The sequence below is a fragment of the Pinus tabuliformis genome, chromosome Q (genome assembly GCF_031772625.1).
Source record: "Pinus tabuliformis cultivar Carrire ecotype Pingquan chromosome Q, CPIR1, whole genome shotgun sequence".
Taxonomy (NCBI): domain Eukaryota; kingdom Viridiplantae; phylum Streptophyta; class Pinopsida; order Pinales; family Pinaceae; genus Pinus; species Pinus tabuliformis.
The window spans coordinates 914,049,370-914,121,458 of record NC_142296.1 but is presented as its reverse complement, the minus strand read 5'-3'; the positions used below and the strand labels follow the sequence as shown (position 1 = coordinate 914,121,458).

The following is a 72,089-nucleotide window of genomic DNA, read 5'->3' as shown; positions in this document are numbered from 1 at the left end:
CAACCATAAGGGTATGTGGTAAAAGGAAAGGAGAAATTAGTGTGCAAATTGAAGAATATATTGTATGGATTAAAAAAGGATCCAAGGTAGTGGTATCTAAAATTTGACAGGTTTATGTCTGACCAAGATTATACTAGATGTCACTTTGACCATCGTGTTTATCTTAAAAAGAAAAATGATGGTAGCTATAATATATTGCTATTGTGTGTAGATGACATGCTTGTTGCAGGGTCTCATATGTAGGAAATAAATGTGCTCAAAAGAAAACTGGAAAATTCATTTGCAATGAAGGATTTGGGTGTTGCAAAACAAATCCTTAGCATGAGAATAACTAGAGACAAGAAAAATCACAAATTAACATTGTGTCAGAGTGAGTACATAGAAAAGGTGTTGGAAATATTTAACATGTAGAATGAAAAACTAGTTAGTTCACCTTTGGTTAGCCATTTCAAACTAAGGAGGTGTCCTAAGACCCAGGAAGAGATGGATTATATGTGTAAAGTTCCATATGCATCAGAAGTTGGAAGCTTAATGAATGCAATGGTCTACAAGGCCTGATATTGCACATGTAGTGGAAGTTGTAAGAAGGTATATTAACATCCATGAAAAGAGCATTGGATGACAGTGAAGTGGATTCTCAGGTATTTGAGAGGTACCACAAATCAAAGATTATGCTTTGGTGGTTCAAACATTACTCTACAGGGATATGTTGATGTAGATATGGTAGGTGGTAGAGATAACAAGAGGAGCACCACAGGGTATGTGTTTACTGTAGGTGGAACAATTGTCAGTTGGGTTTCAAAGTTGCAAAACATTGTTTCACTTTCAATAATGGAAGTAGAGTATGTTGCTGCTATAGAGGCTAGTAAAGAAATTATTTGGTTACAAAGGTTTATGGATGAGTTGGGAAAGAAGCAGGTGCTGGGCAGGTTATACAGTGATAGCCAGAGTGTCATTCATCTTACAAATAACTTAACATTTCATTCGAAGACTAAACATATATATCTCAAGTACCAATTCATATGGTCAGTGTTGGAATATAGACAGTTGAATCTCAAAAAGATACACACTAGTGAGAATCCTACAAATATGTTAACAAAAGTTGTAACCAGGGGGAAAATGAGATTCTACTGAGTTTAAAAGGTCTTCAAGTATGATGATGAAGATGAGAAACATCCAACTCTAAAGTGGAAGTATTGGCAAACAAGTGAAGCAACAATGGTGTTTCTATAATCAGTCTCTAAGTGGGATATTGTTGGTCGTGAAGCCTGATTATCTTCATGGTTTTTCAGAGGTTTTTGTTTCAGTTGCATTGGATCCTTGCTCCTAATAGGGTGACAACACCGCCAATTTAATCATCATAAAGGGGGTCTAGGTGTGGGGGGGCGGAGGTGGGGGAGACGATGAATTTTCTGAGCCCGCCCATGGAGAGGGTTTGGGGGCAGTGCCCTTGAAGCTAAAAATAGATGAAAAATCTCCTTGTAAAATATTGTAATTTCATAGTCAATCCGAGTTGTTCATTAGGTAGATGATTTTATGTAGAAGTTATGTTAATTTAGGGATTTGTCCCTATAAGGAAACCCTCGGTTTATATGAGGGAATTGTATTGCGACTGTGAATGATTATTCTGAGCGAGAGAAACCATGCCTCTCCATTAAATGTAGGTGGCTTGGATTTCTTGAACTTGTTTGACAAATATCCCATCTCACTCCTCATGTAAGGATGAAACCGATGATGACCATGGTATCTGTCTAAACCAGAACTAGAGTAAAACCCATGTCCATTTCCTATCCTATAAGGTGTATCCAAGAATCTGCCATCTCTGACTGTGTCATCTCTATTCAACATGTGCCCACCAGGAGACCTACTGCCTTATGCTACATTAGTTCTTTCCTCCAGCCCATAACTGATTTGTGGTTGTTCATGTTTCTGCAAGTCTGACAAACTCTGAAGTATAACTACATTGAATTTTGCTTGTTTCTCCTGTGCCCTGGAAAGTCTCTCTTGTGACTGAACAAACTATCATTATCTACTTTGAAAATTCTTATCTATACCTTCAAACTTATAAAAGTGTCTTCTATGTCAAGAGAGTACCCATCACCATGCCACTCATTTGATTTGGAGGGAGGGTCTTGCGAATTATAATCCACCATTTTCTAGTCATTTTGATATTATTATTCCACAAGTATATCATGTCAGATAAACCAAACATAAACATAACCAACATAGCTCAGTATAGTTCATGGAAATATATCTCGTTTGCAATATCAACCAAATTAGCATGATACATGTATAATCATAATCATAAAAATATATCGACCTCATGCATGACAACCATAACCATAACAGTGCATGCATAACAAACATATAGAAACTGACCTACATAATGAGAAAATTTACAAATGAAATGCATGCATAACAAAAAAATTCTTCCCATCTGGTACTAGTATTGAAGCATGCTTTAATACCACTCTGTAACACCGTCCTCCCACACTTACCCAAGTTCACCAGTCCACATGGGTAAATAAATGATGAAGAGTTACTATGATATGAATCAACCTCCTAAGTACAGTTAAGGAAGTGGAATCTTCCAACCAAAATTTATTTACCTCCCTTATGAGCTACAAGACCCCTAGAAGCTAAACAACCACTCCAGGTGCCTAGACCCTGAGCTAGATTGCTTTTTAACTAACTTGGATTCCCAGTCACTTGCATAACAAGGAAAGCTAGCGATTGTAAGCCTCTAGTTGCATGGATAACCCTTCCTCCCAACGACTACATTGTAAATTACCTAGTTCTGTGTATACAACCCCAAGATCTGAGCCACTTTTTCAGGGTTAGGATGCAGATCTCTACTCAGAACTTGATAGAACTTTCCAGAATGATGAATGACAAAAGGAAAAATCCATTAATGCAAAATTTAAACAAGAACTTGACCTTACAAGGCATAACCATGACAAAAATTCCATCAAACACACCGTGAACATGATATCTACATTTATTAAATGCATATATGAACAAAAGGGTCTCATACTTATCTAAAATTCATCAAAAATGTCTGATTCCCCCACAATAGTTGCAATAACATTGATCAGGTCATGCATTCATTAACCGTTCATGTATTAATAAAAACATGATGAGAGCCATAACTAAAGTATATCATAAAACCATGCTTATAACAACCATATAACGAAAATAATAACAATGATAGAAAAACCATCAAAGCCACATAATAACAAGTATAAATACTCATGAAATACAAGAGGAAAATAACTCTTATTAACTTATGTAAATCCAACCAAGTCAGAGACTTCCACGTACCACTCGACCATAGATTGAGTGAAAACAAATCTTTCTTTTAGCTAATCACCCTTGTGCCATATTCCATGCATGAATGTGGGATTCACATTAAAAAAACTATTCTTCCTCATGATTTACTGCAATCCAGCCAAAACTGGTCAAGGGACTCCTAGTCCCAAAACCCTCACCTATAAGACCAGGCTTTACTGCAATCTTGCCATTACTGGCAAAGGGATTCCTAGGCCCAAACAAAAATATATACTACCAGGCTTTATAACAATCTCGACAAAACTAGTCAAGGGATCACTAGGCCATAAACAAGCTTGGATGCCTCTAAATTTCTTCACCAATACCTTGAAGAATTTTATCGTCTCCACCCTTAGGATTTTCCACAATATCGCCATTACCGGTCAAAGGATTCCTAAGTCCTTGGGAATTTTCCTAAGACCACCTCACCCAATTCCAAAAAAATCTGGTAATCTAAAGCTCAACCAAATGAAAGAATTCCATCACACCACGACTATCTCAAAATGGGAAGGCAAAGCTGAAACCATTGTCACACCTGGAAAATCCAATGCGAATGACAACAAGAGAACCAAATACACACATGCATGTACCATGCATGCCAAAACTAGCAAGGAAATCACACATGCAACTCAATACTTGCAAGCAATCACATTGTAGCCGCTTGATCCAACTCTTCCTTGCTTCATATTTGCTTCCCTTTACTTTCTTGTCCTTCGTTTGCCTTCCTTTCTCCAATGCTAGAATTATCTGTGAATGTTTTAAGTGTGAAAGAGTATGAGAGAGTATCAGTACTCATACTCATATAAATATAATTTTCTTTTGAAAAACTATATGAAAAGAGAGAGTATCAAATTATTTTTACGATGATTCATTGATAGTATCAAATAAAAATCACCATTATGTAGAGCCTTTTAATAAAAGTTAAATACTCATATACATATAATTTATTTTTTCGTTTAATATAGTTTAATTTTAAACTATTTAAATAATTATTTAAATATTTTAATTCATGGTTATTTTTAATTAAGAAAAAATATTTTAAACATATTTGATATTTGGTATTTTTTAATTGATATTAAGATAGATTTTAATTATAGTATTATTTATAGATCTGAATTAAAATGATTGTATCAAACTTAAATTAACAAGAGATGTATGCAACAAATGTATCCAGGGTTGCAAATATTGCAAGCTGAAATAAAAATAAAAGTAAGATTGCGAAGATCAGTTAACTTAGAACCAATACACCAATATATTCATTGCAGAGCCTAACATGTCACTCACTAGAATTGATCATGGGTTGAGTGGAAAACAATCGTCTCAAACACTCCAGCTAGACCCAATTGACAATTGAAAACATAATTACAACAATATGAATCAGGAAAGGTTCAAATGACTAAGCCATAGATTTAGGGGATCACAAGACTAGTAATGATTCTTGAAATTAGAGCATTTGAATTGATGTGAAAATCCATCTATGAACAAAATAAAGAAAACAAAAAGAATCAACTAGATATTAACTAGCTAAAAACAAGCCTCAATATGTTGGATTGTTCAAGAAAAATGAACAATCACTACAAATAATATGAATTCCATGATATTAGTCAAGCAATTAAGATAAAATAAACATGAATTTATTGAAGAAACAAAAATCTCACGAGCTCTATCAAACAACAAAAATAAACACTTCAGAACTTAATGCATGGTTTGATGACAACAGATGTTCACAAACAAGAAAATGGACATTAATATCCTAAATCTACTCAATATAGATTTTAGGTCAAGTGTTAACAAGTGATCATTGTGTTAATTTTTCATAGGGCTACATTTTTCTTTCTTTTGATAATTTCATTTCTTCATTTAACATGTTAAGCTTACCCCATAAAATTATAACATTATTCAGATATATATCATTATTCATCACCATATGTAATTATGTAGAAAGAACAACATCATCATCATCAATGCAGTGAAACATAAAGGAGCAATATAAGAAAAGCATGCACACATAGAGACACCAAGATTGTTTGGAGACTAGGGAAAAAATCACTATGGGTAAAACCCTTGCAAATCTTATCCTTCTTAGATCATCATCAAATGATTCAGCAAAGGAGAGTACAATTATCCATATATTTGTGTATGCAACTAACTAGTAAAACAACTATGATATCCATGAAATGAATCTAATCATTCTTATAATCAAAACCCCGATTCTAAGGAATGTAATGTGTTGTCACTGTCTGTAGTCAACTATTGAACACTTTTGTCACTGAGAGAAATCTTAGGAATACTGAAATCTCATCTTTAAGTCCCAAATGCATAGAGGATGAGTTGTGCAAGTGTCTAAGATAGATATGGATGCTCTCTATAGAACTAGATGAGTGCGTCTGGGACATATCTAGATGCTCTATGGATAAATGGATGAGGGTGTCTAGGGTCCAAACATACGTAGATCTACCTCAAATCCTGGACACTCCCATCAGACTTCTGTGTGAGTGTATATGGCACCCCAGATGCTCCCTAGACCATTATGTGCGTGCGCTCGGGGACTAAATTGGACTATAGAAACCCTAGCCTCCCAGACGCTCCCATAAACACTTTGTGCCAATGTCTGATATTTCACTCACGCTCTCTTGACCATACTATTCCAGCGTTGAAGGAGGAAAACTTTAGGTACATGCCAACGTCCGAGACCTAGAAACCCTAGACACGTGCGAGCTTTGACCCTGTAGTTTCAGACCCTTTGTGCGAGCTTTGTTCATCAGACCTATGCAAACAAAGACAGTAAGAGAAGAGAAGATGGATTGATCAATACATCCAAATGAGCTTGAGGTGTCTTCTATTTATAGGCTTTCATGAGGACCCACTCGGGGTTGAGGCTGACCTGTCCAATTGTACATGTGCTTAGGGATGACCAAATCCAATATACATGATTAAATAAATAAATTCAAAAACCAACTTCTGTTTTTCCAATAAGGTGATATTTAAGTTTCTTTTGGTCCTCTCGAAAAGAGGAATATATTGCAATTATTATCTTCATCATATGAGCTGTCCAAAGTGGAATTTGACTACAGTTACATAATTTTAACACTCCCTCTCAACTAGGGAGAATTCCACCTTCCAATATATGTCCATTGATAAATATTTCACTCTGGTATCTTTAAGTGTCATCACGTATCATAATTGATCATCTTTGTCATGTCGCTGTCATGCCATAACCATCTCAAGTATCTCACCATCATAAATCATCAATGTACATCTTGATCTATCACTTGTTTATTCCTTCTTATCTCTTGATTGTTACTACTCATATGATGAACATTATCGAATCTAAAAGAAGGTGAATTTGTTACCAGAGGGGAGCTTATGCTACCACCCTCTATCCATTAGGCTACTACCCAAAATCTCTGCAGTGGGATATTACCAGGAATATCATCATCAATTGTCATTGGAGAGCATATAATCAAGGAATAGATCTCAACCTATAACCACATTGGGAAGAACAACTTGACTTAGAATCTCATGGGGGAGCTATACATCTACAACCCCATATTGAGCAATAGGATATCCAAACACACAAGGGAGAACATCTTGACCCCGGGATCACATTAGGGAGCTCAATCTCAACCCAAAACTGCATAGGGTTATCTCAACCCATCCTATTGCCTACTGATCTTCCCATCGATGACCCTAAATAGTTATGTGGTAGAACACCTGCATCATAATCAACTTGGATTGTACACCCCAAGTACACTCTCAAATCATTGGCCAAATGAGGAGAGGTATTGCTAACAAGCCCTGCTTGTGGGTATGATTCCAACTGGGGTATACCCTGTAAAGACCAGATAGGGGAGCAACATTCTATAACCCTATGAAGATAGGGGAGAAACACCTCAAACCATATGGGTAACAAAGAGGGGTCATACCCTATTGTCCAGAGTTCCCTCAACCCTAGGAGCCATCTATCTCAATTCCTCACCCAGGAGCTCAAATAGGGAGGAAGAGTTGGCTTAGTGTCCTCAATCAATGCTACTCTCATAATAATCAAATATGGTATCTTCTTGTCTCAATAACAACTATTTCTTGTTCATATAGGACATTAAATCAAATGTCATGTTAGATCATAAATAATCATATAAATCACAAAAGGATACCATAATCATCCTCCTTCTCAAGGAGGTTCCAACAACAAGCCTAAGCTTGTTTCAAACAACTGCATTGCCTCAATATATGAGAGTATATTGGTCCCAACTATATATATGGGATTTTCAGGCAATCAAATCCCACTCTATGTCATCACAATGTATCGATGTCATATCTAGATCATGCTCATACAACTCTCTAAGGAGCTTCTTCATCCTGCCTCGTAGCTAGCCATGCTAGCAACATCAGACTCAATCTAGGTTGAGTGTAAAGCTATGGACCTTTCATCCATCATATCATGGCAGATCTCATACTAAAGCAACATCAAAATGTTCTCATCAACAATAATCTCAAATATCTACAATATATCCATGCTATCACATATCGTAGGAGAAATATCTCTGCTTAAAATATAGAACAACTCATGAAAATATTTCAAAGAATTCTCGGTGGAAACTCTATGAAATGTGAAAATTTTATCTATTGTAGCTACTAGAAATTATTCTTCTAACTCAAAAATTAATTATGCAATTTATTTGCTACGACAAATAAAAAATAAAATCACAACTATAATTTTCACCATAAAAATACCGAAGAAAATAAAATACTGGAAACTGAGAAATTCTAGCACACACACAATAAATTTGACACAGTTATTGTTGGACCAATGTCCCCAATAAAAACCTAGCTTGAGAAAATCGGTACACCAGATGAGGGTTTTATTATTAATATTTAGTAGAAAATCTAAGTACAATAATTTAGATGCCCAATTGGAAATCTAATATGAAGAAAATAGTAGCAAAAATTTTGTGATAATTTTCTCTCACCCCATAATTATATTCTACCTCTGAAACAACTTCCCCAACCTCTATGCAGAGCTGCATGCATCACTCTTTGTGCAGATCTGTTGGGATGGGGTACCTTGGGGAAAGTTTTGATAAAGTATTGTAAAGTATCTGCATTTTGAGGGGAGAAGTGTGAGCATTGCAGGTCACTAGGAGTCAAGGGGCTTTAGGAAGTTTGAAGCCCCTTAGTTTTTGTATTGTTTTGAGATCGTCCCATGGTTTGTGGACCATGGTATTGTAATATGAAAAAAAGTATATAAATGGGTGTCTTAGCAAGTCTAAGTGAATCAATGAAGAGAAGGGGATTTTGATATGTTTTAAGCCTGTACGATCTTTCTGTATTTTTGGAGAAGGGGAAGGCTCCTACAGCTGAGTGCACGAAGACCTTGGTAAGTCTGTAGCTCATTGCATGGGCCCTTGCAGCTATGTGCGTAGTATATGGGAAGTTTTTATAAGGAATATTTGAAGTAATAAATAATATTTGAAGCAATTCTATGTCTGATTTTTATACTTAAGTGCTTTATGTAGTTACATGTACTTAAAAGGCTAGTTATCTCTATTGTCGCATTTATTGCTCTGCGAAGATCTGGATCTACTATTATATGTTATTTTATGCATGATTAGACATTTATGTGAAGTTAAATCACTTTAAGTTTGGGAATTTCATGGATAAGGGTTCATGAAGGTCAGATCAAGCTTGAAACTATAGAAACACCCTAACCCCACGTCACATAGCCTTTTGATGCAAAAACCTCATTATGGCATCCCCCAATAATGCCACAGGTGTGACTGCAGCCTGCGCTAAGAACGTTGTTACCGAAAGGGCCGGTGGTGTAGGGTTTTGTTGGTTAGAGAAAAAAAATTTGAACCTAGGTCCAAGCTCTCTTAAGCCAACAAGATCCTATGCTATCTCTCTGAAGATTTCGGCTTTCCTTCCTTCGACTCTTCTGGGAACTGAAAACTTCTTCTCGTAATGCTGTTGCTCTCCTCTTCCACCTGCTACTCACCCTCTGACTCTATTTTATTTGCTGAGCTATTGCTTTTGAGAAAATAGAACTACATGGACAACTGAGTATCTGCACTGGATGATTTCTCCACCACCACATTGAATTCCTTTTATAACCCACTATTGGAGCACCAACGACCGAGATTAAAACTTAATCAATGGCTAGGATAATTTCCAAATCGATTCGTGTGAGTTTCTAGATAGTTCTCACCTTATCTCAATTAATACAGATTAATTAACCATAATCCCTAAGTTTAGACTTAGGAAATATTTAAAATTGGCTAATAATCTAATTGAGACACTTTTAGGCAGAATTTCCAGAAATGGTTTATGGGTTTTGGAGATCTTTTGTATTCTAGCCTCTCCACAAAATTTCATCAGTAGAACACATCCAATGCTACAAAAAATAACACTCCCTCTTAGCGAGGAATGTGTTCTATAGTTGTTGCCCCCTATAGAAGCACCTTGTCTCTACATCATCTCTAGTCACACTGCTAATGTGTGGCTTCTGCTAGCCACGAACTACTACACAACTATGACATATGTTGTATATGTGTTTTTGACCCTGCTGAACTACTACCAACACTTCATCTGCACTGCAACTCCCTCTCCATCTATTGCTGCTGCATCTGAAACATTTGCAATATCCAGAGGTACTTTTCCTGTCGACTAAACTGCCTTCCCAATATGCATCTGTGTACCCACAAATTTTGATGTCATCTTCTCGATTATATTTCAATCGATACTTGACTATGCCGAGAATGTACCTCCTAATATGCCTTGCTGTTGGCCAATGTGGCCTTTTCAATTCCACCATGTATTGACTACGAAGAAAATATCTGGCCTAGTGTTGATGAGATACATGAGAGCCCCAATGAGCTGTCTATACAAGGTGGGGTCCACATCCTTGTCATCTAATGCATCTATCTTCTTCCAGTTGGTAATCATGGGTGTAGACATGGTTCTGCAATATTGGATTCTAAACCTCTTCAAAATATCTATAGCGTATCTTCCTTGCCTAAGGAAGATCTCCCCATGCTTCTACCACACTTCCAATCCTAGGAAATAGTGCATCAACCCCAAATCCTTAATGTCAAATTTTGCTACCAAGTTCCTCTTGCAATCCTCTATGACCCTTGATGATCTTGTCAAGAATAGATCATCCACATATAAAATTAGAATGAGGGGCTCACCCTCTACCATCAAATAGTAAAGGTTGGGATCTGCGTCACTCTTGACAAACCCCATCTGTTGCAAGTAGGTGTCAATTCTACCAAACCATGCCCTAGGATCCCGCTTGAGCTCTATAGAGCCTTCTTCAGTTTGCGCACATGTGTGCGCCTCTCCTGAGTCTCAAAGCCCTCTGGCTATTCTATGTACACTTCCTCCTCTGTCACTCTGTTCAAGGAGGTTGTCTTGACGTCCATCTGGTGAATATGCCATCCCATCTGAGCTGCTAGAGATATAATTGACTGGATAGAAGTCTATCTGGCAACTAGGGTGAAGGTTTCCTCATAATCTATCCCTTCCTTTTGTGCATACTCCTTTGCCACAACCTAGCCTTTTACTTTTCCAAACTATTGTATGCCACATATTTGATCTTATAAATCCACCTCGAACCTACCATTGATTTTTCTTCTAGCCTTAGCACTACCTCCCAAACATCATTCATCATGATAGAGTTATACCCTTCTACCATGGCATCTATCCACACCTGAAGATATGTGGCCTCCTGAAAGCTGGAAGGTTTTGTTACCTAAGCTACCAATGCTTAGTACTTGTCAAGATATATGCATTGTCTCTTGCTCATCTTAGGAGTTCCAATAAACTCATATGCATCTCTTAATGTCTGATGAACCTCTCTACTAGCTCAACCACTAGTCATGGGACGTTTTGCCAGCTCCTCCTCATCCTATCTCTACTTCTCCATTTGCTGAGAACTCCTTAGATTTCCTGCACCTGATTAAATACTGGTACTGGTCACAATACTCGACCATTGTGACTGTCCTCCTTCTTGTGCCATTTTCATCCTCTATGGTTGTCCTTGCTACTAGACAAAAGGAGCTTCTGCTGACTGATTCTGATCACCTGCAAGCATCTCACAAGACCTCCTGAAATCTTGGTCCTCCATGAACTTCACATCTCACTTTACTACTATCTTCCTATTTCTAGGAATGTAGATTTTGAATGCATTTGAAGTTTCACTGTACCCAACGAAAAACCCCTTCTCTGCAGTCTAATCTAGTTTGGTCATTTTATCATCTTGCATGTGACAGTAACCAACGCTACCAAAAATTATGAGGTTGCTGACTTCTGGCTTCTTCCCTATGAAGACTACTTTTGGCGTCTTCTTCCACAAAGCTCTATGAGGAGTCCTGTTTTGAATATACATTGTCGTGTTACATGTTTCCACCCATAGAAATATGGGTAGATCCTTTTCATATAACATAGATTTTTTAGCTACAATAATGGTTCTATTTTTCCGCTCCGCTACACTATTCTGCTATGGATTATATGTAGCTATCCATTCTCTCTTGATTCCTTCCTTCACACAAAAATATGTGAAGTATTTATCAATATATTCTCCACTGTTATCTGAGTGAAGCACCTTGATATTCTTCCCTATCGCATTCTCCACGAGAGCTTTAAACTCTATGAAACGATTGAATACCTCATCCTTCATCTTCAAGAAGTAGATCTAGGTTTTCCTGGAATGATCATCAATAAAGGTAACACAATATTTGACACCACTGAGAGCTCTAGTGGACATCGGGCCACAAATATCTAAGTGTATAAGTCCCAGCATGCCATCAACTATGTTGTCACTTCCTAGAAATGCCGCCTTAGCATACTTCCCAAGTACACATCCTCTGCACACATCATCATGTTCACTTCCAAGTTCAGGAACCCCTATTATGGTTTATTTGAGCATCCTGATTGCGACATGGTGTAGATGACCCGTTCTCCTATTCCATAATTCATTAAGCTCCTTCCCACTACCACTGTTACGACCTATTAGTGCCATTGGAGAATTGATTTGTAACCGGTAAAACCTGTTACTTTGAACTCCAATGTGTTTTACCTTTTTATAGCTCAAGTGTTTGACATACACTTTCTTCCCCACGAAGTGAATATCATACCCATTATCCTATAGCTAGGATAGTAAAATCATGTTCCTATGTAATCTTGACACATGCAATACATATGAAGCACTGGTGCTTGCTCCTATCTCTCCCTGAAAATCTATGGTACCTCTCCCTACTAGAGTACATTTTTTCTTGTTTCCCATAGTAATCTAGAAATCCATCTACTCCTCTTTGTAGCTAGAGAAATATTCTCTAACTCTTGTCATGTGAGCTGATGCTCCACTGTCTATATACTAGACTCCTTGTGAAGTTGATCCTAGTAAGAAATAAAATTTGTATTCTAGTCAGGAAGACAAATTTGAAGTCTCCTAAATGTTACTTCTGTCAAGGGCTATACTTGAAAAAATTTAGTGTGTTATTCCTCTTTTCCTCCTGACACAGATTCTTCAGTACAACTTGCAGTAAAAAACTCTTTGCATCCAACTAGGATTCTGCTAAGCAAAAATATGAGCTGAAATTGCTCCCTCTAATTGTTGGAATCACTAATCTGGGAAATTCAATACTCCTACCTCCTCTCAACTGAAAAATTGAACTGCTATCCTAGCAACTCAAATTTCTTGTTCTAGGCTTTGCATAGTTTCTATGGGAATTTTGATCTGCTATTCCCTCTAAACAATAGATCAATTATGCTCTGATACCATGTGAAAATTTTATCTATTGTAGCTACTAGAAATATTTTTCTAACTCAAAAATTAATTATGCAGTTTATTTGTTAATGAAAATAACAAATAAAATCACAAATGCAATTTTCACCATAAAAATACTGCGGAATTTTTTTTTTACTGGAAACTAAGAAATTCTAGCACACACACAATAAATTTGACACAGTTATTTTTGTACCAATGTCCCCAGAAAAACCCAACTTAGGAAAACTAATGTAACACATGAGGGTTTTATTATTAATATTCAACAAAACATTTGGGTACAATAATTTAGATGCCCAAATGAAAATATAATATGAAGAAAATAATGGAAAAAATGTTGTGAGAATTTTCTCTCACCCCACAACTATATTTTTCCTCCGAAACAACTTCCCCAGCCTCTACGTAGAGCTGCCTACATTCCCTCCGTGCAGATTCTACATTGGCTCTCTGAAGATGTTGGCCTTCCTTCCTTTGACTCTTCCGAGAACTAAAAAATTCTTCCTGGAATGCTACTGCTTTCCTCTTCCACCTGCTACTCATCCTCTGGCTCTATCTTCTATGCTAAGCTACTTCTTCTGAGAAAATCAAACTGCCTAGGCAATTGAGTATCTTCACTAGATGATTTCTTCATCGCCACATCGACTTACTTTTATAATGCATTGTTGGAGCACCAACAACCAATATTAAAACTTAATCAATGGCTAGGATCATTTCTGGATCGATCCGTGTGAGTTTCTAGATAATTCTCATCTTAACTCAATTGATACTGATAAATTAACCATATTCGCTAAGTTTAGACTTAGGAAATATTTAAAAAAGGGGTAATAATCTAATTGAGACACTTGTAGGTGAAATTTCCAGAAATGATTGCTGGGTTTTAGATTTCTTCTGTATTCTAGCCTCTCCATAAAATTTTGTGGCTAGAACACATTTGATGCAACAAAAACTAACATGAGAAAAAAGGGACTCACTTATGAATTTATTTAGGTTCTATGCACATCATACATATAAAAATGGATGTTCAAAATGGAACATCAATGCTTCAATCAATTGTCAGATGCCATGTCAAGTTCAACAACATATTGAACTTAAAATTGGAGTATCCAAGGATTTTCATTTCCATTATTCAAAAAAAAAAATTCAATGAATTTGCAATATAGAATTTCTTTACAAAATTCTAGAAAATTTCGATTCAGCATGCCATGATACATCATTTCAAGCTTCAAGATCCATCTCCCTCTTACTTATATCATCATAGGCTCATCACCTGTCAAGAGTAGACCATCAGGATATAAAACCAAAACCACAATCTAAATAAAAGCCATACCTTGGAACTCATCATTCTGACTTCATCAAATAACTATTAAATATAGACATATCTGGATTGAGGAGCTTGCTTCATGCAATTCTCTAAGCATAATGCCTTGCTAAGGCAACGTAATCATCCTTACATAAATCAATGTTGTACCATCACATCAAAAAATTCATCTCATCACAATTTATAAGCCAGATCAAAAATATTATCAAAGTCATCAATATCACAGTATCAATTCTTTCAACCAGGTGACAGGTAGAGCTCATATCGTGTCTTGATTTCATTTATTTATTGCTCCAAAAAGTTGTCAACAACCATACAATATCAATCCAAAAGTCATTTCTGTCACTAGGTGCAAATACATACACCAAGGATAAGTCATGAAGGTTTCATTTTCATACTGAATCCCAACTGTCAATACCTCAACCATTGTGTTGGGAACAAGGAACGCAATACAAAACCTTTTTTTGAATACCCTCATAAGTAATTAAAGGTTATCATGCCCACATAGCATTGATATCAGGGAAAATAAAAAATTGTCAGACAGAATCATTAGTCATCAGGTCAAGTCCAAATTTTCTACCGTAGAGAGATCTATAAAACATATCTCAATTATCAATTCAAAGTTCTAAGTCATTGTCAAGCATCATGACAAAAATCCAAACACTGCTAATCTATATCAATCAATAAAATCATGCCAAAATCTTGCAACAAAAATTTCACACATAATGACATATCTATATGTATATCACGGTCACCCGCAAACACAAGTTCAATCTTCATGTTTATATTATGGCAAACCTTTAGGATTTTCCTTCTTTCAGATCTTACTGTCATAGTACTAACATCTTCTAGGTGAACATTTTATTTCATGCATAATACTTCATTTTTCTGTAATCAACATTTTAAACCAACAACTTCATAAATTAGTTTACAGTGGTAGAATATGTCAGAAACACCTTGATTTAGAGTTCAACCAGCTTCAAAAAACTTCAGATGATGCTCAGCTATATTCAAACCCCTAGATGCTCCCTTCAGGTTAGCATGGGAGCATCTTTAGCTTCCTGGACGCTACCTAGGCCTTAGCATGCGTGTGTTTAAGGACGAAATGTCCTAGTTCTATGCCTATGTATGGAACAAAAAGCCTAATTTTTGTATGAGATTTAGATCTAAGACTTTGCTGCAGTTCAATAATTTCATATGCACATTAATCATCCTTCAATAGTACAAAATGGAAATAGTGATGTGAGTAAGAATCTTGAGAAGATATTCTCTCTCTGACTGGGAATCTACTTCATTTATCGTCATCCACGTCATCAACCTGTCTCTACTAGAGTCATGTAACAATGGATTTTTTAGACCATAAAAATATATATAGCATGGCTATCAGCATCATGGCATCAATATTTCATAAAAGGTTAAACTCAAAGAAACAAATAGATGCAACATCATATCTCAGAGATTATGAACACAATAACACTTTCTATCAAGTCACTCCATCAACTTAAGGGCATACAGATTTACCATATGCCATTAGGAAATGACCACAGGTAGTAAGATATTTAGAGTATCTTATACCTCTATCATCATGGTTACCATGCTTGTCATTATCAATAGGATCAAGTTAGGTCATTTAATAAAACTTTACAACAAGAAGAGTGTCAATCTCTCTTTCCATATGATTTCAACATGCTTGTCAAAAGCATTATCAATAGTATCATGTATGAGAATTAATGAGATAACATTCTATTTGAAGTCCATCATGTCTTATTCACGTCAAGTATCGAGAGTATCATCTACTAGAGTCAAGGTGCTAGCCTTCTTTATAGTATCAAGATATCCAACAGATAGATGTTAGCTAAACGTCAAGTATATTAATGTATCAACATTAGATAGCCTTATAGAATTCAAGAAGATCAAAATCCTCAACACTAGGTGCATCATTTCATCATAGGAAACATAGATCCAAGTCACTTTAATATGCATGTATGAGCCATTAAAGAAAGAGATATTCCCGTCATACCTTGGGGCTTACCTAGCCATCAATGTTACTGCTGAAATACAACATATCATGCATACCTTGTGGAATTACCTATGCACCGTTTTATTAGACATAGGCATCTTGTAGCACTTTGTCATAATGCCTATTAACCTTTTTCATCTCTCGCCAAATTTCCTGCATTTACAATGATCCTCAATAAGGAGGTTAGAAACATCGATATATTTAAATACATATGCAAGAAATAAACATACTAATCAAATCCACGAGTCTAAACAAAAGTAATAGGAATCATAAGTCAAGAAATACTTATATTCAATGAGAGGTGATCCTATCCCTCTTGATCCAACCTTCAAGAGCCATCAATGTCCATAGTCCACATACCAATGTTACCTTTAATCAACCAACCATGCCTAATAGGGATTATCCATATAGTGCTTCATCAAATCTTCCACAAGTGCTAGAGAATCTTCATACTAGGTCTCGTATTGTTTCCATAAACCAAGGTTTCTCTCAAACCCTAATCCTAATAATCAAGTTTCCTAGGGTTTTATTCAATCCCTAACATTATTTTAGGTCTCCACCATACTCTTCTTGCTTCCATCAATGGTGTCATCATCGGGGTGATCTCCATGGATTTTATTCAACCTCGCTTTGATACCATGTTAATTTTTCATAGGGATACATTGTTCTTTCCTTTAATAATTGTGTTTCTTCGTTTAACATGTTAAGTTCACCCCATAAAATTATAACATTATTCATATCTACATTATTATTCATCAACATATGCAATTATGTAGAAAGAAAAACATCATAATCATCAATGCAGTGGAACATAAAGAAAAAACAGAAGAAAAGCATGCACACATAGAGACACGAGGATTGGTCAGAGACCAAGGAAAATCTTACTATGGGGAAAACCCTTCTTCATAGATCATCATCAAATGATTCAGTAAAAGAAAGTACAATGATCCATATCTTTGTCTATGCAACTAACCAGTTGTTGTGTCATGGAATTGGTATACTTCTTCCTTTTGTTTCTTCAGTTAATGATTCATTTTTCAAGTTATTTAAGTTCAGTTTATAATCATTTGAGAGATGGCATCTCTAGAAAGTAGGTAATAACATATTCATATTCTACCTTGTTAATGAGTTAATTTGAATACTTAAGCTATCATAAATTCACAATTTGGGTTAATTTATGTACATGAGATATTTGATGGACGATTGTTGTTACCTCGAATCGCTAAATAGGAACCAAGTTATGGAAGAGCCGTTGGGCTAATCATGGCATGTTGATTAAGGATTCATGCCTATGTGCTCGGGACAGTCAAGTAGAGGATACAATCTGCTATCTCATATATCTTAGAGTTTAAATAAGAAATCTTGAGAATATTCTGATTCTCAGGATAGCTTTACTATTCCAACATTAGAAATACATTGTAATATATAAATTCAATTAAACTTCAGTAAACCAAAGATAATTTTGATTATTTTCACCTACTGTAAAAGGTGATTGAACAATAGAACTGCCTTAAAGTCTTATAGACCTTTTTGTAATTCATTTCGATATCAATGAAAGTTTAGATGGTTCATATTTAATATAGTATATTGAATTTTCTTTAAGGCAATTACTTCCAGAGACCATGGGCCCAGTCACTGGAATGATCGATGTCTTCCTTGTATTATTACATTTTATTACTTTTCACTTGAATGACTTGTTGTTCCATGTGTGAACTCCTAGATTTACTATTCATCTGTGTGAATATTTAGACTTATGATTTAGTTTTGCCTTGAGGGGTCTTGGACCCAGGTTTAGAGTTAGTTGTGCTAACCAACAAAACCCTACACTACCAGCCCTTTCGGCAACAACCCGCGTAGAACAGGTTGCAGTCTCACCCGAGGCAGTATTGGGGGATGCTAAAACTAGGTTTCTGCATCCAGAGGACTATGTGATGTGTTTATGTCAAACTTAGGGCCTTATCTTGATCTTCGAGAACCCTAACCCTTAAAACCTAGAAATTTTAGTAATTAACAGTTAGCAGATTGATGCCCTTTGCTAATTACACTAAACATGCATAACATTATATACATACACAGATCTACGTCTTCATGAATTTATTAAGTACTTTACTTGATTAATTACATTCAACAGATCAAAAATATGGTAAACGCAGAGAGAAAATAATGATACACAGATACACAGATAGTTCTTCAAAACAAGCCTTTATTATGCTTTAGATCATCAATTACAGCTTTTCCTACCCTATGCACACAGCTGTAGGGGCCTGCACACTCAGCTGCGAACAGACCAAGGTCCTCACGCACACAATTGTAGGAGCCTTCCTCTTCGCCCAAGTACGTAATAGGAAAAAAATAAACTCAAGTCATGAACTTCTATCCTTCGCTATATCCCTATGACTCTTCTATGACTTATTTTTATATTCTTCTTCAATACAATACCATGGTCCATGAACCATGGGCGGGTCTCAAAACAACTTGAATCTTAACAAAATAAGGGGATTTGACCTTCCTAAAGCCCATTTGACTCCTATCGACCTACATTATTCACACTTGTCTCCTAGAAATGTAGAGACTTTAAAAGATTTAACAAAATGTTTTACAAAAGTTGACGTAGGGAACCCCATCCCAACAAGCCCCCAACACAAAGTTGTTACTCATCTCAAGTCACTTTGCTAGTGTTGCCTTAATATTTTCTTGTAGACCACTGAATTCAATCTTCAATGCTTGAAGATATGCTATTCCCTATGCAACAACCTGACGAAATTCTTTGGCCAGTTTCTCCATGGTTGGACCTTTGAATGCAAGGCCCATGGTTCTTTATGTTTGTTGTAGAGCCTTTAACTTTCTCTGGACGGTTTGGGACAGTTGACTTTCTTCAATGGCCCATTGTTGCATTCTTGAGGAGATAATGGAGGCCTTCTGGCACAACTCATCAATCTAGGTCTAGATGAAATTTCCTTAATTCCTGAAGTCTGGTAAACCTTTACACAGGTGCTAAGGTCCATGTTGTCACCCTAATCTCATGAAACTGTAGCTGATTTTCACGAATGTCTACTTCGATCTTCTGCAAGTGTGGATCCTCCTACAACGAGGTCCACACCTCCATTATCTACTCAAACAATTGGCTACAGTCCTTGACTGCAGTAGGAAGAGTGGTCATATATTCTTTAGTAGCAGCCTTGTGCTACTCTCTGACTTTCAGAGGAGTTGTTGGCTATAGCTTAAGTTGAAGTTTGGAAATCTATAACTACAGCTCAAACCATACCTTTCCAATTTCCTCCTTGGATTCCTTCACCGTAGCAGCTAAATTATTAATGATCTCTGTTGAGTCCACTTCTGCTGGAATTTGGAGCTTAGTGAGCTCACTGCACACTTGGGTAAGGACTGTCTCTAGCTATTGATTTTATTGTATCGCCTCATCTTGGGCCTGCAAGTCCTGCTCTTTCTCTTCAAAGATTTGTTGATTGTTAGTTTTTACCTCATCAATAATCAACAACACTCGTTTCTCCCAAATGTAGAGCTCATTTGAAATGCCTTGGTGCAACTTATGCAAGGTATGGATTGATATTTTTGTAAGGTCGATACTTAGATTATTCCAGGACTGTGCATGCTCTTGGTTTTTGACTGTCTAAAACTGGAGAGAGCCCCTTAGTAGTGGTACTGCGCAGAGCCCGGATGTGATTTCTACTGCAGTAAATCTCGACACACTCACTTGATTCACACTTGCTTGTCCCATGCTTGCCTAGATCACCCCTGTCTAGACCTACAATTCCTTCAGGCCATATTGTAGTTTGTCCAATACCTGGTGGTACTGGTCCTTGACGTTTCCCCAAATAGTTTTAGTGGTAGAGGGGACAACATCACCTAGCTCATCAAGGTCCCCATCCATGAGGATCAATGGTGTCACACTCGCAGAATTATCAAACTTATACTTCTTGCGAGGCTCCGTGGAACTTCGCTTTTACCTCTTCTTGACCTTGAAGGGGGACTCTAAGTCTGTGCCCCCTTCCTCCTCACCTTCGGTTTCAACCTCAACATTGGTGTGCGCAGTCTCAGGTTCTTTGAGGTCAATAGTGAGCTATGATGTTGCTGCTTGCACAACTTTCTCCTCTGGTGCTTCCTTTTCTTTTGCAGAAACATTTTCTTTCGGTGCTTCCTTCTCTTTTATAGAGGCCTTTTCTTTCTGCACTGGCATTTCTTTTTGTGTTTCCTTCTCTTTTGTAGAAGCCTTCTATCTTTCTTTCTTTTTGTCCTTCTTGGCCACTATCGCAAATGTTGTTTTCCCTGTCTCACGTTCTGTGACCTTACTTGTGCCTGTGCCTTCATCAGACGGGGTGAGCCATTCTATTAGCCATTTGTCGATGACCCCCATAATCTCATCCTCTGCAACTAAATATGGAAACTTATGCCATGTTCTTGTGACATCCTTGTTTTTGCGTATGGACAGATTGTGAAAATTTGCCTTGAAATATGCAATATTTGTATACTACGCATGTAAACTAGGTGACGATCCTCACTGTTGGTTGAACACCATCCGCAACTCTAACTCAAAAAATACCCAGAATATATTTGTTTCCATGATGCGGTCAGGATCCTTCATCACCCATAGCGAGGTGAATTTCGCAGCCTCTCACATGTCTGGATCTTATGTTGGGAACTGGTTATCCTCAGGCATCCTCTAAGCTACCTGTGTGATCAATAGAAATAACCATGCATAATGGAATTCATTTCCATCCTCCTGGGCTTCATGACAATCCTCCAAGAAATCGTGACAAAGATATGTGGCCCACTTGTATTGGAACCCTTTGCTGCACTATGTAGCTAGATATACTACTGGTGCTAACACTTCATCGACATGACACTTCTGCATTATTTTTCCAGCCAAAATTTTTGCAGCAAACTACACAGATCCATCTGATATGGAGCTAATGACATATCCACGTGACTTCTTCACCAACTCAAAGTCTGTATTCATCTGATTTGTGAGCTTCTTCTCCTGCAACTTCCCCACAAAAGCATTTGCGAGGTTCATGCCCTGATAGGGTAACAAGGTGATTCTATGGATCAACATGTCATCAATTGGAATGGGCCCTCCTAGCCAAAGGCACCCATCATTAACCAGCGCCAAAAATTGACACAAACATACAGTATTAATGATGTTGTGGCTACAGTGTGGAACACAAAACATGTTGGGAAATCTTGTGCACTCAATTTTGGCCGCCCACTTCATTGACTCAAGCCTTGTGACACCCGACTTCTCGTAGTAGACTGATTTCAAATATATGCTGGGTTCCAACTGCGGGAACTTCACATGACCCAGATCGCAATCCTCCATTTTCATAAATGGTACCCGAACCAACAATTCTCCCTCCACATGTACATCCTCCGAAAATGATGGTGTGAAGACCTTGTATTTCACTGATTCTGGGTCATTTGTCACTTTGGTGGTGGATTTCCTAGGGTGTACATAAGGTAGTAGCCGAGTAATCAACACTGCTTCCTTTGCATCGGTATCTTCAACCCTGATAGTCAATTCTTCCTCATTCAAGTCCAGGGGTTCTGGTGGTTGCTTGATTTTGTCCATCCAACCCTTCTATTTAACCTTTGTTAAACTTTTGCGTGGTGATTGCTGCATCGACACTTGTTGTGGATTCTTTTGCTTCTTCTCTCCTACCATAGAGGCAATAGTTTTTGGCCTCGACGACCTAGGCGCAGTGGTAGGGACTGGTGGTGTTGCAGTCATTTCATTAATGCTTTCCCAAAAAAAATTCTTCTGCCACTCAAATAAATCTGCCTCGAACCCAAGCCCTTGTTGCGGAAACTCCTTTTGTATTTCTTTCCAATCTCCTCTAGACATGCAGCAATCGTCTCCACTCAAACTTAGGTGCAAAATCTCGAGGCAATCTCTCTGGAAGAAAAGTGTTCGAATGTGGAGCGGGATGTTTATTTATAACCCTTTTTTAATTCAAATTCAATGGTTCCCTCAAGATCTCCATCATTAATTCTCTGTTGGTGACAAATTTCCAAATATATGCTCCTTAAATGATCTCCCCCCTGCTCCCTTTAAGGGAAAAATAGACATCCCATCATCTACAATGGTTCCAATGGTTACTTTCTCGCCAGGTTACGTGGGGCCCACCTTGGTAGCGCAACTCCTTCATTGCAACTCCCATCCGCACATTTTTTCAAATCATCACGCAACCCATTCACTTTCTCAAACTGTCCTTTTGATAATGTAGTTTATAGTCCTACACTTCCTTACAATTTCCTGAAGTACTAAGATTGTCATTCATCCATATAGTCATCGTGCAAGGTTGGGATCACCCTTGTACAACTTCAACTGATTCCCATTGACTCTTCCTGGAAATAGCTCCTCTTTCATCTTTGTGAGTTGAATTTCACCTCCATTTGTAATCTCATTGACGATGTATGGTCCCAGCGAATGCATTTGAAACTTTCCTGGAAACTTCGTAAACTATATATCATACATCAATAATAAATCTCCACTTTTAAAGGTGTGCTTATTAATGTGGTCATCATGCCATGCCTTTTCTCGAGCCTTCTACACTGTTGATGAAAGCCTGCCAAGAAGAAATCTTCTTCTAACTCAAGTATCTGGGTGAGGATTCTTTCATTATATCTCGATCTGCCATCTCTGTGATTGCATCAATCCTCAAACTGGGCATGATGTACTCCATTGGAATTATTTCCTCTTGTCCATAAACCAACCTAAATAGCGTCTTCCCAGTCAACTTCTTACAGGTAGTTCTATATGCCTAATGAACAAGTGGTATGCACGCATTCCAATCATTCCTATTTGCATTACAGGTCTTCATCAAATCATTCTCTGGGATTTTATTAAAGGCTTCAACTGTGCCATTTTCTTGAGGATGAACAACGTATTGTTATGATGATACATATGGAATTCTTCAAGAAAAGAAACAATTGTTTCATTTAGGAAATGAAACCCCTATCGCTCATCGAAATAATAGGACAACCATATCTAGACAAAATGTATTAAAATATAAACTTCATAGTTGTAGCATGTTGTAATCCCTCATGGGATATGCCTTAGCCCACCTGTTCAAGTATTTTGTTGCTGTGATGATGTATCGTTCTCCTGTATTCTTTCCTAGTGGTTGAATAGGGCCTACAAAATCGATTGCCCATTTATCGAACGTCGTTTGCAAGACTTGCGAGTTTAGAGGCAATTCATCCCTTCACAAGGGCTTCGCAGACCTCTGACAAACATCACATGTCCTATAATAGTCCTTAGAATATTTATGCACAGTAGGCCACCATAGCCCAACTCGTAGGATTTTCTGCGCAGTCGCTCTTCCCGCATAATGTCCTCCAACAACTTCTCCTTGTGCTTCAGCGAGGATAATTTTTCGTTCATAATTTGATACATACCTGTGCATAAATTCATCTGATCCCATTTTATACAAGTGCCCCACAATGACAGAAAAATCCACATCCCTAACCCCTAGTTATTTCTTCTGCTGCATCATATACCCTTCAAGAGCTATACCTGTAGATAGGAATTGGATTATATCGGCAAAATTTTCATCCACAATGTGCATAGAAAAGAGCTGCACATCAGGAAATCCTTCACATACTTGTAGGTTCTTCACCATTCTCAATCCACAAAAGGTGATCTGGTCGAGCATTTAATCTCTGGGCTTCACAACTACTTCAAAGTCATACTCCTAAAATAGCGGTAACCACCTACAAATTCCCCCCCAACACAGGCTTGTTGACCAGGTACTTCAAAGTCAAATGGTCTGTGTACATTTTTAAGTGTGCACCCAAAAACTAATGCCTAAACTTCTGGAGCATATATACCATCACCAACCCTTTACGCTTTATGGTTGAATAATTATTCTCTCCCTTAGACAAATTTCTACTCACAAATGCAATCTGATGGTTAATGTCTCTTGTGCCTGGTTGGGTTAACACTGCTCCTAATGCTATGCATGATGCATCTACATCTACATGGAATTCCTTCTTCCAATCAGGGAACATGAGAATAGGTGTTGTAACCATATTTTCCTTCAACATATCTAAGCTTTTCTAGAAATCATCATCCCAGCAAAACGTCGCATCCTTCTTCAATAATTTTTCCATGGGTGCAGTGATTTGCACATATGCCTTGATGAACTTTCTATAGTGTCCTATATGGCCCAATTTTGTGCGCAACTATTTTACATTCCTTGGAGGCTTCAGATTGATAATCATTGCAATTTTGGCAGGGTCCACCATCAACCATTTCTTACAAACAACGTGGCCCAATAGTATCCCATATGGTATGCAAAATATACACTTCTTTAGATTTAGGGAGATTTGATATTTCCTACAAGTATCCAGCATTAGGAAAAGACTTGCAACATGATTTTTCACTAACCCAAACACCGTCCAATCATCAAAGTAAACCTCCAAAAACTTATGAATAAATTATTTAAAGGTTGCGACTACCACCCTAGAAGATATCGTAGGGGCATTATTAAATCCAAAGGGCATAACTGTATACTTAAAAAAGCCTCATTTTGTAGCGAAGGTAACCTTACTTCGATCTTTTGGTGTGATCTTTAGCTAGTGATATCCTGAGAACCCATCTGTAAAAGAGTAAGCTTCTTGACCACCAACATTTTCCAAGACTTCATCTGTGAACAACATAGGGAATGGATCATGTACACAAGCATCATTCAACTTCCTTGGATCTACATAGATTTAGATTTTTCCATTTGTCTTCTTTTCCTGAACCACCATAGGGATAATGTAGCCCGAATCTTCTATAGGTTCAATAATTCTTGCTGCAAGCATGTTATGCATTTCTTAGCGCACATTTTATTTGTATTTAGGATTCAACCGGTATGGGTGCTGCTTTACCGGCTTCGCATTTGGCTTCAAATTAATCTTCATAACACCCAAATCACCTATTATCCCTTCAGATTAGAGAACTTTGTTGGAAACAAGTACTAATATTCTCACAATATCTCTACGACCTTTTCAACTGTGTCCTCATCCCAGTAATCCCCCATATTCGTGAACTTTGGCTGCACGTCTGGCCCAATGTTCACTTGCTTGGTTTTCAATGGTTTTGAGATGTCAAGAACTTCTACCTTAGGCTCGACATTCAAGGATAATGATATTCCTGGGGTCTTCCTCACCTTCTTCTGTGGTAAAATTGTAGCACTCCAGAGCATGGTGCAACTGTGTACTCCAGTCTATTTGTGCCCACGTGATAGGCTCTATAGGCATTCTTAATATCGCAGCCTTGATTTCATGTAAAGCTTCATCAATACATTCAAATCCATCCTCAAAATTTAATGTTAATAGCAAGATTTCCTTCAGAACGTCCCACTCTGGAGTTCTGTGTTGTAGCTCTTTTTCTAAATACCAATTCATCAAAATAGTATCCAAAATGTGGTAGAATATATGTACCCATTCAGACTGTGGTTCCTCTCCCCATGCTTTCATCCAACGAGCTAGATGCTCATGCGGATCATCCTTCCCTGTATAATTTTCATCAATGCGGGTATTGGCATATCCAAACCGCAACTTCATCATCCTATGGTACTTCTCCCTATTTGTAAAACTATTTTTATTTATACCCCACAATCTGGCAGGTGTAGCTCTCAATGCGATGTCCAATTCCTGGAACTGATTCTCCTTCGATACATCCCTTTCAAATTTATCCAAAGAAAAGCCCTTGACTCATTCCACTTGAAGCCAGCGTGGTGGAAAAGATTTGTTGATGACACCAACCTGAATTGGACTCATGGTAAGGCAGAGTTGGAGAAGTTCTTCAATCATCTTAACTCTATATCCTCCGAAATCAAATTTACTATGGAGCTTGAGGAGAACGGTAAGATCCCCTTTCTAGACGTTCTGATTAGTAGAAAAGAAGATGGTACTTTGGGACACCAGGTCTATAGGAAGAAAACTCATACTGATAGCTATCTTCATTCTGACTCTTACCATCATCCCTCCCAAAAATCTGGCGTCTTAAACACCCTAGCTATTAGGGCTTCTAGGATTTCTGACCCTGATCACCTAAAAGAAGAGATTGAACACTTAACCTCTGTCTTCAAAAACCTTGGATACAAGGAGTGGAGTATCAAGAGGGCTATAAGAAGAGCTCAGGATAAGGCCCTCTCTAAGCGTCCCCCTGAAGACAAGAAAGAAAATCATGGGAATGTTTACCTTCCATTCATCCAAGGGATTACGGATAAGATTGCAAAATTTTTAAGGAAGAATAACATAAACACTCAATTTACAACATGTGGAACTATAAGGCAAATGATGAGGTCGGTCAAGGATAACATTGATCGTCAACAGCTCAAGGGTGTGTACAAGATCGATTGCTCGTGTGGCAAGAGTTATATTGGGGAAACAGGTCGGTCTCTAAAAATAAGACTCAAAGAGCACGCGACTGACATAAAGAATGAGAGATCCCGTACATCAGCCCTTGCAGAGCACTCGTCAAAAACCAAACATCATGTGTGTTTGGAAGACGCCAAAGTAATTGCAAGAGAGGACAACTATCATAAAAGGAAAACCAGAGAGGCCATTGAAATTATGAAATTTCCTCAGAGCCTCAACAGGGACAATGGGAGTGAAATCAATGTAAATTGGCTTCCCCTGATCAGACAAATAAACCCCTCCGGACCTTTGGAAGCATAAGATCAAAAAAGGGTTTTTTCATTTCAAAAATTTAATTAATTAGATGAGTTAAAACAAATTAAATTAATTTAATTTAATTTAATTTAATTAATTATATTAATTAAATTAAATTAAATTAGTTTTAATTAATAGAAATAGGAATTAAATAAGATCACTCAAATAAATATTAATCAAACAAATAAAATTAAATAAAGTAAAAGCATTAGAAAGAATTATAAATTAATTTCTTAATGGATTTTAATTAAATTTAATTAAGATAATTTAAATCAAAATTAATTAATTAAAATGAATTAATTTAATTTAATTCAATTAATTAATTATATTAGAAGAAAGAGAAAAATAAAAATTAAATATTAATCAAATAATTTTTTTTTTAAATTAAATAAAGATTAAAGCATGAGAGAATTATAAATTAATCTCTTAATTGATTTTAATTAGATTTTAATTAAATTTAATGGAGATTAATTAATTAATTAAAAACAAATTAATTTAATTATTTAATTATATTAGTTTTAATTAATTCTAAATAAAAAATGGAAATTAAATAAAATTAGTCAATTTATTAAACAAATAAGAAATAACCAAAAACTAACATTTAATTTATAAATAAATAAAGATTAGAAATTAATTAATTAGATAAATTAATTAATAAATTAGTTAGTTAATTAATTAATTAATTAATTAATTAATTAATTAATTGATTGATTGATTGATTAATTGAAAATTGATTAATTAAAAGTAAGATTAAAATAATTAAGATTAAACTAATTAATCAAATAAAAATAAAAATTTAAATTAATTAATTAAATAAAAATAAAAAGAATTAATCAATTAAAACTAAAATAATTAATAAAAGAAGTACAAAATAAATAAATTAAACTTATTTGTTTAGGGTTAAAACAATGGTAATAATTAAACCTGAATTAAAAAAAATAAAAAAAAATATATATATATATATATATATATATATATATATATATATATTTATAAATTTTATAAATATTTTTTTTTATAAAACTATTATAAAAATAAAATAAAATAATAATTAATAAAAATAAAATAATAATTAAAAGATAAAAAATCATGTGTCGGTTTCTTTATAAAATTAGGGTTCTTGGTTTATTTATATCCAGGTCGCAAGGCTCTCCTCTCAATAAACTTTCATTCATATTCTATCTGATTTGTCCTGATGATGGACCTCGTTTGGGGTTTGAAACGTCGGGAGAATGAACAAGAAACTGTGGATAACCCGGATCATGACACTAGAAATTTACATATTCTAAGCCATCATAATATGGTAAATTCCGTACCTCAGTAGATATACACTGGAGTGATTTAGTAAGTCTGTTACATCGCAACGTTGACACTTCATGCAATCTATTCTGCTAATGCTCAAGCTACTCATCTAAATCCGAGTTGCAAGAGTTCTTCTTTTCTTAGTAATTTTCCCATATGCCGTAGGGTTGATCCAATCCTCATTCCAAGCAATAAGTTTATAGATCTGCTCAATATCATCCTCCTCATAGTAATCTCAGGCTACTTCAGTATACCATGCACCCTCAATTAGATCCAATGGAACAGTGACCCTCAGTTCCTTCTTCTCAAATGTTGTGCTCTGATTCTTCAGTTTGATAACCACATTCATATCAAACACCCAATCAATTCCAAGCAGATCTGGGTAGGGATTACTATCATCCACTATTTCGATTACCTCAAAATCAGCCATAGTGCACGCCCCTTCAATGTCTACAGTTACTCCATGTAAGTGCCCCATATGAATAATCTTCTTTTGGTTTGCCATTCGTAGCTAGATTGGGGGCCACTGTAGTGCCGAATTTCCCATTCTTTCCCAGGTTTTTTTTAGGGAAAACATTCCCATCAGACCCCAAATCTAGGATTACCTGGTCCATTTCAAATTTTCTGATTTGTGCAGTCAATATCATCTCTCGACAAGGCCTTTTCTTACCTTTGTCTACTTTATGCACTACGCATTGTTCAAGCAGTGACTTACCCTTGCCAACACAGTTGTCTATTAACTCTTGGAGTCCCTCCATAGATTTCTGGTCCCTTAGGAGCTTCATGTAGGTCCGTAAGAAGGATGCCAATACTAAAGGATATGTTTCCTATGCACCAGTGACCTCTTCAGGCTTCTCTGGTCATGTACCCTAAGCCTTTGATGTGGAAGCTCTACAATCCGCAAAGCTCTTTTTCGCCTTATGCAAATCAAATCAAACATCTTTGTTAGTAGCCTTGTGCACCCATATATTTTCTTCTGGTTTTTTTCTTACGGCTTTATTTTCATTGGTAGCTATACCTCTTCGCATAATGATATTAACATTGGGCCCATCTTTGCGTGATTCTGATCTCATTATCTGCATGTTCTGAGTGGGCTATTGGTTCTTCTTTTCTTGCATCTTTGTGATGAGTGTTGTAGCATTTTTTGGTTTTGATTAGACATAATATTTGAAAAAATGTTAAGTTAGGATATGGACATAACAATAGTGAATAAAATGTCAGTTTAAAAAATATTTTGATGATGATGTCCATATCAAAGAAAATGTTAGGTTAGCTGCTCTAAAAAATCAAGGCAAAAAGAAAATGTTAGGTAGAAATAAAAAAAATAAACTCTGAAAGTAAACAAGTCTAAATGCTACTACTCTGTTTCTGCAAAATAATGGTTGTGTGCAGCTTGTCTAAATGCCACAACTCATGACAGTCAAACTGTTTAATCTTTACTGCTTCATGCTTTAAATTTAATGTTATAGTTAGAGAATAAAAGATCTGGCCACACTGTTTAATGTTGGTAGATCAGTAGTTAGGTAGAGAATAATAAGGTGTTCATTAGTTTAATCTGAGCCCTTGGAGGTTATAAGGATATATTTAGATAGTTTTTTTTTGTTAAATAAGAAGAAAGGAAAAGGGTTTGATAGCTTAAATGCACCCATTAAGTGAAGAAAAAATGATAGGATAAGCTAAGGGTAAGTAGAGAAAGGTTGCAGCAGTTTGACTATTGATTGGACAAAATGTACATTTATCATGTTTTTGTGTCCAAGAGGCTATTATACAAGGAAAATGAAGGTCTACAACATCAATTTATTAACCTCCCTCATCCTTATTCATTCATATATTTACTAATTTCCCCTTCCTACCTTCATACATCCATATTCATTCTTTTTCCATTAAAAACCCATTTTCCTATGGTAAAAACCCTTTTTACCTAAGAAAAGTAAAAATCCCATAAAAAAATCCCCCTTTTTACCATTAAAATCCCTTTTTACTATATAAAAACCCTTTTTACTATGTAAAAACCCTTTTTACCATGTAAATTCCCTTTTTATCCGAAAAACCCATAAAAATACCTTCACCCTAAGTATAAATGCTATATGAAAAGTCAAAACATTCATAAAAAGCATTACACTTAGTGTTATTCCCCTTTTCCGCTCATATTTCATTTTAACACTAATTTATGTATTAAATCCTTAAGATTTCCCCTTTCCCGTATAATATAACTCCATTTATAAAATACCCTGAAAACTCTTAGTTTTATTAATAAAACTATGTATTCTATACAAATATCGCATCGGCGGGACCGTAGGCCTTTTAACATACATATACCTTAGTTTTATTAATAAAACTATGATATATGCAAATATCGCATCGATAGGATTGAAGAACCCTTTAAACATGTATACACCCCTGCATTGCGATATGCGATGGGAAGCATGGACCCAAAACAATATATATCACAACTCACTGCCACATCACATTTGCCCCTCATCGCAGTCCCACTTATAATGCATTCCCCTCCGCCATTGCGAAATGCGATGTGCGATAAAGTATGGACCCGACACTGCATATATTATAGTCTATCGCTATATCAGATCCGTTAACATCGCAAGTCCCGTCTGATGTATATATCCTTTGCCTTTGCAATATCCGATCTCCGATTGCGATAGACCCAGACCCAACTATATATATATTACAGTTTAATGCCACATCGCATCCGCCTATTGTCGCAAGCCCTGACCAAAGCCATTACTCCCCACCATATTGCGATTGTGATATTCGAATAATACCTGGACTCGATATCATTATCTGCCAGAGTTAATACATTTTCAAGTCCGCATATTGTGTTTTGTGAAGGTTTTCTATGTAAAATCGATTTTTCGATTTAAACGTAGAATTGACCCGAGACTCCATTTTTAACTGCTAATCACGTTTTTAACCACCATTAAGCCATTCCCGCCATATTTAATCCCTCTGTACTCTTTCTTTTGTATATTTGACCTTTGCCCGATAATGTAAAAGAACACTGTTTTTCCCATTAAACACATAAATGCCATTTTTGCCCTTTTTTGCCTGTTTTACACAGTGCAACCTCCATTATGCCTCTGCAGCCATTTAAGCCATCATTTTCCCTCTGATATGCCCCAGACTCCTTTCGATAGCCATTTAAGCTCAATAGAGCCATTAAAGACCCTCAGTCACCTTGTTTTTCTTAAAAGTTTCTGCGTTTTGCAGGGAAGGACTGCTGTTCCAGGTTTTTAAACAAAAAACCTACGAAATATTTTGAAGACAAAATGAGCGATTTACTATGAAATAACACAGTGAAAAACCCAAACGTGCAGTAAAGAAGAAAGGAGCACAATAAAGGTCACTTAGCCAGATTAAAGAGAGTTACAGAGTTTAAAGAATATCAGTAAAAAGATCAAAATGAAGAAAACAAATAGTGTAGAGGATACAAACAACAAAGCAGCATAAGAGGAAAAATATTAGTCAAACAAAGCTAGCACAACCTGAATAAAGGGGACAAAAAGAAGCAATTCAAACAGCTGCCCCTATCTTCTTGCCATGAAGATCTTTCTTTCCCTAAAAATCTTAATCTGTTTTAGGATCTTTCTTAAGTTTCATTATTGTATAAATAACTCTTTTCCTGAGTTGTAAATGGTTCAGTGTTCAAGATTCATAGTTCATTGCTTGTAAAGTTGTGACTGTTTATACTACTTTGAACCTGGAAGACACATTTGAAGGAAGCTTTTCTAGACACTTGATGTACTCAGTCTTTCTGGGGCCTTAATATAAAACAGAGGATTCTGAATCTGTTTTTACTCAGTTTTGTGTTATCTTGTAAGTTTTTCCAGTTTTCAATCATCATGTTTATCTTCATATGCTTATGACTTATAGAGATATCTAGGTAGGAACAATTAGAGTTTCAATTTATTCCTATAAGCTCCTGAAGTGATCATCTATTAAGAGATTGGATTAATGCAACTGTTTGTGTAGCTGATCCCCTCTAATTATTAAATCATCAACATCTTGTGTAAGCATTAAGTATACTGCCTTGAACCTTTGGAACGTAGTTTAGAAGGTTTTCCAACTTATGATTGTTTTGTTTTACAGTATGGAAACTATGATAATCATATTTTTTGCTATCTTCTACTCACCACTATTTTTGATCTATATCACTGTGTAATGCTTTATAGAATCCCTTTGCTGAAGTATTAATATAACCCAAAGTATTAATTACTTCAATTCTACATCTGTCTTCATTCATTGGTCTTCCAAAATTAAAACCAAAAACCCCCAAAACAATTATTTTAGATGCTCCAGCATTGGTAGCTTGGCCTACTACTATCTCAGAGGTACAACATCAGATTGGCGCCGTTGCAAGGGATTCAAATTTCTTCAAAGTTTCCCTTGGGACAACAATATTCATTCATTATTTTCCTTTAAAGGTGATTAAAGGATTTAGAAAGGTTAAAATCGTTCACCTTGGTGACTCCACACTCCCAAGTTGGCACCTTATAAACATACCAGATCTCGTTCAGAAGGTGACATAGTTACTCCTTTGTCAGATCTTAAAAAGATTCTGAGAAAAGACAGATCTAAAAGGGGACACCAACCATCTTCTTCTTCCTCTTCAGTGCTATAGTCTGAAGAATTTGAATCATTTGACCCCTATAGTAATATCCCATCTGATCCTGATTATTCCCATTTATCACCTAGGGTTGCTGAACTTCTAAACAGAGGAGTTGATTTTAAGTCAGCATACCTTATTCATTCATTAGAATCTCATCCAAGACCCACACTACCACTAGGATCACCTAAAACTGAATCTGAATAGGGTATTAATCTATTAGAATATAAACCCACTGATTTCATATCCCCTACCACCTATCATTTCCCTTCCAATTTTGATCAACCTGAAGCTTCTTCTTTTGAACAACCTGCAGAGACCATTTATGTATATACTAATCCTCTATTTTCATCAAAAGAAGGTCTTCCTTTATAGGTCCCAAAGTAGTTCTTAAGACTCCTAATAAGTCTTTCAGGAGATCTCCTCCTCCTTTACCTCCAACTAGTTCACCAACCCCTAAAGCACCATCTCCTTCCTCTATTTCTTCTTCATCCTCTACATCCATACAAACACCTCATACTCCACCTGGATAACCTCATACACCTCAAGCACCTCATACACCACTTGCTGTCATGGCTTTCCAACCAATTGTATAGGCTAGATATGCTGCCTTAGTCTTACCTAATAACCTTGATGCATTCCCAGTTGGATATTTAAAATACCTTCCCAAGTACAATGGAGAAAATGGTCCCTCAACTGAAGATCATTTTCAAGCTTTCCATGAATTTGCAGACAATATGAATATTGAAGAAGAGAATGTTTATATGAGATTGTTTGTACAGTCATTAGAAGGAAATGTGAGGAATTGGTTTAGGCAGTTGCCAACAGCTACCATTAGAAATTGGGAAGAGCTTACAACCATATTCAAAAATCAATGGGGTGTGAAAAAGGATGCTATTTACTTCCTCGTAGAATTTTAAGAGCTTAAAAGGAACTTCGGTGAACTAGTAGCAAATTTCATCAAAAGATTCAACAAACTCTATCACAACATGCTTGCTAATTGGAAGCCTCTGGTAGCAGCAGCTAAATCTAGGCTTTCTAAAGCTTTCAATGATGACTTTTCTGTTATGCTACGAGAGAGAACTTCAAAAAATCTTGAAGATATGCAAACAAACACTATAGAAGTAGAAGAAAATAGGGCAGCCTCAACTTCTTTAAAGCTTAAGGAAGAAAAGGCCCAAAGAAAGCTTAAATCTATTCAAGAAGCCTCGAGTTCCTCTAAGACTAAGTAAAGAGACTAAAAAATAGATGAAATAACATCTCTTCTTAGAAACCTATCAAATAGGATTTCAAATATTGAGACCCAACCTAGGACTATACAACAAACAGTTACTAGGCCCCAGAACCAAAATCAAGATTAGTACAAAAGAAACCAACCAATACAAATTCTTCAGAGACCTACCAATGATCAATAGGTTCCTACGCCTCTATTGATAGATGACCAATAGTCTAATGATAATACTATGACAATTATTGAAGATATTAACAGTATGGATTCTTCTTCCCATCAAACAACAATCATTCCTCTCTCACAACAGAATTAGGTTCAAGAGGATCAGGAAGCTGCACAGGTATCTAAATTTCATGCTTTTTTCTGAATTTTTAGTTGCAGAATTAAACAAAAGGTATGATCTTAGGCCTAGGCTTGGTCCTGGGAAACCTCTAAAGGAAGCTCCAGTGATTGAACCATGTACCAAAACTGCTGAAGCTCAAACAACTGTTATTCATTAGATCAGTCAATTGATACTTCCCAAACTGGTAAAAACATTTTGACTACATTTAATGTTGAAAAAGAGTTAGAGAGAGTTAAGATCCCAATTCCATTGTCAAAACTTTCTAAAAACCATGGTTACAAAAGCCAAGTCACTAAATGGATTCAAAATACCTCGGTTGATGCTAAAGGTGATGTCCTAAGTCTGCAAGATGAAAAACCAGCAGTAGTTTTTGGCCCTAGTTCAGACATGATAGATGAGATAGTTCCTCCTTTCTATGTAACTCTTAAAACAAAATACTTCATGTTATACAATTGTATGCTTGATTCAGGAGCATCACACAATCTTATGCAAAAATCTATCATGGACCTTTTGAAATTAGACATCACTAAATCCTATCATGACCTGTACACCTTTGATTCCAAAAGGGTGCCCTGTTTAGGATTGATAAAGGATCTAGTGGTTAACCTTGCCCAAATTCCAGTCAAAAGTGTGGTACTTGACATTGTTGTCACGGATATGCCTCCCAAGTTTGGAATGCTCCTTTCTAGGTCATGCTGTGCCAAACTAGGGGGAACTCTACAGATGGACATGTCATATGCTACTATTCCTATTTTTGGAGGAGAGCAGTTAAGATTATATAGAGAGGTAAGATTTGCACATACTGTTTGTAAGATTGACCAGCCAAGGAACCATCCAATTTATGCAATAGATCAATACTTTGGTTGTTTTCATCTCAATTCAAACCAACATAAAACTCAAGTCAAGATTGAAGAGGTAGTTGAAAGTCTTGAACCAAACAAACCGATATTTGGAAACTGTTCTTTGATGGCTCTTGCACAAAAGATAGGGTAGGAGCTAGAGTAGTTTTTATCTCACCTAAAAAGGAAAATATAACTCAATCATGTAAATTAGATTTCGAAGTTACCAATAACGTTGTTGAATACGAAGCTTTCCTTTAAGTATTGCAGCTAGCCAAAAGCCTAAAAGTTTAGAACTTAAGTGTTTTTACAGATTCAGAACTTATTGTTAAGCAAGTAAAGAATATTTTCCAGACCAAGCACCCGAGACTTTGGTCCTACCGAAATGAGGTAAGGGATTCAGTTGAAATCCTGTTTGATGCTTTTAATTTGACTCATATTCCCAGAGATCAGAACATTCACGCAAAAGCCTTAGCTGTCTCTGCTAGGACTTTTAAAATCCCTAATCATACTGATGTACTCTATTAGATTCAATTCAAATACAGGCCATCTATTCCTAATAATCTAAAACATTGGAAAATATTTGAAGATGATGAACAACTGAAATCATTTCTGCAGGTAGTAGATGATTTCTCATTTCTGCAAATCGATGATGACAGAGCTAAAATAAATGAAAATGCAAAAGGAAATGATATTATAGATTTTAAAGCCCAGATTTCTAATCACGACATTATTCAACCGCCTAATAATTTTATTCCAATGGGACTCATTCCTTTAGAGAAATTATTCGATCAAAATGATGTTTTCCAAAACCTATAGTCCATTTCTTCAAAAGATAACGTAGAGAAAATTAACGTTGGAACCGTTGAAGATGTTAAAAAAATCAAATTATGTGCATCTCTAGACCCAGAAATCAAAGCTCAGTATTTTAAGTTGCTGCAAAATTATAAACATGTTTTTGCTTGGACTTACACTGATTTAAAAACCTATGTTACATCGTTAATACAACACAAAATTCCCCTGAAGCCAGAAGTAAAATCGTATCAACATAAGCTTAGAAGGATAATTCTGGCTCTTCTACCAACTGTAGAAAGAGAAATTAAAGAAATGTTAGATGCGCAGATCATCCTCCCACTTAGATATTCTAATTGGGTTACAAATTTGGTCCCTGTTAGAAATAAAAATGGAGAAATAAGACTCTGCATGGATTTTGGAAATCTGAACAAGGCATCATTAAAAGATAATTATCCATTGCCCATAATGGACCAGTTACTGCAAATGGTTTCAGGAGCACAAATATTTTACATGCTTGATGGTTTTTCAGGCTATAATAAGGTAAATGTTGATACAACAGACAGAGAGAAAACAACTTTTACTACACCCTAGGGTACATTCATGTACGCAAGGATGCCATTTGGCTTAACCAATGCTGGAGCAACGTTTTAGAGAGCTATGGACATCATTTTCATGGGTCAGGTAAATAAATTTGTGGTTATCTATCTCGATGACATAACTGTTTTTTCTAAGTTTGATCAGAAACATTTAAAGCACTTGATGAAAGTTTTTGACAGGTGTATAAAATTTGGAATATCACTGAACCCAAAGAAGTCCTTGTTTGCTGTTAAAGAAGGAAAACTGCTGGGCCATATAATTTCGAAGGAAGGAGTAGTAATTGACCCCAAATGAGTATCTGCCATAGAAACATTGACCTTGCCTAGAAACAGAAAGGAGATTCAAGATTTTCTAGGCAAGATTAATTTTCTAAGGAGATTCATTTCCAATTATGCAGAAATTGTGAAGGATATAACAGACATGCTCCGAAAGGACCATGAAGTCAAATGGACTCCTTCTTCTAGGCATGCATTTGAACAAATAAAAAGGGCTATTTCTAAAGCTCCCACCTTAGCTAGCCTCGATCATACCAAGGCATTCAATATTTTCTCTTTTGCCTCTGAAACAAACCTTGCTGCTATTGTTTTACAGAAAAATGAAGATTCCCATGACCAACCCATAACCTTTTTCAGCAAGGTTATGAGAGATGTTGAGCTTAAGTATGACATCATTGAGAAGCAAGCTTATGCCCTTATTCAAGCCCTAAAATCATTCAAAATGTATCTCTTACACTCACCTATTACTGCTTATGTCCCAAATAATGCCGTGAAAATTGTCTTAACCCAACCAGACACCGATGGAAAGAGAGGTAGATGGATCATTCAAATTCTAGAGTTTGATCTAACTATCAAGACTACCAAGCTAGTAAAAGGTCAAGGATTAGCTAAGCTTCTAGCTGAATCCAACTGCAAAGTTCTTGGAATCAATTCTATTTTAGAAATACAAGGGAAGAATCCACAAGAACCTTCCTTTCAGTCTCAAGGGAAGAATACACAAGAACCTTCTGTCCTTGTAGAAGGGGAGAATCCACAAGAACCTTCCCTTCATCCTACAGGGGAGAATCCAAAAGAACCTCTACCTTCAGAGCAGATCAGTCCTATACACCTTGATTAGAAATATTTGTTGTGAAACTGGTATCAAGATATTGTTAATTTCTTGATCAATTTTGAGTGTCCAACATCATTCTCCAAAACCCAGTGTAAAACTCTCAAGTTGAAATCAGTCAAGTACTGCATTATTAATGCAAATTTATACTGGAAAGATCCACTTAACATTTTGTTATTATGTTTAACAGAATCAAAAACTGAAGGCATCATTGATCAGTTTCATACAGGATTTTGTGGGGGACACTATGCTTGGAGAGAAACAACATACAAGATTTTGAGGGGAGGATTTTATTGGCCCACATTGTTTTTACAAGTAGGGGAAAAGGTAAGAGGTTGTGTTCCTTGCCAAATGTTTGCTGGAAAACAGAAATTAGCAGCTCTTCCACTTGTTCCATCAATAGTTTCAGCACCTTTTTCTCAATGGGGATTAGATTTTGTTGGAGAAATTCACCCCACTTCAAGTAATCAGCATAGATGGATCCTCACTGCAACATATTACTTTACTAAATGGGTGGAAGCAATTCTAGTCAGAAATGCTACTGATGCAGTAGTAATTAAGTTTATTGAGGAGAATATCTTGTCTAGATTTGGTTGCCCAATTCAAATTGTAACTGATAATGTAGCAGCTTTTTCTAGTGTTAAAATGATTGACCTTTTCCAGAAATATCAGATTCTGTTACATCATTGAACTTCATACTACCCTCAAGGTAATGGCCTTGCAGAATCAAAAAAAGCTTGGTAAAGGTAATCATAAATACTCTAGCTGATCATAAGAAGAGTTGGGATTCACATTTGATTTATGCAGTATGGGCAAACAGAATTACTCCAAAGAGATCAACTGGAAAATCTCCATTTCAATTAGTCTATGGTAAAGATGCAATTTTCCCTACCAATTTGGCTTTCCCTATTTTAAAATTTCTGCAGGATGCAACAGATGAACCTGATGATTTTTCTAGAAGAATAAATCAGATTATTGAGCTTAATGAAAACAGAGATGAAGTTCAATACAAATTGCAGAAATATCAGAATAAGATGAAGGTCTTGTTTGATAGAAGAGCCAGGGAAAGGGACTTTAAGGAAGGTGATCTAGTTCTAAGATGGGATGCCAGGAAAGAAGAGAAAGGAAAGCATGGAAAATTAAAAAATCTATGGTTTGGACCTTTAGCAATTGCTGAAGTGAAGGGTAACAATACCTTTGTGCCATAGAATCTTAAGGGGCAATATTCCACTTATCCTGTAAATGGAAGGTTTCTCAAACATTATATTCAGTACTAAGAAGGTGAAATAGTTTTCATTGTAAATACTCCAGTTTTCTTTCCCTTTCCAAGATGTTAGTGTGATATTTTTTACAGCAAGGACTCCATAGCCCAAGGAGAAGGCACATGGATCTGCAGGTTCTCTGCATTCTACAGGAGAAAGCAGTCCCCAGATGGAGCCAATGTTGTAGCATTTTTTGGTTTTGATTAGATAGAATATTTCAAAAAATGTTAAGTTAGGATATGGACATAACAATAGTGAATAAAATGTTAGTTTAAAAAATATTTTGATGATGATGTCCATATCAAAGAAAATGTTAGGTTAGATGCTCTAAAAAATCAAGGAAAAAAGAAAATGTTAGGTAGAAATAAAAAAAATAAACTTTGAAAGTAAGCAAGTCTAAATGCTATTACTATGTTTCTGCAAAATAATGGTTGTGTGCAGCTTGTCTAAATGCCACAACTCATGACAGTCAAACTGTTCAATCTTTACTCCTTCATGCTTTAAATTTAATGTTATAGTTAGAGGATAAAAGATCTGGCCACACTGTTTAATGTTGGTAGATCAGTAGTTAGGTAGAGAATAATAAGGTGTTCATCAGTTTAATCTGAGCCCTTGGAGGTTACAAGGATATATTTAGATAGTTTTTTTTTGTTAAATAAGAAGAAAGGAAAAGGGTTTGCTAGCTTAAATGCACCCATTAAGTGAAGAAAAAATGATAGGATAAGCTAAGGGTAAGTAGAGAAAGGTTGCAGCAGGTTGATTTTTGATTGGACAAAATGTACATTTATCATGTTTTTGTGTCCAAGAGGCTATTATACAAGGAAAATGAAGGTCTACAACATCAATTTATTAACCTCCCTCATCCTTATTCATTCATATATTTAATAATTTCCCCTTCCTACCTTCATACATCCATATTCATTCATTTTCCATTAGAAACCCCTTTTCCTATGATAAAAACCCTTTTTACCTAGGAAAAGTAAAAATCCCATACAAAATCCATTTTTACTATATAAAAACCCTTTTTACTATGTAAAAACCCTTTTTACCATGTAAATTCCCTTTTTATCTGAAAATCCCATAAAAGTACCTTCACCCTAAGTATAAATGCTATATGAAAAGTCAAAACATTCATAAAAAGCATTACACTTAGTGTTATTCCTCTTTTCCGCTCATATTTCATTTTAACACTAATTTATCTATTAAATCCTTAAGATTTCCCCTTTCCTATATAATATAAATCCATTTATAAAATACCTCGAAAACCCTTAGTTTTATTAATAAAACTATGTATTATATACAAATATCGCATCGGCGGGACCACAGGACTTTTAACATACATATACCCTAGTTTTATTAATAAAACTATGATATATACCAATATCACATCGGTAGGATTAAATAACCCTTTAAACATGTATACACCCCCGCATTGCAATATGAGATGGGAAGAACGGACCCAAAACAATATATATATCACAACTCAGTGCCACATCACATCCACCCCTCATCGCAGTCCCACTTATAATGCATTCCCCTCAGCCGTTGTGAAATGCGATGCGCGATAAAGTCCAGACCCGACAATGCATATATTATATTCTATTGCTATATCGCATCCGTTATCATCGCAAGTCCTGTCCGATGTATATATCCTCTGCCTTTGCAATATCCGATCTCCACTTGTGATAGACCCAGACCCGACTATATATATATTACAATTTAATGCCACATCGCATCCGCCTATTGTCGCAAGCCCCAACCAAAGCCATTACTCCCCACCATACTACAATTGCGATATGCGAATAATACCCAAACCTGATATCATTATCCACCAGATTTAATACATTTTCAAGTTCGCATATTGCGTTTTGTGAAGGTCTTCTATGTAAAATCAATTTTTTGATTTAAACGCAAAAATGACCCAAGACTCCATTTTTAACTGATAGTCACATTTTTAACCACCATTAAGCCATTCTTGCCATATTTAATCCCTCCATACTCTTTCTTTCGTACTATTACCCTTTGCCCGATAATGCAAAAGAAGACTTTTTTTCCCATTAAAAACATAAACGCCATTTTTGCCTTGTTTTGCCTGTTTTACACAGCACAACCTCCATTATGCCTCTATGGCCATTTAAGACATCATTTTCCCTTCGATATGCCCCAAAATCCTTCCTATAGCCTTTCAAGCTCAACAGAGCCATTAAAGACCCTTAGTCACCTTGTTTTTCTTAAAAGTTTCTGTGTTTTGTAGGGAAGGACTGCTGTTCTAGGTTTATAAACAAAAGGCCTACGAAACAGTTTGAAGACAAAATGAGTGATTTACTGTGAAAAAAAATTGTGTAAACCCCAAATTCGTAGTAAAGAAGAGAGGAGAACAGTAAAGGTCACTTAGCCAAATTAAAGAGAGTTATAGAGTTTAAAGAATATCAGTAAAAAGATCAAAATTAAGAAAACATCCAGTGTAGAGGATACAAAAAAGAAAGTAGCATAAGAGGCAAAATATCAGTTAAAAAAAGCGAGAACAGCCTGAATAAAGGGGACAACAAGAAGCAGTTCAAACAACTACCCCTATCTTCTTGCCATGAAGATATTTCTTTTCCTAAAAATCTTAATCTGTTTTAGGATCTCTCTTAAGTTTCATTATTGTATAAATAACTCTTTTCCTGAGTTGTAAATGGTTTGGAGTTCAAGATTCATAGTTGATTGCTTGTAAAGTTGTGACTGTTTATACTAATTTGAACCTATAAGTCACCTTTGAAGGAAGCTTTTGTAGACACTTCATGTACTCAGTCTTTCTGGGGCCTTAATATAAAACATAGGATTATGAATCTAGTTTTACACAGTTTTGTATTATCCTGTAAGTTTTTCTAGTTTTCAATCATCATGTTTTTCTTCATAGGCTTATGACTTATAGAGATATCTAGGTAGGAACAATTAGAGTTTCAATTGATTCCTATAAGCTCCTGAAGTGATCATCTATTAAGAGATTGGATTAATGCAACTGTTTGTGTAGCTAATCCCCTCTAATCAATAAATCATCAGCATCTTGTGTAAGCATTAAGTATACTGCCTTGAACCTTTGGAATGTAGTTCAGAAGGCTTTCCAACTTATGATTGTTCTGTTTTACAGTCTGGAAACTGTGATAATCATATTTTTTGCTATCTTCTACTCACCACTATTTTTGATCTATATCACTGTGTAATGCTTTATAACAGCCCTTTGTTGAAGTATTAATATAACCCAAAGGATTAATTACTTCAATTCTACATCTGTATTCATTCATTGGTATTCCAAAATTAAAACCAAAAACCACCAAAATAATTATTTTAGATTCTCTAGCATTGGTAGCTTGACCTACTACTATCTTAGAGGTACAACAATGAGTACAGGACAATCTTCTATAACGTGGTGAAACTATTAGAAATATTGGCAAGAGGGGTGTGTTGGGTTCTGACAATATCTTGCAAAGTGGCCTGGTTCCCCACATTTGTAGATAATAATTTTTCCACAACCTCTTGCAGCTCCTCCCCCTCATCCACTTCCTCGTCCTTGGAATCCACCACGTGTTGCAGGTGCACCTTGATCCTACTGAGGATGTGTCTCAACCTGTACTCTATATGTCGACATTCTATCCATCATTAACTGATAGCTTCGAAAATTGCACTCATCATGGCCTATAGACTTACAGAAATTTCAGAACAATTGTTGGAGAGTCTATAAAAATTTCTGTAGCAAATGGAAATTGTCTATTGAGTGTTTCATGTTATTTGGTAGATAGCGCACCATGGCACCACACCATTACTCGATCGAGCAGTATTTTATAGCTTCAGAAGGATAGGACCTCTCCCAATTAGATATTTTTGATATATCGGGAAATGCTCCTTGTTGTGACCATGCCCTTTGCACTTTAAGCACCATACTTTAGCACGGTCCTCATTTTGGATTGAGATCTTACAACTCCATATGCAAACTAGCCAACTACCACTGAATCTGCTGCACTCCTAGATTTGTATCCTGAATAGGCGAAGCCTCTAATTTCATAGAAATTCTCAGTGCTTCAGCTTGTGATCCAACTTTCTACTATGACAAGGGTAATCTCAAATGAGGTAACAATGAAGAAATATACCAATCCTTATGTTCCTCATCCAGGATCTGTAGATTAGCCTGTTGTAGTAGACATTTCAACCTTTGATCAAAATACCATGCAAATTCATTCACCTTCTACTTAATTTCTTTGACCACAGTCACAGACTAGGCTTGAGACTTAGGCTTTCCGATTTTATTATTCATCGCATGTTTTGTGTCCTTCAATGATGCAGTTGGATGAGTCATACTCTAATTAATATACCAATTGAGTGCCTTGTCTTGCAATGTTGTGACTAGCTGTGATTTCTTCAGATTGTCATCTGTTAGTTACTGTGACTTCCACACAAAATCTGCTACAAAACAAAATTGGTCAGGGTCTTCTATCCCCAGACCCTTGAATATAGGCATCTTCATAGTGTTCACCATACTGAATAGTAGAGGTGTAGGTGGAGGTGGATGTGTGGGCGTGTGAGGTGGAGGTGATGGTCGAGGTGGATTGGATGGATATGGTATTCCCGCAATACCATGATCTGTCGTCTGTAGTGTACCTTGAGGCATCTTCAAATTATTACTTTCTTTTTTTCTATCAGATGCTCCCAACAAAGGACTATACTGATCACTTGTATCTAGATCTCTTCTGAATGGTCTCCCACTTCGTGTAGCTCCCATCGAATCTCGTATAAACATAAATTTAGTGGCATAACCCATTTCTCGCAAAATAGCATTTTAATCAATGTTTTGAGAGACTTCAGATACTTACCTCTTGGTCGTTTGAAAAACCAGCGTTCAACTTCACTATAACTGGCAGATGTATCAATCACGAACTCAGTAATAAATCCATCCAAAATACTATCGATCCAATAACTATGATCCTTCCAAGTGCTTCACTAACTCTGGAGTCCACATAATAGGGTTATCAACTTCCAGGAAGGTTGACCATCTGCCAATTTAGCCAACCATTCATATAATTCACACGAAAAAGAGCAGGGGAAAAATTTGTGTTCCTCTATCTACAAGTATCTTTGCAACCACTCTTCTTTCGACAGGCGTGAATTCCTATTTTCTTGGGCTGCAAACTCTTGCAACTTCTAATCTATCCACTTTTCAATATCCTTCTTAGTTGGTATCCACTTATGCCACATCAAAATTCCTTAGATAGATACCGATCCTGACAACGGAACCATTTTTTGGCTTGAGGGGGCTTCGACCCAAGTTTAGAGTTAGCTGCACTAACCAACATAACCCTACACTATTAGGCCTTTCAGCAACAACCCACATAGTGCAGGCTATAGTCTCATCCGAGGTAGTATTGGGGGATGCTATAACCAGGTTTCTGCATTTAGGGGAATGTGTGATGTGTTTCTGTCAAACTTAGGGCTTTATCTTGACCTTCGCAAACCGTAACCCTTAAAAGACAGAAATTATAGTAATTAACAGTTAGTAGATTTATTCCCTTCGCCAATTACGCTAAACATGCATAACATTATATAGATACAAAGATCTACGTCTTCGTGAATATATTAATTACTTTACTTGATTAATTGCATTCAATAGATAAAAAATACGGTAAACGTAGAGAGAAAACATTAATACATAGATACACAGATAGTTCTTCAAAACAAGCCTTCATTATGCTTTAGATCGTCATTTATAGTGTTTCCAAACCTGTGCATACAGTTGCAGGGGCCCGTGCACTCATCTGCAGAATTACGAAGGTCTCCACATAGACAGCTACAGGAGCCTTCCCCATCGCCCAAGTACAAATAAGCAAAAAGTAGACTTAAGTCATGTACTTCTATTCTTTGGTATATCCCTATGACTCTTCTATGACTTCTTTTTATATTCTTCTTCAATACAATACCATGGTCCATGAACCATGGGTGGGTCTCAAAACAACTTGACTCTTAACAAACAAGGGGCCTTGAACTTCCTAAACCCACTTTTACTGCTATTGACCTGAGTTACTCATGCTCTACTCCTCAAAATGCAGTGACTTTACAAGATTTAACAAAACTTTTTACAATGCTTAGATTTACTATTTCGTTGGATTCTCATATTTTATTATCCAGTTGTGTGCATCTTTAGATTTACTTTGTAACTTAGTGAATTTTCATTGCCATGCTTTAATGTTATCATTTAGGAGTGATTATAGCAATTAGTGATTAGAGTGAATTTCCTTTGAAGAGAGTTATACATTATTCTGAAATTTCACATTGTAATGAGAATTGTTGGTTTGGTGGAATTTAATATCTTTTTATGAAGAAATAGCTAAATAGTTCTATGATTTATGCATATCGATTTATTCCTGTTTATAGATTGATAAGGCCTAGTATTTTCTGAAAGTATTCCTTCATAGCCTTTGCTTTATATTTGTTGGGAAAGGGTCCCCTAGGGTCAATTTTGGGTAAAAAGGCCAAAGTTTTGTTGTAAAGAATGTAAAGTCTTTGCAAAATGTGGTCACGGAGCACGTAGATGGTGAAAGGTCATAAATGGTTTTACCCTTTTGTTATGTAAGTTGTGTCGGCTTGTATAGACTTACCCATGGTTCACAGACCATGGGATTGTATAAAAAGGAGAGTCTTAGAGATTCTAAGGCATAAATACATAGTAATGAAGAATGAAGAGGTAATGGGTCATTAAAAGCAAGAGCGAAGAAGTCTTAGAGTAGAAGAGAGACTCTGCAACTATGTGCACAGAGTCCTAGAGTAGAGTTTGCAGCTGAGTGTGCAGACCCCTACAGCTAAGTGCGTAGGGAAGTATTGAGTCTGTAAGAAGAACTAAAGTATCAATAAAGAGATTATTATGGAAATGTCTATGTTTTGTCTATCTATTTCTACTATGAATGAATGTGCTTTTATGCTATGATGAATGATGGTTTTATGAATTAACACTGTATTGATGCGCGATTTTATATGGTTTTCATTGTCATATGAATGCAAGTAATAATAATTGTTTACGCGAATAATATCTTATTGCATGTTAATATTGTCAAACACTTAAGCCGATTTGGGAAAATACAGACTTAAGGGTAGTTACAGAGGCATGTAAAGGGTTGATTCACCTATTTAGGGTCCACAAAAGATAGTTGTAGACCTTTGCGGAGGTATAGAATCTGATTAAGAGAAGTTATATCGATAAGCCCTCAGGGCTTATCGATCTGTGTGAAGGTAGGTTTAGGGCATAAAATGACATCACACTCATCTTTGGGTGTGGAAAATTGGTTCTACCATCCCCCCATACCACTTCGGGTGAAACTTCAGTCTGCTCTCCATGTGTTAATGTTGAAAGGGCCAGTAGTATAAGGATTTGTTTGGTAAAATTAACTCTGAACCTGGGTCAGGACCCCCTAAGCCAACAAATGGTTCCGTTGGCTGGAACAAGATATGCATAAGGATATGTGTGATGTCGCATCACTGGAATCCAACAAAGAAAGAAATTGAGGAGCGGTTGGATAGAAGGATCTATGAATCAACACAAAAAAATAGAAATCCGCAATTGACGAAAGAACAATTGTTGGATAGGTATTTGTACACAGAGATACAAGAAATTTTCTTCTGTTCCTTCTCGATGGAGCTATATGATTGGATCACTAAATTGGTATATGGCCAGGGGAGGTGGAGGCTTGACGGTCCAATAGTGTGGACCCCAGAGCTAGTGCGGAGATTGGAAGCCTCTGAAGAAAATATCATGTGTGTTGTCGATCATTGGCTTGATCATGTCATCTGAGGATTTGTGGCAGAGTTCATGGTCGATACCTCAGTCAACTACAATGAAGACACTTCTTCAAGGGACCGTGAGGTAAGTATTTGAGATCTTTGAATATTTGGATTAAAATGCTCTTGTGCGAAAAGCTAGTTATGAAATTACCTTGATGTCTAGAGTTAAGCGAAGTGGAAAGTTATTCAGGGATATAAGGAGAACAGGTCTTGAATATATCCCATTGATTGAGCCTCCTCTGTGTTGGCATTATGATGCATGTTTTGTACTTGATGGCAACCCACTCATAGAAGAACATCTCACTTAGTTATAACTAGATGAATCTTCAGAAGAGATATCAAGATGTGACTAAATGCATGGGATGCAGGACAACTCAAAGGAATCAGATGATAGTTCTAAGTGTGACAAGTTAGCTTTGCCATCAAGTACAAAGGGGGAGATTGTTGGCATTATGAGACAAGTGTTGTCCTTGATGGAAAATCACACAGATGACAGATCATAGTGCAATAGGTCAGCAGCAAGGATTTGATGATCAGGCAACAAGAATGAAGAGAAAATATATATACGCAGGTTCATTGTGACCAAACTGCATATACACGCGGGTTAGTCGTTGAAAAGACGCGTATGCGTATACACACACTTTCATGCAAGAGAAGGCGCGTACATTGAGTTTTGGTCCATGGTAGTTAGTCCTTGGTATTTGAACCTATGGTTTTGGACCATAGTATCTCATCAGATGTGTTGATCCCAAGTATTGGGTCCATGGTATTGGTTTGTTATGGTTTTGGACCATGGTATTAAGCAAGGCCTAAGACTATAAAAGGAGAAGAAGATCATTAGGCAAGTGTATTGAAAAAGTCTTGAATATCTGATGAACGATGAGATCCAGTATGCAGGTTATGGGTTGATGATGCATTGCTTGATTTGAGCTAAGGAGGCATCTCACCAGTTGATGGAGAACCATATCTAAGGATAGATCGGGATCAAATGGTTTGAAATGAACTATCTCTATATGATTGATTATGTTTATTCTAGATATGTATACTGACGCATGTAATGATCTGAACTGGGTATAACTTAAGTTTGAAATCACTGCAAGTCATGATTGAATATTTATAGATCTGTACGCGGGTTGGCTTTGGTGTAAGCACGTATGTACGCAGGTTTGGTTCATTGTAGTAGCATATACCATTTGAGCTATGATGTCTGAAGTTACAGGTGGTTCTAGTTGTTGATGAGTTCTGATGACAGTTTAAAGGTGTCAGTATTCTTCATATCCTGTTTGATTGACTGTGTTTAGCTTCAGTATTGATGGATGAGAACTAATATTGGATTAGGATCATAATGATTCATATTTAAGTGATCTGATGGACTAGATCTGGGTGCTAACTCACATATTATCCGTGTATATGTAATATGTCTGAAGTCAGGAAGTGCATCAAGTTATACGTAAGTAATTGATGACATATACGCTGGTTCACCTTGGTGAAGTTGCGTATACAAATTGGTTCAACACTTCCAAGTAGCGTGTTATCACTGAAAATAGTGTAGTCAAAAATTTTTAGCCTGGCTTAAAGAGTGGGTGTTTTCGCAGCGCCAGAATTATTTTTAGCAGTTTCGCAGCGCTACCTGTTTGCGTGGTTTCGTAGCGTGCTACGAAATTGGGAATTGGTTCGAGTTTTCAGCGAAGGTCCAAATCCTAGCATGCTTATTGTATAGAGTTTTGCTTCCCTCCAGGAATGTTGATGAGAGCAATGACAGTATGTCCAAGGAGGACACAATTCACACACAGGTTGATGCTATGCCAGACACTCCAAGGATGCAATGTGAATCTGTTTTTCTTTATATGATAGTCTTGTCTTTATGTGGCTCGAACTGATATTTGAAGTGGACTATTGATTTCTTTGTGCACCTGTAACAAAAAGGATAAAGCATGCCGTTATTGGCTTGCAGGCAATTGCAAGTATGCAAAAGACAACTGCAGATATCTGCACTCCCATTTTATTGGAGGTTCCGATGTCACTTTCATGACTAAGCTGGTTGGCCATGATAACAAGCCTATTCGAGGAATTTCTTTTCTTTCGCATTTAGGCTCTGCCAAACTCTATTCTGTTGGCCGACATAATAAGCTTATAGCCTGGGACTGCCATACAGGACAGGGAACAAATATCCCCTTAGGCGACGACAGTGGAGTTGGATGCCTTCTAAGTGAAGGTCTGTGGCTTTTTGTCGGCCTTCGTAATGCTGTCAAGGCTTTGAATACCGTCAACTTGACAGAGCTATTATTAGACATCCCTAATGGACAAGTGCATGCTCTGGCGATCGCTGATCAAATGATTTTGGCTGGAACACATGATGGCACCATTTTAGCATGGAAGTTTAATCCTACAACCAATACATTTGACCCTGCAACTTCCCTCACAGGGCATATGTTGCCTGTTGTCTCATTAGTCTCACAGAAAGAAAAATTTTACTCTGCCTCTATGGACCACACAATAAAAGTTTGGGACCTGGAAACTTTTCAATGTATCCAAACCTTGAGAAATCACACATCAGTTGTAATGTCTCTTCTTTGTTGGGATCAATTTCTCTTGTCGTGTTCTTTGGATGGCACAGTGAAGGTTTGGGCTGCTACATCAACTATAGCTCTTGAAGAGATTTACACTCGTATTGAAGAACATGGTGTTCTTGCGCTGTGCATAATGAATGATGAACAAGCCAAACCTATTTTGCTTTGTTCATGCAATGATAAGAGTGTGCGCCTTTATGACTTGCCATCGTTTCATGAACAAGGTAGAGTATTCTCAAGAAATGAAGTGCGAGCACTTCAGATTGGACCTGGTGGATTATTTTTCACTGGTAATGGAATGGAGCATATCATGGTACCGGTGAATGAGGGAGGTCGAGAGCACCATAAGACGGTTATTGAAGTTGGAGCCCGAATCAAATCCAGTTTGGCATTATTGTCGATATTCAGAAATACAGAATTCGTGGTCTCTTAGAAGGCGGCGCATTTGATCATGAGGTGCTGTTGGATGCTCTATATTGCCACGGGGAATGCGCATTAACTATTTGACAATTTCAGTCTTCGAGTTTTATTTATCGAAATGTAGTGATTAACCGCCAAATGTCAAGTGGCTTTTATGAGGGTTTGATTGCCACAAGGTCGCCACTATTATTGACACCCGGATTGAGATGTGGCGCTTCAGATGGCTATATACATTCGCAAAATCACCAGAATCACAACGACAACTGGAAAGGGAGATTATAAAGTAGATTTTAATAGCTGATGGAGTGAAAGGAGACATTCAAGGGCTAGTATTTATGCGTGATTCGAAAACAACGGGGGATATGAAGATTTCTGTTTCCATTATCATGTTTCGGTTTCTGTTATTGTGTTTTTGGGTTGCCTAAGGCGCGCAGAGAGCATCAATGTCAGATTTGCATAATAGTGCCCGGTAGGAGAAGGTTCAGAGTATATCTCAGAGTTCAAATTACAACAGCAAGGGTTTCAATTGTAGATTGAATTGCGCAGAAGAGGTGAATTTAAAAGTATCCTGAACATGTTGGCGGTACTGAGGAGGATCCAGAATGTATTATATGTTGATATTTTTACATCTTTCTGTTGTTGTGTACAGTTAACACCAGGTGCTTTTGTCTGTCTACAACATGCAAAAATGACTTTGTGAATGCAATCCAGATTAGCAATATTCTCTGTATCGTTATACCATGGCAGAGCTAGAAGACTTGTTTTGTATGGAAGATGAAAATTTTGCTGAATGAGACAGCGTTTTGAAGGATAGAAGGGTTCGAAGCAGAAAGATGTCTGCAAGGCAGTCCACATGGTCTCAAGGAACACATCAAGTTAAGAAAGAGCATGGTGTACTCTCAGTGGCACTTCTCTTCAAAATCCTGTGGGAGAATTATGTTCTTTTGCTCGGTTCTTAGGGATCGATCTTTATTCCTATTACTTCTGAAAGAAATGCGCGCGGCCTCATTTAGAATACTGGCATAATTCAAATGCTCTGTTCAGTTTTGGTTTATATAAAGCCTTATGATCCTGGGGATGGAATGCAAACAAGCATCAATAGTCAACGGGTTAGTCCTTTGAAGAGAAAGAGTCTTTCTCAGGAGGACACTTCTAAATTTGATAATATGGAAGTTCAATTGAAAAAACCATCCGCTCAGAAGGATAGTTTTTGTGAAGGTGCTGGAAAAGATTTGGATTTCTATAAGAAAAACCAAGCTGTGAGAGAAGAGCAAAATAATTACAAGAAACCTCATTGTGAGAGAAGCATGGTGAGAATTAGGAATGATCATGTGGAGCTGCTATACAGACTTTTCCAAGGTTTTATATTTGAGGAATGCGTATTATTGATATAGTGAAAAGATTTCAGAAATTAAGTTTGGAGGCATTCATCAAGGTTGTTTGAGCCATTTAATTAGCAAGTTTTTGTTTTTCTTGGGTCACAAGTACTTTCAGGAAAACAGATAGCTCTAGTTATAATGCTGCAGTGACAAGCACATCTAGTTGGGGCAGAGTGAAGACCAGAAATGTGAACAGAAGAATGATGGCATTGAATGGAGACAGCCATTGAAGCTTCAAGGATTCTGAATCTTTCAAACAGTAAACACTTTAGTGAATCTTTTGGGAAAGATTTTGTCTTCATTACCAATAATTGGTATACATCTTTTCTTCCTAGTTAATCAAAGACAGCTAAATTTATTGATGGAGATTGTGTTTTCTTTTAATCACACAGCAGTTTCGTAGCGCGCTACGAAACTGCTGTAGGTGATGATTTTAAAAGCGCAGAGCAGCTAGTGTGACACGGTGAGCGGGGGTTTGAGGAAAAGGAACAGATGTCTATCAAAGACCACCTACAGCACATCAGAAACCTGGCATCACTCCATACTTGGGGTCATTAAAGGATTTGGGAGCAGGCTGCTATATTTTAGGAGAATGTTGGGAGACAAAAGGCCGACAAACAGGAACAGCTCCCTATATTTCAGGGCGATGGAAAACATATTATGTTAAGGGCCAACAAACAACTGCAGACACCTTTTCAGCTCATAAAGTTTCCAGCTCATTTGAAAGGTGTGGTGATATGCGGTGTTTGGGAAGAATTAAAGAACAGCAGACTTGTTTTTAAATGATGAAGAGGAATGGAAGACAGGGGACCGTGGATATAGGATGATTAGTTTTATCAATTAATAGGCTGTCTTACAGCTAGCATCCGAGACCAGCTTGCTCGGTGAATGCTCCCTTAACATATCTTAGCCATAATGGAAATCATACAGCTGTCCAGCATCCAAGAAAGCATCAAGCCTGCGAGGAGAATGAAATTAGTATTTTAGTTTGATTAGGATTGTGTGTAATTATAGTTCAGCATGTTTGTAATTAATGCATTAGTTAGTAGCATATAGGAATAGTTAATAGCCACCTTCGAGGCTCCCCTCATGCTGGAGGAGGAAGCTCGAGGTGTTTTAGTTTGCTTGCCTATATATGGGCCAAGGTTAGATGTAGAAAGGGTTGGATACTTAATAGAAAAAGTGTGTTGTTTTGGGCCACTGTAAGATCTTTTTTGACAGTAATAGTAAAACAGAGTTATACTCTTCTCAAGATTCTCGAAGGATTGCCATGGTCAAATGAAGTGATGATGTGTTATACCTTATGTTATTTTATGGTTTTGTTGTATGCAATCACTCAGAATTCATACTTATATGCTCTGACTTCCTGTGTATACAGCAAGCTATGTGTGGTGGAATATGTTTGACTTGTAATGCTAAGAGCCTTGATTTCTATGAGTTCACTGTGTTTTTCTTGTTTACTTGATATTATAGACTCCATAGCCCAATGAGATATCTTTTGGTGTGTTTCCAACCAGTTATGCTTACATTAAATCTATTGTACAAGAGTTAGCCCTCTTATCAACATTCAAAATCAATAACCTTTTCTTGAGAGAGCCCTCTCAGGCTAGGGAGGCTAATCCTTAGTCAAAAGCTTGGTCTGAAATAGTTACACAGAGTCTGCCTGATCAGCAGCCCTTCAGTTGTGATTTTGTGATAACATTTTGGTGCGTCTGCCGGGAGCTTAAGATTGAATTTCTGAAGGTAGCAGGAGTTCAAATGATTTTCAAGGCTGCAAAACTACCTTGGCGACTCCATTGTTGGAGAATTCAAAGTTATATATTCATGGTGATTCCACTGGAGTTATGAAAGACCCAGAAGCTGCCCTTCTTTGTTCAAGGTATGCATGCATTGATTTCTCAGGAATTCATGGTTTCCCAAATCATTTTCCTAGGGATGCATACTTTCTAAGGAATGGTCCAAAATTCAACGGTGAAGATTTAAGTTTAACCTTGAATCATATATCAGATTTTTGTGAATTTACACAGCTTCTTAGAGTTAAACATGAGGATGTTTTCATTATGTTATTCTATGATTCACTTCAAGGGAAATGCAAACAGTGGGTTGAATGTTTGCCTGCCGAATCCATTAAATCATTTCAAGACCTTTGGCTCATGTTCTTGGAGGAATGGACAGATAGGACAGAGGAGGTGGCAGACTTTCCCTCAGTGGAGGGTTTCAAACAATGGAATGATGATCACAGTAAAGAAGAAACAAATGAATCCTTTTCTTTGTCCTTATCTTCATATCTGAAATCTTTTGACTGTAAGTCAGAGGAAAAAATGAAATTTTTTGATGAAATTGCCAAAGATATTGAGAAAGAAATTGAAGGTTTAGAAGGACAGATTCAGGCATACAATTTTCATGATCATGATTATTATTCTCAAAAGTTTCCTGTGACAGAGCGCAAGGAGACTATGCTGCTTCCATTTTCTTTCATGATTGAGGAACTGAACACTGTGATTGAAGATCAGTTTGCACAGCTGGAAAGTTTCAAGGAAGGACAAGCTGATCATGTGTTCTGGGACCCTATAGCTGATTACATGGAAGAGTTTTACTCTCCAGTGTTTCCGTTTTCTTATGAAGATCAGAGACTATGTCAGTGGCAGCGGTCATTACATTATCACATTGGCTCTGAAATCCGATGCAGTCAAAGACATTTTCAGTGGCAGCTGTCATCTCTCTATCACATTGGCGCTGAACTTCGGGACAGGCAAAGAAGTCAAATGTCAGATAAAGCAAATGACTGGCTACATTGGAAGTTTCATATTGATTGAGCTGAGGAAAGTTTAAATGGTTAGGGTAGGTAGGTAGGTAAATTGCAAATAAGCTCAAGGTTGGCTGAGCATTTATTTTTCAGTAGCATTAGTTTCTTTCTCCTACAGTCATGTTGGTCAAGCAAATTTCTGTTTGTTACAAATGGACGAGGCACTGGAGCTGCATGTTCTTAGCGCACCACAAGGGCACACTATCCCAAGTGGAGCCACTGTTATCACTGAAAATAGTGTAGTCAAAAATTTTTAGCCTGGCTTAAAGAGTGGGTGTTTTCGCAGCGCCAGAATTATTTTTAGCAGTTTCGCAGCGCTACCTGTTTGCGTGGTTTCGTAGCGTGCTACGAAATTGGGAATTGGTTCGAGTTTTCAGCGAAGGTCCAAATCCTAGCATGCTTATTGTATAGAGTTTTGCTTCCCTCCAGGAATGTTGATGAGAGCAATGACAGTATGTCCAAGGAGGACACAATTCACACACAGGTTGATGCTATGCCAGACACTCCAAGGATGCAATGTGAATCTGTTTTTCTTTATATGATAGTCTTGTCTTTATGTGGCTCGAACTGATATTTGAAGTGGACTATTGATTTCTTTGTGCACCTGTAACAAAAAGGATAAAGCATGCCGTTATTGGCTTGCAGGCAATTGCAAGTATGCAAAAGACAACTGCAGATATCTGCACTCCCATTTTATTGGAGGTTCCGATGTCACTTTCATGACTAAGCTAGTTGGCCATGATAACAAGCCTATTCGAGGAATTGCTTTTCTTTCGCATTTAGGCTCTGCCAAACTCTATTCTGTTGGCCGACATAATAAGCTTATAGCCTGGGACTGCCATACAGGACAGGGAACAAATATCCCCTTAGGCGACGACAGTGGAGTTGGATGCCTTCTAAGTGAAGGTCCGTGGCTTTTTGTCGGCCTTCGTAATGCTGTCAAGGCTTTGAATACCGTCAACTTGACAGAGCTATTATTAGACATCCCTAATGGACAAGTGCATGCTCTGGCGATCGCTGATCAAATGATTTTGGCTGGAACACATGATGGCACCATTTTAGCATGGAAGTTTAATCCTACAACCAATACATTTGACCCTGCAACTTCCCTCACAGGGCATATGTTGCCTGTTGTCTCATTAGTCTCACAGAAAGAAAAATTTTACTCTGCCTCTATGGACCACACAATAAAAGTTTGGGACCTGGAAACTTTTCAATGTATCCAAACCTTGAGAAATCACACATCAGTTGTAATGTCTCTTCTTTGTTGGGATCAATTTCTCTTGTCGTGTTCTTTGGATGGCACAGTGAAGGTTTGGGCTGCTACATCAACTATAGCTCTTGAAGAGATTTACACTCGTATTGAAGAACATGGTGTTCTTGCGCTGTGCATAATGAATGATGAACAAGCCAAACCTATTTTGCTTTGTTCATGCAATGATAAGAGTGTGCGCCTTTATGACTTGCCATCGTTTCATGAACAAGGTAGAGTATTCTCAAGAAATGAAGTGCGAGCACTTCAGATTGGACCTGGTGGATTATTTTTCACTGGTAATGGAATGGAGCATATCATGGTACCGGTGAATGAGGGAGGTCGAGAGCACCATAAGACGGTTATTGAAGTTGGAGCCCGAATCAAATCCAGTTTGGCATTATTGTCGATATTCAGAAATACAGAATTCGTGGTCTCTTAGAAGGCGGCGCATTTGATCATGAGGTGCTGTTGGATGCTCTATATTGCCACGGGGAATGCGCATTAACTATTTGACAATTTCAGTCTTCGAGTTTTATTTATCGAAATGTAGTGATTAACCGCCAAATGTCAAGTGGCTTTTATGAGGGTTTGATTGCCACAAGGTCGCCACTATTATTGACACCCGGATTGAGATGTGGCGCTTCAGATGGCTATATACATTCGCAAAATCACCAGAATCACAACGACAACTGGAAAGGGAGATTATAAAGTAGATTTTAATAGCTGATGGAGTGAAAGGAGACATTCAAGGGCTAGTATTTATGCGTGATTCGAAAACAACGGGGGATATGAAGATTTCTGTTTCCATTATCATGTTTCGGTTTCTGTTATTGTGTTTTTGGGTTGCCTAAGGCGCGCAGAGAGCATCAATGTCAGATTTGCATAATAGTGCCCGGTAGGAGAAGGTTCAGAGTATATCTCAGAGTTCAAATTACAACAGCAAGGGTTTCAATTGTAGATTGAATTGCGCAGAAGAGGTGAATTTAAAAGTATCCTGAACATGTTGGCGGTACTGAGGAGGATCCAGAATGTATTATATGTTGATATTTTTACATCTTTCTGTTGTTGTGTACAGTTAACACCAGGTGCTTTTGTCTGTCTACAACATGCAAAAATGACTTTGTGAATGCAATCCAGATTAGCAATATTCTCTGTATCGTTATACCATGGCAGAGCTAGAAGACTTGTTTTGTATGGAAGATGAAAATTTTGCTGAATGAGACAGCGTTTTGAAGGATAGAAGGGTTCGAAGCAGAAAGATGTCTGCAAGGCAGTCCACATGGTCTCAAGGAACACATCAAGTTAAGAAAGAGCATGGTGTACTCTCAGTGGCACTTCTCTTCAAAATCCTGTGGGAGAATTATGTTCTTTTGCTCGGTTCTTAGGGATCGATCTTTATTCCTATTACTTCTGAAAGAAATGCGCGCGGCCTCATTTAGAATACTGGCATAATTCAAATGCTCTGTTCAGTTTTGGTTTATATAAAGCCTTATGATCCTGGGGATGGAATGCAAACAAGCATCAATAGTCAACGGGTTAGTCCTTTGAAGAGAAAGAGTCTTTCTCAGGAGGACACTTCTAAATTTGATAATATGGAAGTTCAATTGAAAAAACCATCCGCTCAGAAGGATAGTTTTTGTGAAGGTGCTGGAAAAGATTTGGATTTCTATAAGAAAAACCAAGCTGTGAGAGAAGAGCAAAATAATTACAAGAAACCTCATTGTGAGAGAAGCATGGTGAGAATTAGGAATGATCATGTGGAGCTGCTATACAGACTTTTCCAAGGTTTTATATTTGAGGAATGCGTATTATTGATATAGTGAAAAGATTTCAGAAATTAAGTTTGGAGGCATTCATCAAGGTTGTTTGAGCCATTTAATTAGCAAGTTTTTGTTTTTCTTGGGTCACAAGTACTTTCAGGAAAACAGATAGCTCTAGTTATAATGCTGCAGTGACAAGCACATCTAGTTGGGGCAGAGTGAAGACCAGAAATGTGAACAGAAGAATGATGGCATTGAATGGAGACAGCCATTGAAGCTTCAAGGATTCTGAATCTTTCAAACAGTAAACACTTTAGTGAATCTTTTGGGAAAGATTTTGTCTTCATTACCAATAATTGGTATACATCTTTTCTTCCTAGTTAATCAAAGACAGCTAAATTTATTGATGGAGATTGTGTTTTCTTTTAATCACACAGCAGTTTCGTAGCGCGCTACGAAACTGCTGTAGGTGATGATTTTAAAAGCGCAGAGCAGCTAGTGTGACACGGTGAGCGGGGGTTTGAGGAAAAGGAACAGATGTCTATCAAAGACCACCTACAGCACATCAGAAACCTGGCATCACTCCATACTTGGGGTCATTAAAGGATTTGGGAGCAGGCTGCTATATTTTAGGAGAATGTTGGGAGACAAAAGGCCGACAAACAGGAACAGCTCCCTATATTTCAGGGCAATGGAAAACATATTATGTTAAGGGCCAACAAACAACTGCAGACACCTTTTCAGCTCATAAAGTTTCCAGCTCATTTGAAAGGTGTGGTGATATGCGGTGTTTGGGAAGAATTAAAGAACATCAGACTTGTTTTTAAATGATGAAGAGGAATGGAAGACAGGGGACCGTGGATATAGGATGATTAGTTTTATCAATTAATAGGCTGTCTTACAGCTAGCATCCGAGACCAGCTTGCTCGGTGAATGCTCCCTTAACATATCTTAGCCATAATGGAAATCATACAGCTGTCCAGCATCCAAGAAAGCATCAAGCCTGCGAGGAGAATGAAATTAGTATTTTAGTTTGATTAGGATTGTGTGTAATTATAGTTCAGCATGTTTGTAATTAATGCATTAGTTAGTAGCATATAGGAATAGTTAATAGCCACCTTCGAGTCTCCCCTCATGCTGGAGGAGGAAGCTCGAGGTGTTTTAGTTTGCTTGCCTATATATGGGCCAAGGTTAGATGTAGAAAGGGTTGGATACTTAATAGAAAAAGTGTGTTGTTTTGGGCCACTGTAAGATCTTTTTTGACAGTAATAGTAAAACAGAGTTATACTCTTCTCAAGATTCTCGAAGGATTGCCATGGTCAAATGAAGTGATGATGTGTTATACCTTATGTTATTTTATGGTTTTGTTGTATGCAATCACTCAGAATTCATACTTATATGCTCTGACTTCCTGTGTATACAGCAAGCTATGTGTGGTGGAATATGTTTGACTTGTAATGCTAAGAGCCTTGATTTCTATGAGTTCACTGTGTTTTTCTTGTTTACTTGATATTATAGACTCCATAGCCCAATGAGATATCTTTTGGTGTGTTTCCAACCAGTTATGCTTACATTAAATCTATTGTACAAGAGTTAGCCCTCTTATCAACATTCAAAATCAATAACCTTTTCTTGAGAGAGCCCTCTCAGGCTAGGGAGGCTAATCCTTAGTCAAAAGCTTGGTCTGAAATAGTTACATAGAGTCTGCCTGATCAGCAGCCCTTCAGTTGTGATTTTGTGATAACATAGCGTATGCACTCTGATGCATGATTTTGATGATACAGCTGGTTCTGAATATTGTTGCAGAGTTCAGTGTTTTGCTCTCTGTTCTGGTGACTGTGTTGTTGACAGGGTTTCAGTGTTTTAGTGATTCAGAAATTGATGATTCTAGTAGTGATTGTTTTGTGGTTAAATGATATTTATGGGTCTAGTATGAAAATTTGATGAAACGTGGCCTTCAGATTATAGTGTTGTGCTTCAGGAGTATTCAGTCTGAAAATGTATGAAATGTGGTCCTTGGAGGATGAAAGGAGATTGTAGGCCAGCGCCTACGTACTAGTACATCAGCTAGTACAAGAGCAAAGGGGGTGGTAGCTCCCTTCTAATAGCAACTAGAGAACGAGTGAATATTGGAGCATTTGGTAGGCAGACACCTACATATCTGCTAGTATAAGAGCTAAGGGGGTTGTAGCTCCCATCCAGGAGAGTCTGAAAAACGAGAGAGGGTTGTAGCTCTCTGCAGGTAAAAGCCTGCGTACTGGTATAAGACTGCACCAGTACAAAACTATTGTTAAATGAAGTTTCTTATTAAAAGAAGATAGAGATGACTTGCAGCAGGTGGTTTTCACCCACATTGGGTTTCCACCTTATATCATGGTGTTCATGTGTGCTTCTTGTGTGTGATGATCTGTTCTATTTTACTGCACCTGCTTACTATACATATGGTTAATGAAGTTCTGATGCACTAACTGAAGATCAACATTTAATGGATTAACTGAATCATAAGTATTCTGGATATATGCTAGTTGCATTAGACAGAGTTGCGTATACACGCGGGTTCCATTAACTGAAGTAGCGTATATGTATTTCAGTATGGAAATGAAAAAGTTTTATTGATTTGATAATACTGATTCACCCCCCCCCCCAGTGTTATTTCCAACAATTGGTATCAGAGCAGGTCCTTTGGTAAAAGCTTGATCACTTGAAGGAGATCCGTGGTACTACGGGAAAGAAGCTTAAGAACAAAGCACCTAAGAAGAAGAAGGAATCTCAGAAGAACTATGATAGTGGGGGTATTGATTGGGAATATGTGGAAGGAGCACATTAGATTCAGAATCACTTCAGAATGAAGATGAACAAGATCTATCAGGTATGAATTTGTTATCCTTTAGTGATACATCTATTTATCCTCTTAAAGATGATGAATGTGATAGTGAAACAACTGAATTTGCACTTATGGGTGAGCAAGAAAGATATCAAATAGAGGTAGAATTTAAAAGGCTTACATACAAAATCAGAGATCAACAAGATCTATTGAACACAAAGGAATGTGCTTTCAAAGAAAAAGCTACCAAACTAAACACTCGACTAGAGGAAGGAAACAAGGTAAGGAAGTTATTCAAGAACAAGGAAGATCAATGTCAAAAGTTGCAGGATGAAGTGACATCATTAAGAAATGAAGTCAATGAAAGGAGCACAATCATCAAGAAACTCAGAGATAGATCCAGTTATTATGAAAGACTTGAAGCTACGATCCGCTCGCTAAAGGAAGATCTTGAAGAATCAAAGAAGCAGAATAAATATCTACTCCAAGCTCTTGAAAAACAAGAAAACGAAGTTCTTGAATTAAGGCATCAATTGGAAGAAGGAAGGAAAGCTGAAGAAGACATGAAGAAGCACTATCGTGAAAAGGAAGAGCATCTTCAGGTTGAGGTAAATATTCTAAATGATAAATTAGAAGAAAAGGATAAGCTCTTACGATTTCAAGATAGTACTAAGATCTTGGATGATATTCTTAGTAGTCAAAGGTCTCCTGCTATCAAAACTGGTCTTGGTTTTTATGAATCCACTGAAAGTGAATCTAGCTCACAAGGAGAGGCAAGAAACTCTAATGGGAAATCTGAAATGCACAATGAAGAGATGAGAAGAAAACCCCATCAACAGCCAAGGAAAGAAATTCTTCAAAGGAAATCTTTTACTCCTCCAATGCATAATGTTGAATGTTATGTATGTCATAATCTTGGACATGTTGCAGCTAGATGTAGAAGAAGAATGGTTCAAGATCATCACACAGAAAGATCATCACATTCCAGGTACTTTCAGGGATATTGTTTTTCTTGCAATATGTTTGGTCACAAAGCTGTTGATTGCTACAGGAGAACTATGAAACATATGAGATGTTATGAATGTAACAAGCTTGGACATATAGCAAAGGAATGCAGGAAGAAGTTTCGGGCACCACACCAAAAGGAGAAAACATCATCACACTTGAAGATATGGAAGAAGAAGGAAGTACAGTCAGAAAGATGTGGCACAGCACAATATACTCAGACACAACACAACACAGACATAACAGACTCAGGGGGAGCTGAAAGTGTAAAACTTCAGTGTCCTAAATCTCATACGCAAGTTTCATAAAGTGAAGTCGCGTATATACGCGAGTTAGACACTGCAAAGTCACGTATATGTCAGTCTGAGGAAAAGCAGTGGGGACAGGCTCAGAAAAAGGGTCTGATATGACTCAGTCCATTATATGCTCTATTGGTTAAATAGTTACAGTCTGCTGAGGATGTGTGGAAATGTCTTGATACTTGTAAGATGTCTAGAAGTGTTTTGATCCTAACTTGATGATGATGATGTCTTGATACTTATTGCTGAGATATGCATGATCAGATCTAACAGTAAGTAGATGGCACAGGTTGAGGGGGAGCATATGCCTTTAATAATGCATTGTTGGCATTATGGTTAATATTCCTTGGTGATGATGCTTATATGGCTAAATGATATATCTTGCTATGATGTGGTTATGAGTTCTCCATGATAAAATCTCATATGATTCTTGGGGTTACATACTTGATGTTTAGATCATATTTATGGATTGATTCTCAGATGGTGCATATATGATGCTTACATGGTGATCTTCATAAGGATAAGGAGAAGTACAAAGCTTGAATACAAAACTTCATTATTTGATGATGAGTCTCTCATATGCTGCTGTCATCATGTGCATAAAGATCATCTAATACAGTTATGATGCAGGATTCCTATAGTTCTTGGTGCTCATGTGGATGAGGATTGTTGATGATATTAACAAAAGATATTGAGCTCAAGATACATAGTGCTGGATACATGAATGATTACTCTAAGTTTCATTGTTGGAGACATGATGATGATGAGTTCTTACCTACATGTTGATAGGTTTATACTTACATATGTTGATTGATGTAGATATTCCCAAGTGATGATACATGGATGATCTTGTTAAGATGGCTATGCTGTTTTACGCATATGATATAATGTGAATGATTTTATGATGATGATTTGATATCTATATGCAGACATACCTTGTCATAGGACATTTACAAGTTGCTGATTTGGAAATGGTTGTACCCGAGTTTCATAAGGAGTATCCGCATATATACACTTGTTTATGTGGATACAGTCACATATATTTTAATTTGAAGGAAATCAGTGGGCCAAACTTAGAATGATAAGAGTTTGATATGGGCCTGACAGAAACCATCTGGCACAAATGCAAAGGGAGAACATGATTGCTGGTCTAGATGCTGTTGACAGATGCTTATGGAACAGATCATACATTGTGTATGATAGTTGCTAATGACTATCATAGTCTTATCTAGATGTTTGGTCTCATATAAAGATCATATCAAGACTCATGATGTAATAATGTGTCTCTATCTATTATAGTCACTTGATGAAATCTCTTCTGGTCACATGATGTAATGATGAAATATTTCAGTCATGTATTTCTTTTATTATCAAGGTCATGTAACGGTCTATGTTGGTTTCCCCACTATGCCTGGGATGGATGATGTAATGTTCTTTTTTTATCATGTGTAAACTTTTGATGTATCCCCACTTGGTTGGGTGGATGAATTAATATTGGTATATCCCCACTAGGATGGGAGATGGATGTATGTATGAGTCTTTGGTGATAGGAAGGTCATTTATGATAGGGTCATGTTGTTTCCTATAGAGCATCTTTTTGCAGACCTTGCTTACAATCAGGGGGAGCATAAACATCACATTTCAGCAGAGCAGAGACTTCAGCATGTACTCAAAGGGAGCATGGATAGATTAGTACACCTTGGCATATACGAAGGGGGAGCTCATTCAGAAATTTCAGCAGGTACTCAGGGGGAGTATGGTCAGCGGGATGTTTATCAAAGAAAGTGAATATCTTGGTCCACCCTTTGCCATTGATGTCAAAGGGAGAGAGTGATTTGGTGTTGTTTCCATCAAGTCCAAAGGGGGAGATTGTTGGCATTATGATGCATGTGTTGTACTTGATGGAAACCCACTCATAGAAGAACATCTCACTTAGTTATAACTAGACGAATCTTCAGAAGAGATATCAAGATGTGACTGAATGCATGGGATGTCGGACAACTCAAAGGAATCAGATGATAGTTATAAGTGTGACAAGTTAGCTTTTCCATCAAGTACAAAGGGGGAGATTGTTGGCATTATGAGACAAGTGTTGTCCTTGATGGCAAATCACACAGATGACAGATCATAGTGCAGCAGGTCAGCAACAAGGATTTGATGATCAGACTACAAGAATGAAGAGAAAATATATATACGTAGGTTCATTGTGACCGAGTCACGTATACATGCGGGTTAGTCACTGAAAAGATGTGTATCTGTATACACGCACTTTCATGCAAGAGAAGGCGCGTACATTGAGTTTTGGTCCATGGTAGTTAGTCCTTGGTATTTGAACCTATGGTTTTGGACCATAGTATCTCGTCAGATGTGTTGATTCCGAGTATTGGGTCCATGGTATTGGTTTGTTATGGTTTTGGACCATGGTATTGAGCAAGGCCTAAGACTATAAAAGGAGAAGAAGATCATTAGGAAAGTGTGTTGAAAAAGTCTTGAATATCTGATGAATGATGAGATCCAGTATGCAGGTTATGGGTTGATGATGCATTGCTTGATCTGAGCTAAGGAGGGATCTCACCGGTTGATGGAGAACAAGATCTAAGGATAGATCAGGATCAAATGGTTTGAAATGAACTATCTCTATATGATTGATTATGTTTATTCTAGATCTGTATATTGATGCATGTAATGATCTGAACTGGGTATAACTTAAGTTTGAAATCACTGCAAGTCATGATTGAATATTTATAGATCTATACGCGGGTTGGATTTGGTGTAAGCGCGTATGTACATGGGTTTGGTTCATTGTAGTAGCATATACCATTTGAGCTATGATGTCTGAAGTTACAGGTGGTTCTGGTTGTTGATGAGTTCTGATGACAGTTTAAAGGTGTCAGTATTTTGCATATCCTGTTTGATTGACTGTGTTTAGCTTCAGTATTGATGGATGAGAACTAATATTGGATCAGGATCATAATGACTCATATTTAAGTGATCTGATGGACTAGATCTGGGTGCTAACTCACATATTATCCTTGTATATGTAATATGTCTGAAGTGAGGAAGTGCATCAAGTTATACGTAAGTAATTGATGACATATACGCTGGTTCACCTTGGTGAAGTTGCGTATACACGTTGGTTCAACACTTCCAAGTAGTGTATGCACTCTGATGCATGATTTTGATGATACAACTGGTTCTGAATATCGTTGCAAAGTTCAGCGTTTTGCTCTGTGTTCTGGTGACTGTGTTGTTGACAGGGTTTCAATGTTTCAGTGATTCAGAAATTGATGATTCTAATAGTGATTGTTTTGTGGTTCAATGATATTTATGGGTCCAGTATGAAAATTTGATGAAACGTGGCCTTCAGATTACAGTGTTGTGCTTCAGGAGTATCCAGTCTGAAAATGTATGAAATGTGGTCCCTGGAGGATGAAAGGAGATTGTAGGTCGGTGCCTATGTACTAGTACATCAGCTAGTACAAGAGCAAAGGGGGTGGTAGCTCCCTTCTAGTAGCAGCTAGAGAATGAGTGAAGATTGGAGCATTCGGTAGGCAGACACCTACGTACTTGGATCCGCTAGTACAAGAGCTAAGGGGGTTGTAGCTCCCATCCAGGAGAGTCTGGAAAACGAGAGAGGGTTGTAGCTCTCTGCAGGTAAAAGCCTGCGTACTAGTATAAGACTGCACCAGTACAGAACTATTGTTAAATGAAGCTTCTTATTAAAAGAAGATAGAGATGACTTGCAGCAGGTGGTTTTCACCCACATTGGGTTTCCACCTTATATCATGGTGTTCATGTGTGCTTCTTGTGTGTGATGATCTGTTCTGTTTTACTGCACCTGCTTACTATACATATGGTTAATTAAGTTCTGATGCACTAACTGAAGATCAACATTTAATGGATTAACTGAATCATAAGTATTCTGGATATACCCTAGTTGCATTAGACACAGTTGCGTATACACGTGGGTTCCATTAACTGAAGTAGCGTATATGTATCTAAGTATGGAAATGAAAAAGTTTTATTGATTTGATAATACTGATTCACCCCACCCCCTCTCAGTATTATTTCCAACACTCTGAGTGATGATGAAGGAGCAACACAGGCTTCACCGCAAAGCGCTGTCGAGTTAATAATGCAAGGGTTCCTATGAATACCCCATCCACCCACACCACCTCCATCTTCACCTCCACAGCATACATCTTCACTGACACTACCACCACCTCCGCCACCATTCAATATCATGAATGCAGTGAAGTTGCCCATTTTCAAGGGCTTGGGGAATGAAGACCCAGACCAATTTTGGTTCATTGCGAAGGCCATATGGACAACCTAGAATATTATAGATGATCAAATGAAGAAAGCAACTTTGGTTACTGCTTTACAGGATCACGTGCTAACGTGGTACATTATGTACTACACCAATAACCTGACAGCTACATTGGAAGACATTCAGACAACACTGAATAAGGAATTTAGTAGGCCCAAGTCTAAAGCGCAATCAATCATTAGATTCAAGGAAATCATGATGAAGTCGAGCGAGACACCCTGGGAGCTAGATCAGAGACTGAAATGCAAGATCCGTGAAGCTGACATGAATCTTACGAATGGGCAACACCATGAATGGTTTGTAGCTTCGCTCTTGCCTGATCAAAGGGTTGCGTTATCACAACAAAAGATTACACAAGGCGCCAATTCAAGATTTTTCTTTGGGATTTCAATAGATTCACATGGAGTTGAAAAATCTTTTCCTAGAGTTTGAATTCTGAAGAAGGATAGAGCAGCTCGGCCATAGGTGCTCGAAGAAGTCTGGTGTCTGAAATGCAAGAGTCAAGGGCATGACAAATATCACTGCCCAGTATTCAAAAATTATGTTGCAGGAGGAGGGATGATGTGTCTAAGGCCGGAATCTCAAGTAAGGCAAAGTACAGGGCCCACACTGTGGTGCGCTATCTATCAGGTAGCTCAAAAACATGTGACAGAGAATTGACACTTGCTGTAAAAATTTGTACAAACACCAAAACAACTCTTCTATAACTTATGTAAATTGGTGGGTCATGATGAGGGTAACTACCATAGCTATGAGATAATGATGGATAGAATTCCCGCATATTGAGTGAAGGAAAAAACATGGCCTCCAGATCAAGGCGCTGAGGGAGCACGAGGGGGATATCAGGGACATGGATGAGGCCAAGGTGGAGGAGGACCTGGTAGAGGTCGGGGATAAGTTATTTGTTTCAATTGTGGAGTACCAGGACACTACGCTTGAGAGTTTACGAACCCCACACGCCTATCATGAAAATAATGTACTCACTTTGATCATGTGATAGAAGACTGCCCTATATTAATAGCTAAGATGCAGGAAAAGGGGACAAAACCTCAGTAGCTTACCCAGAACCTGCAGATGATGAGGGCCAAACCCCGCGAAGAGGATTCTAATGTGAATTTTGCAAAGCAAAATGACAACTTGTGAATATAAAGGAAAGAAACTTAAATAAATTGAGTGGGTCCGTAAAGCTCATGAAAAGGAGGTTGGGTTTGATCTAGAGTGCGCGAGGGAAACGTTCATGGAAGCAAAGAAAATTTTCACTGAGGCTTCTACCTCAGGAAGTCAGGATAAGATATCCGAAGAAATGGACCCCTCTATGCTTACTACCTTCCTAGAGACCTGTATGAAGCTACTGGGTGATATCAAGGTTGTCAAGGGATTACAAGAGTTGATAAATAAGTGTGCTGGGAAGGAAAATGCTCTTGAAGGATTGCGTTTAGTCAGGAAAATTGGTAATCATAAGGAAAGAACAAGGTGTGAAATGAGGCTCACCGCGCAAATAGGTGAATATGAAATGGACCAAGTTATTCTAGATCTTGGGTCAAATGCGAATGTTTTTCCTAAACAAACATGGGAGAGAATGGGGAGACCTACACTGTAGTGGTCTCCGATTCAATTGAGGATGGAAAATCAACAAAATATTATTCTCATGTGGAGATTGCAGGGAGTGACAGTAGATATTGAAGGCACGAGCGCATTGGATGATTTCAAAGTAATAGAGATTTTCGATGACAGAAATCACTACACCATGCTCCTTGGGATCGATTAGTCTATTGACATGAGTGAGGTGATCAATCTGAAGAAGTGGACAATGTCATTTGAGAGGAAATCGCTCCTTGTAGTAGTACCTTTGGACCTTGCAGAAGGATCACGCTATACTGAATTGGTCTGTGATTATGAAAGTGACGATGATTTGGACTAGATCTACAAAATAACAGCACGAGACCAAGATTGGGTGAATCCAATAGTAGATGGACGCATTGCATGGGACCGCGAAAATTCCTGCACATTGGATTCAGATGAAGAGTTGGAACACTGCCAGAATAGGTTACATGAAGTATCTACTCTGCATTGTAACATGATGAATAAATCACTACATTGTGTATCATCGGAGGTAAGGAGTTTGCCTTATTATGATGGTCTAAATGACATAGATAAATTTTTGGATGCATTTGAAAGGGAAGTGCTTGAGAAGAATTGCTTCCAAGCACTGGATTTGGTGCTGTGCGCTACGCCCGCAAGATGGTGGGGTACACATAAAGACAATTTTGATGGATGGTGTGAATACAGAAGAATGATGAGGGTGCGTTTTGGTCACCCAAAAGTATGATTGACAGAGAAATATGATGGGAGGAGTGATCCGCACTATCACTTAGAAAAATGGACTGATGCTTATGGCACAGAGCTGCAACCAGAGTGGGTGCATTTGTTATGTCATACTTTAGATGTAATACCAATGAATTGGTACCTAGAAACAAAGCTCTACCATGACACTGATGAATGAGATTTTTGAGACATGGATTCTTAATGACATCCAACTTTGAATATGGATTCGAATGCATTGATGAAACATTGAAGGAGGTCAAGGCAGTTATATTTTGAATATCGTAGGATCCCTTGGATTTGATTCAACAAGATTGGACCACCTAGCTACGCCATGCGCTGGAGTGCTAAAATGTGACTGCTGAAGAAGAAGAGGAGGATCCAAGGACCATTAATATCCCAGAGGAAGAAGGTCACCGTGAAGTTGAGGGGCTGCAAATAGAGAATCCAGATATCACCATGCCACAGAAAACTAGACAAGTGAACATTGGAACAGAGGCAGAGCTGAAGTTTACAAACATGGGGGACTATTGGGATGATGCTATAGTTGATAAGGTCGTTGAGTTACTCGACGACTACCAGGATTTGTTCGCTACAAATTTTTCAGGCCCAAAGGGGATAATAGGTGATTTAGAAGTGATGAAAATCATGTTGAAACCAAACGTGAAGCCTGTTAAGAAGAAGCCATATTGCCTTAATCCTAAGCACAAGGAAAAGGTCTACTTGGAGTTGGAAAAAATGTTGGGAGAAAGAATTATCAAACCAGTGGAGGAGTCTGATTGGGTAAGTCCTATGGCAGTTCAAGAAAAGAAGCAGAAGGATGAGATCAGGATTTGCGTATATCTCAGGAAGTTGAACGATGCTTGCATTCATGATCCATTTCCAACTCCGTTCAAAGATGAAGTGTTGGATAATGTTAGTGGGCAGGAGGCCTACTCATTCACTGATGGGTTCTCTGGATACCATCAGATAAAGATCACGCCAGAAGACAGGAGTAAGACTACCTTTTCGGCTAAGTGGGGATGCTTTAGTATACGGTAATTTCTTTTGGACTTAAAAATGCGTTGGAAATATTTTCGCGCATAGTCATTGTGGCGTTCAAAGAGTTCATTCATAAGATTTTGGAGGTATACTTTGATGATTGGACAATGTTTGGACTGGTAAAGCGCCATGTAGCTAGTTTGCGCTTGATGTTGGATACGTGCTGGAGGTATCAGATTGCACTAAACTTGAAGAAGTGTTTATTTTGTGTCCCTTTCAGAATCTTGTTGGGTCATGTATTGTGCAGACAAGGCTTAATGGTGGACCAAACTAAGATCGTGGTTATAATGAATTTGGAGGCACCAAGGAGTATTAAATAGTTGCGCGCAACGCTGGGTCATACTGGATACTATCAGAATTTCATCAAGAGTTATGCCTAGATTACCACAGTGATGGAAAGGATATTAAATAAGGATGATACATTCTATTGGGATGAAGAATGTCAGTGGAGTTTGGATATATTGAAGGAAAAAATGGTCACCGCGCTGATCCTAGTCTTCCTGGATTGGAAGAAGGAGTTTCATGTGCATGTGGATGTGTTATGTATTATGCTAGGAGCAGTACTGACATAGGCTAGTGAATGAGAATTGGATCACCCTATAGTGTTTGTAAGTAGGAAGGTATCTAAGGCTAAAAAGAATTACTCGACGACAGAGTACGATTTCAAAGTAATTGTGAAGCCAAGATGATTGAATTCAGGGAAATATCATCTGTCGTGTAGTGAAAAGGGAGAAGAGCCTACTAATTTAGAGGAGAGGCTACCTGACGCACAACTCTTTTTGGTGTGGGTAGTAGATAATCATTTTGCAGACATTATCCCCTTCTTGACTATAGGAACGACTCCCTAAGGATACACTAGTCAACAGAAGAAGGAAATGGTGGTGCGCGCAACAGATTTTTCTATTATTATAGGAAATTTGTATAAGATGGGATCGAACGAGATACTACGATGATATGTGCCTGATTTTGAATGAAGAAGTATCCTAGCTGAAGCTCATGGAGGAGGTGCAAGAGGTCATTATGCAGGAAAAGAAATAGCGTAGATGATTTTACGCACTCGGTTGTGGTGGCCAGCATTGCATAAGGATTCTAAAGCATATTGTAGGGCATACAATGCTTCTCAAATAATCGGTAGGCCATCACAGAGGGATGAACTGCCTTTGAATCTGCAGGTATCATTATAGCCATTCGAAAAATGGGCAATTGATTTTGTAGGACCGATTCAGCCTCCAGGAAAGAAGACAGGTGCACAGTACATCATCACCGCGACCTTGTATTTGACCATATGGGCGGAGGCGCAACCCATGAAGGACTATACAGGGGCAACAACTGCAAATTTTTTGTTTGAGTATGTGTTGACCATGTTTGGTTGCCTGAAGATTTTAATGAGCGATCGTGGTACATTCCTTAATGAAACGATAAACGCGTTGATAAAGGAGTTCCAATTTTATCATCAGAAGAGTACGCCATATCACCGTCAGGTCAACGGGATGGTCGAAGCATTTAATAAGAAATTGGAGAATGCATTGACAAAGGTTTGCAATGTGCAGAGGAATGATTGTGACTTGTGTGTACCAGTTGTTTTATGGGCCTATATAACTACTTGTAAGAAGCTTACTACCTAGACACCGTTTAGATTGGTCTACGATGTAGAGGCTGTGATTCCTATGGAGTATATCGTGCCTAGTCTATGGATAATGGCATTCACAGGGATGGAAGACTATGGAGCCTTAGAAGAGTAGCTCGTGAAAATGACAGAGCTCGAGGAAGACAAATTTCTGGCTAGATTCCATTAGCAGGTGTAGAAGAAACGCGAAAAGGCATGGAACTATCGACACATCAAACTGTGCACCTTCAAGGTAAATGATTTAGTTCTATTATATGACAACAAGTTTGATAAATTTCCAAGAAAATTTCAGATGCATTGGCTGGGGCCATATGTGATCAAGGATATTACTGATGGTGGAGCAGTTCAGCTTGTGAAATTGAATGGAGATCCATTTCCAGGAAAGGTAAATGGTAGCCAATTGAAGCCATACACTAGGGATCCAGTCTGATGACTACATGATGGTAGTACAGTCTTAGTGCTCTAGGCAGCTGCAAGGAGGCGTGGGAAAATAAACTACACTATTGGGGTTGTAGAGCTACGTGATCAGGGGTTTGCGCAGGACAAGAGGATGTCACAGTACCAACAGAAGTGTGTAGGTGTGCGCAACGTAAAAACAAAGGTGGACAAGGTTCAGTTCGAACTGAATCTGAAGATAACAGAGCTCGAGTTGAAGTCACAACCTTCAACTCCACTAGAGGTTAGAGAACAACGTGAGGTAACTATAGAGGTAACTATAGAGGATGGAGTCGTGACAATAGATGCTGCAGTGGCAGATTGCACCATGCTCTTTGAGTAGTCCATGGAGGTAGTCACGGAGCTCCAGGAGGATCCTAACCTGCAAAGGTTGAATATGGATGCCCGTACCATTAGAGTGACTCGGGGGCGAGTCACGATATTTGTGTTGGGGGCCTGTTGGGACAAGATCCACTAGGGTCAATTTTGGGGCAAAAGACCAAGTTTTGGGGAAAAAAGCCCAAGTTTTGTTGTAAAGAATGTAAAGTCTTTGAAAAATGTGGTCGTGGAGTGCATAGATGGTAAAGTGTCATAAAGGGTTTTACCCTTCTGATATGTAAGTTGTGTCGGCTTGTATGTACCTACCCATGGTTTGCAGACCATGGGATTGTATAAAAAGGATGGTCTTAGATATTCTAAGGCATAGATAGATAGTAACGAAGAATGAAGATGTAATGGGTCATTAGAAGTAAGAGCAAAGAAGTCTTAGAGTGGAAGGGAGGCTTTGTAGCTATGTGCGTAGAGGCCTAGAGTAGAGTCCACAGCTGAGTGCAGAGAGGCCTAGAGTAGAGTCTGCAGATGAGTGTGCAGACCCCTACAGCTGAGTGCATATGGAAGTCTTGAATCTATAAGAAGAACTAAACTATCAATAAAGAGATTATTTTGGAAATGTCTGTGTTTTGTCTATCTATTTCTACTATGAATGAA

The 72,089-nt window shown here is 37.5% G+C and overlaps 2 pseudogenes; both read left to right on the top strand.

Moving 5' to 3' along the window:
* The first annotated feature begins 48,792 nt into the window (after nt 1-48,792).
* LOC149222438 (zinc finger CCCH domain-containing protein 17 pseudogene) lies at nt 48,793-50,032 on the top strand (annotated as a pseudogene).
* Nucleotides 50,033-51,185: 1,153 nt separating this feature from the next.
* On the top strand, nt 51,186-55,898 carry LOC149222437 (zinc finger CCCH domain-containing protein 17 pseudogene; annotated as a pseudogene).
* Nucleotides 55,899-72,089: the final 16,191 nt, after the last annotated feature.